The following is a 72,089-nucleotide window of genomic DNA, read 5'->3' as shown; positions in this document are numbered from 1 at the left end:
TTTAAAAAATTGCAAAGGCACAGCGGGGCTATAGGACTAGAGAATATGTGATGATGTATATTTTTTTGGATTTTTGTGGACTATAGGTAATGCAAAAATAGAAACAATCTAAAGGGAAAAACAAAGTTATACCTAACGGGCAACAAGGTCTCTGATACCACTTGATGTAGACTAGGCCTGATCTTCCGATAGGTATGATAGCGTCGATTGGTGGAGACTCGACATTCACGATCTAGGCTTCGAACCAAGACTGATTCGGACCCCCGCAACCGTTACACCACTGCTCCGTTGGTTATCAACCACGCGAACGCAATTGACCTCGCCGAGAAGGCTTTCCTGCAAGCGAATCGAGAACACAAGCAAGAACGAGATGAACGCAATCTGAAATTGTAAATAAATATGAGGCTTATAATAACGAGAAGGAGTTCAAGTCTTTATTCGAAAGGACTCGCCATAGGTGAACAAGATCAAGAACTGGGGCCCTGGTTCACAGCAAGCAGCCTTGGCGTCACAGTTGCAGCAAAACGATGTCTGTTTCATGAGGAAATCAAGAACTAAACAAAACCCAAACCCTAAGGAGAGCGACGGCTGCTATTTATAGAGTCTTGGGCGTCACCCCCCTGGACGCACCCCTTAATTGGCCCAAACACGATACACGGTCCAACGGACCAAAAGACGGTGTCGCAGCACCCTGGCAGATTCTGGATGCTGAATTGTTTCGACGATTCTTGTTGATTCCGAAGGTCTTTTGATGTGAAACCACTTGGATTGGCTTCCTTATCAAATTAGCTTTCCAACCATATGTGGATCGTTGAAAACGGTGTCCGGATGCGTCCTGGGTGAATAGTTTAAGGCAGACTGGTACTAGAACCCGAGACAGACTCGAACTTGAGTTGCTTTGGGCCTCCACCTCGGGGACTCGAACCGAATTAGCCTCGGACCTCCTTCTTGACTTGGACACCCTTGCTGGCCTCGTACCCCTCCATGCCATGTGCCAAACATGGACATATGCATGGGTGTCATGTCCTCATCATCCTCCCCTTCTTGACGAAAAGTCGTCCTCGGTGTCGATTGTGCTTGAAACTGATCCTGCACAACACAAAGGAGAACGGGGTTGCAAAGACAAAGGGAACTAAAATAATTGTGAGAAGGAATGTGACCATGTTTCCAAGTTTCTAGCGTGTCATCTCACATAAAAATTTCAGCAAGCATGTAGACTCCTTGATCCGAATGCACACGATGTATGTCAACACTATCCTGCAAAAGATTAGAACTAACCAAAAACAATGCAGGAATAGATGGTCTAGTAGACATAGGTAACAACCAACAATGCTCCCCTTCTTAGAAGTGAACTTGTTTCTTTGAGGAACATGAGAAAATATTTGTATTATTATGGCTGCCCTCTAAATGATCATAATCTTGTACAACAAAAGGAGAATTCATATTACTACGAATGTATACTCGATGTATCATATATTGTCCTTTGTTGTTATATTTGCCAATAATATGATATGTATGTTTAGAAAACCAAGGCAAATCAGCATATTTAAATAGGCTCTCCTCCAAGCAATCTAGGTTGCACAAAACATCAAATTCAATGTAACCCAAAGTATATAAAGAAGACAACAGTTTGAGCTCATTAGTTTTAGTAGCAATATGAATAACATGTTTATTTTCAGCACAAGTGGTTGGTTCGAAAACATGTAAAATTGAACCATCATCAACCAATTTATCTTTATTACAAGGAACATCAAGCAAATTATCATGGGACAAAGATAAATCAAGAGAGGGTTCCACTAATAATTGCTCTATGATAGCATGGTTTGTGGAAAAATTTAGTACATTAAAACAATTCTCACCTTCCGTGAGTGTAGTGCCATGGGCATTACCTGTATTTTTAGCAGGAGTAATAGGTGCATTGTGTAATGATGGTTCTGAATTTGCATATGAGGTTGTGAGCTCCTCATTTTCTTTCACGTCATCCTCGCTCTTTTGTACATTGTCCTGCAAAAGGTTAGGCATAGCAGGAGGAATAACAAGAGATTGATCTAGTTGATGGACCTCATCATTTCAATTAATTACAAGAGATGGATTAACAAAATTTTCTCTCATAACATGTTTCATATCATTCCAAGTTTGAGGTTTATTAGAAGGATCTAAAGACTCCCACCAAGATAAAGCAGAATGTCGCAAAACACTAGCTGCATTTTTTACCTTCCTCCTTGGACACATAAAGCGATTAGCAAATATGTTATCTATGGCAATTTCCCACTCCATGTACTCATCAGCACCTATACCATCATAAGTCGGTGGATACGAACAACCTGTCATTGTTAGAAGACAGCAAAAGACAACACAAAAGTATTATCCCTACCAACTACTTAGGTTGTGGACAAGGAAAAACAAGGCACTCAACTCTCAAGCGTCTTACCTCGGTCTTACAAGTGTTCTTACCAAAGCAACAGACGGTGCAATTGATCGGTGACTGTGATACCATTGTAGCTTGAGTGTAACAGTTGCAAGGCGAACATGTACTTTTTTTAGAAGAAAGTGGAGCTTGGATAGACACAATATAGTAGCAAGGAAGAACAATAATTTAATTCAAAAATTGCAAGATTGAAAAGTAGTCCCAAGCTAGTCTATGTCGCTGGCCTAAACTCGTCCTGAACCTAGTTCAAGCAAGCAATACAATACAACTCAGCACAAGGACTCAAAAGGATGCAAGCACTTCTGAACTTTTTTTTCACTTTCTTTTTCTTTCCTTCTTTATTTTTTTCTCTCTTTTTCTAGGTGCGGCTTTTTTCCTTCTTTTGGTTTTTTGCACCTCTTTGCCTTTTTCTTTGTTTTATGTTTTTTTATCTCACAAAAGTGCCGCACATAAGAGATTAGACTTTAGATATTTCCACCGTGGAAGAAAAATACTTAACCGAGGAAGCCGTAGAAGGAATTGCTAGACAAAACAAACTCAATCACGCAACCCACTCCGTGACTATTTTAGATCCAAAGAAAAACTGGAGATCAATCCGATGCAAGCCACACTAGGAAACAAGACTTGACACTAGACCAAGAACAAGATCAGAACACAATGAACACTAAGACGCGGCGAGGGACGACAGTTCAATAAAGCAAACTGAAATTTAAAAAATTGCAAAGGCACAGCGGGGCTATAGGACTAGAGAATATGTGATGATGTATATTTTTTTTGGTTTTTTGTGGACTATAGGTAATGCAAAAACAGAAACAATCTAAAGGGAAAAACAAAGTTATACCTAACGGGCAACAAGGTCTCTGATACCACTTGATGTAGACTAGGCCCGATCTTCCGATAGGTATGATAGCGTCGATTGGTGGAGACTCGACATTCATGATTTAGGCTTCGAACCAAGACTGATTCAGACCCCCGCAACCGTTACACCACTGCTCCGTTGGTTATCAACCATGCGAACGCGATTGACCTCGCCGAGAAGGCTTTCCAGCAAGCGAATCGAGAACACAAGCAAGAACAAGATGAATGCAATCTGAAATTGCAAATAAATATAAGGCTTATAATAACGAGAAGGAGTTCAAGTCTTTATTCGAAAGGACTAATCGCCACAGGCGAATAAGATCAAGAACTGGGGCCCTGGTTCATAGCAAGCAACCTTGGCGGCACAGTTGCAGCAAAACGATGTCTGTTTCATGAGGAAATCAAGAACTAAACAAAACCCAAACCCTAAGGAGAGCGATGGCTGCTATTTATAGAGTCTTGGGCATCACCCCCTGGACGCGCCCCTTAATGGGCCCAAACACGATACACGGTCCAACAGACCAAAAGACGGTGTCGTAGCACCCTGGCAGATTATGGATGCTGACTTGTTTCGACAATTCCCATTGATTCCGAAGGTATTTTGATGTGAAACCACTTGGATTGGCTTCCTTATCAAATTAGCTTTCCAACCATATGTGGATCGTCAAAAACGGTGTCCGGATGCGTCCTGGGTGATGAGTTTAAGGCAGACTGGTCCTAGAACCCGAGACAGACTCGAACTTGAGTTGCTTTGGGCCTCCACCTCGGGGACTCGAACCGAATTAGCCTCGGACCTCCTTCTTGGCTTGGACACCCTTGATGGCCTCGTACCCCTCCATGCCATGCACCAAACATGGACATATGCATGGGTGTCATGTCCTCATCATCATCACCTTCTTGACGAAAAGCCGTCCTCGGCGTCGATTGTGCTTGAAACTGATCCTACACAACACAAAGGAGAACGGGGTTGCGAAGACAAAGGGAACTAAAATAATTGTGAGAAGGAATGTGACCATGTTTCCAAGTTTCTAGCGTGTCATCTTGCATAAAAATTTCAGCAAGCATGTAGACTCCTTGATTCGAATGCACACGATGTATGTCAACACTATCCTGCAAAAGATTAGAACTAACCAAAAACAATGCAGGAATAGATGGTCTAGCAGACATAGGTAAAAACGAACAATGCTCCCCTTCTTGGAAGTGAACTTGTTTCTTTGAGGAACATGAGAAAATGTTTGTATTATTATGGCTGTCCTCTAAATGATCATAATCTTGTACAACAAAAGGAGAATTCATATTACTATGGATGTATACTCGATGTATCATATATTGTCCTTTGTTGTTATATTTGCCAATAATATGATATGTATGTTTAGAAAACCAAGGCAAATCAGCATATTTAAATAGGCTCTCCTCCAAGCAATCTAGGTTGCACAAAACATCAAATTCAATGTAACCCAAAGTATGTAAAGAAGACAACAGTTTGAGCTCATCAGTTTTAGTAGCAATATGAATAACATGTTTATTTTCAGCACAAGTGGTTGGTTCCCAAACATGTAAAACTGAACCATCATCAACCAATTTATCTTTATTACAAGGAACATCAAGCAAATTATCATGGGACAAAGATAAATCAAGAGAGGGCTCCACTAATAATTGCTCTATGATAGCATGGTTTGTGGAAAAATTTAGTACATTAAAACAATTCTCACCTTCCGTGAGTGTAGCACCATGGGCATTACCTGTATTTTTAGCAGGAGTAATAGGTGCATTGTGTAATGATGGTTCTGAATTTGCATATGAGGTTGTGAGCTCCTCATTTTCTTTCACGTCATCCTCGCTCTTTTGTACATTGTCCTGCAAAAGGTTAGGCATAGCAGGAGGAATAACAAGAGATTGATCTAGTTGATGCACCTCATCATTTGAATTAATTACAAGAGATGGATTAACAAAATTTTCTCTCATAACATGTTTCATATCATTCCAAGTTTGAGGTTTATTAGAAGGATCTAAAGACTCCCACCAAGATAAAGCAGAATGTCGCAAAACACTAGCTGCATTTTTTACCTTCCTCCTTGGACACATAAAGCGATTGCAAATATGTTATCTATGGCAATTTCCCACTCCATGTACTCATAAGCACCTATACCATCATAAGTCGGTGGATACGAACAACCTGTCATTGTTAGAAGACAGCAAAAGACAACACAAAAGTATTATCCCTACCAACTACTTAGGTTGTGGACAAGGAAAAACAAGGCACTCAACTCTCAAGCGTCTTACCTCGGTCTTACAAGTGTTTTTACCAAAGCAACAGGCGGTGCAATCGATCGGTGACTGTGATACCGTTGTAGCTTGAGTGTAATAGTTGCAAGGCAAACATGTACTTTTTTAGAAGAAAGTGGAGCTTGGACAGGCACAATATAGTAGCAAGGAATAACAATAATTTAATTCAAAAATTGCAAGATTGAAAAGTAGTCCCAAGCTAGTCTATGTCGCTGGCCTAAACTCGTCCTGAACCTAGTTCAAGCAAGCAATACAATACAACTCAGCACAAGGACTCAAAAGGATGCAAGCACTTCTGAACTTTTTTTTCACTTTCTTTTTCTTTCCTTCTTTATTTTTTTCTCTCTTTTTTTAGGTGCGGCTTTTTTTCCGTCTTTTGGTTTTTTGCACCTCTTTGCCTTTTTCTTTGTTTTATGTTTTTTTATCTCACAAAAGTGCCGCACATAAGAGATTAGACTTTTGATATTTCCACCGTGGAAGAAAAATACTTAACCGAGGAAGCCGTAGAAGGAATTGCTAGGCAAAACAAACTCAATCATGCAACCCACTCCGTGACTATTTCAGATCCAAAGAAAAACTGGAGATCAATCCTATGCAAGCCACACTAGGAAACAAGACTTGACACTAGACCAAGAACAAGATCAGAACACAACGAACACTAAGACACGGCGAGGGACGACAGTTCAATAAAGCAAACTGAAATTTAAAAAATTGCAAAGGCACAGCGGGGCTATAGGACTAGAGAATATGTGATGATGTATATTTTTTTTGGTTTTTTGTGGACTATAGGTAATGCAAAAATAGAAACAATCTAAAGGAAAAAACAAAGTTATACCTAACGGGCAACAAGGTCTCTGATACCACTTGATGTAGACTAGGCCCGATCTTCTAATAGGTATGATAGCGTCGATTGGTGGAGACTCGACATTCATGATCTAGGCTTCGAACCAAGACTGATTCGGACCCCCACAACCGTTACACCACTGCTCCGTTGGTTATCAACCACGCGAACGTGATTGACCTCGCCAAGAAGGCTTTCCTACAAGCGGATCGAGAACACAAGCAAGAACAAAATGAATGCAATCTGAAATTGCAAATAAATATGAGGCTTATAATAATGAGAAGGAGTTCAAGTCTTTATTCGAAAGGACTAATCGCCACAGGTGAACAAGATCAAGAACTGGGGCCCTGATTCACAGCAAGCAGCCTTGGCGGCACAGTTGCAGCAAAACGATGTCTGTTTCACGAGGAAATCAAGAACTAAACAAAACTCAAACCCTAAGAAGAGCGACGGCTGCTATTTATAGAGTCTTGGGCGTCACTCCCCTGGATGCGCCTCTTAATGGGCCCAAACACAATACACGGTCCAACGGACCAAAAGACGGTGTCGCAGCACCCTGGCAGTTCTGGACACTGACTTGTTTCGATGATTCCTGTTGATTCCGAAGGTCTTTTGATGTGAAACCACTTGGATTGGCTTCCTTATCAAATTAGCTTTCCAACCATATATGGATCGTCGAAAACGGTGTCCGGATGCGTCCTGGGTGACCAGTTTAAGGCAGACTGGTCCTAGAACCCGAGACAGACTCGAACTTGAGTTGCTTTGGGCCTCCACCTCGGGGACTCGAACCGAATTAGCCTCGGACCTCCTTCTTGACTTGGACACCCCTGCTGGCCTCCTACCCCTCCATGCCATGCACCAAACATGGACATATGCATGGGTGTCATGTCCTCATCAGGTTGGGTGGCCTCAAGGTGGGGCCTGCCAGCCCCACATGTCTGAGACACAGGCTCCGCTTTGGTAATTCGCCTTCTAGAGTCTTCCCACGTCGATTACACGGCGGAATTCCATAATTTTCTTTGATGACTAGGTCCCCCTTGATGGTTTTCTGGATAACCCTACTGAAAACCCTATTAAAAACACAGATTCACCAAAACTCATAGAATTTATTTGTTTAAACCCCTATACCTATGTTTGGTGATGGAATTAAGTATAAATATAGGTTATGTTGACGGTTTATAATTGATGCTAGTGACCGTCAACAATGACTACGACTCTGATACCACTTGAAAGGTCATAATGGCTAGAGAGGGGTGAATAGCCTATTTATAAAATTCTACAACAACACTACGCCAAAAGGTTAGACAATTAAATGGCGAAGCGAGTGTTGCACAAGCCTACTAAAAATGCAAGCCTCCTATCCACAATTCTAGTTATCTATGGTCTATAAGTCACATAAAAGGTTAAGTCACTACTCTCTAAGTTAGTGAGCTCTCAAATACTAACTAAAGAGCCTCACTAACCACTAACAAGACATAAGCTAGCTCTCAAAACTAATTACACGAAGAATTTAGCTACACTAGGAAAGTAAATGCAAGAGAGGTAGTGAGTTATACCACCATGGCAAGAGATGATCAATCAATCACAATGAATACCAATGAAATCCTTGGAGACAAGATGACACAATGATTTTTCACCGAGGTTCACTTGCTTGCCGACAAGCTAGTCCCCGTTGTGGCAATTCACTCACTTGGAGGTTCACGCGCTAATAGGCATCATGCGCCTAACCCGCAATTGGGTGCCGCACAACCAACACAAGATGAGGATCCACAAGCCATGAGCAATCCACTAGAGTAGCTTTTGGCTCTCCACCGAAGAAAGGTCAAGAACCCCTCACAATCACCACGATCAGAGCCAGAGACAAGCACCACCCTCTGCTCAATGATCCTTGCTGCACCAAGCCATCTAGGTGGTGGCAACCACCAAGAGTAACAAGTGAAATCCATGGCGAAACACAACCACTAGGTGCCTCTAGATGCAATCACTCAAAGCAATGCACTTGGATGCTCGCAAATCTCACCAAATGATGAATCAATCTAGTAGGATGAGTGAGAGAGGAATGGCTAGGCTCACTAGGGTGTATTCTCAATAGAAATGGCCAAGAGTATGAGCCCAAGCTGGCCAACCACCTTTTATAGGGCCCCCAACGAAATAGAGTCGTTGGGCTCAAGGGGACAACTCCTGCTCGCTGACCGGACACACTGGTCGTATCCACCGGACTCAGCAACCCCAGCATCTGGTCGTGAGATGGAGGTCATGTGCCCTCCGCGTTCATGCTCTTCCATTCAATCTCAATGGTCAAAACTTCCCGCGCTCAAGTTAATGAATGACCGGACGCACAGCTGCAAGGAACTGACACCCTCGAGCTACGTCCGATCACCCACGCGCTCATGCCCTCGAGCAAACGATTGGATGCACAGCTCCAACACCTAACACTATGCCACCACGCGTCCGATCACTTCCAGAGAGTATCTAGAGCCGCTTTTTCTTGATCGGATGCGTCAGATCAATGATGACCGGATGCAACCCTGAGTCCGGTCCTCTCTAGGCAACACCACCGTGCTACGTCACCATACGTCAGCAATGATTGGACTCACCCCCTCTGTGTCGGATCGCTCTCCTTCTTTAGCGTCAGGTCACAAGACCGACAGCAAGCCTCACTGCACCACTAACCGGACGCGTAGGTATAGGGTTTGGTCCTGCGTTTGGTCATAAGAAACAATGCCTCCTCTTCACCAACTTCTCCACCCTTGCTCAAATGTGCCAACCACCAAGTGTATCACCCTATGCATGTGTTTTAGCATATTTTCACAAATATTTTCAAGGGTGTTAGCACCCACTAGAATCTAAGTGCATATGCAATGACTTAGAACATCTAGTGGCACTTTGATAACCGTATTTTAATATGAGTTTCACCCCTCTTAATAGTATGGCTATCTATCCTAAATGTGATCACACTCACTAAGTGTCTCGATCACCAAAACAAAGAGCTCCTATCAAATATACCTTTGCCTTGAGCTTTTTGTTTTTCTTTCTTCTTTTCCAAGCCCGAGCTCTTGATCATCACCATGGCCATAACCACCATCATGATCTTCACTTAGAGCAATGGGTTAGCACTTATGAAAGGTCCTAATGGCTAGAGGGGGTGAATAGCCTATTGAAAATTTCTACAACAACACTTAAGCCAAGATGTTAGACAATTAAATGGCGAAGCGAGTGTTGCACTAGCCTACTCAAAATACAAGCTTCCTATCCACAATTCTAGTTATCTATGATCTCTTTGTCACACAAGAGGCTAAGTCACTACTACTAAGTTAGTGAGAGCTCTCAAAGACTAACTAAAGAGCCTCACTAACCACTAGACAAGACACAAGCTAGCACTCAAAACTAATTACACTAAAGAGCTTAGCTACACTAGGAATATAAATACAAGAGAGATAGTGATGTCTATACCACCGTGGCAAGAGATGATCAATCAATCACAATGATTACCAATGAAATCCTTAGAGACAATGATGACACAAGATTTTTCACCGAGGTTCACTTGCTTGCCGGCAAGCTAGTCCCTATTGTGGTGATTCACTCACTTGGAGGTTCACGTGCTAATAGGCATCACACGCCTAACCCACAATCGGTTGCCGCACAACCAACACAAGATGGTGATCACACAAGCCACGAGCAATCCACTAGAGTACCTTTTGGCTCTCCACCAGGGAAAGTCAAGAACCCCTCACAATCACCATGATCAGAGCCAGAGACAAGCACCACCCTCTGTTCGATGATCCTTACTGCACCAAGCCATCTAGGTGGCGGCAACCACCAAGAGAAACAAGCGAAATCCGCAGCAAAACACAATCACCAAGTGCCTCTAGATGCAATCACTCAAGCAATGCACTTGGATTCATTCCCAATCTCACAAAGATGATGAATCAATGATGGAGATGAGTGGGAGGGCTTTGGCTTAGCTCACTAGGTTGCTATGTGAATGAAAATAGCCAAGAGAGTGAGCTAGAGCTGGCCAAACACCTTATATAGGCACCCCCACAAAATAGAGCTGTTAGGATAAAGGGGAGTGCCTCTACGCACTGACCGAACACGCTAGTCGGGATGACCGGACATAGCCTAGCCAGAGTCTGGTCACTGGATAGAAGCTATGCGTCCTCCTCATTCAACCATAGCCACGCAATGCCAATGGCTAGTAGCCGCTCCCGCACACTTTAAGTTATGACCAGACATGCCGTCCTGAAGACCAGACATGCCGATCCATGTTAGATCATGCACGCGCGTGCCAAAGTCATGCCATGACTGGATGTATTGCAGTCAGCACCTGACACCATGCCACCTCATGTCAAATCACTTCTAGTAAGCATCCAGAGGTGATTTTTGCCTGATAGAACATGTTGGGTCATGCATGACCGAACGCACCGGTGAGTTCGATCCTCTCTACCCCACGTAGATGCTCACATCAGCGTACGTCATCACCTGACCGAACATAGGCCCTGCATGTCTAATCACTTTTCCTTCAGCATCTCGTGCAACACCCTAAGCCACGCTGCCATGGCTTCTACTGACCAGATCTAGGCAAAGAGTCCGGTCGCTGCGAGAGCAGCGTTCGGTCACTAAAAAACAGTGCCTCCACTTCACCAACTTCTCCACCCTTGCTCAAATGTGCCAACCACCAAGTGTATCACCTTGTGCACATGTGTTAGCATATTTTCACAAACATTTTTAAGGGTGTTAGCACTCACTAGAATCTAAATGCATATGCAATGAGTTAGAACATCTAGTGGCACTTTGATAACTGTATTTCGATATGAGTTTCACCCCTCTTAATAGTACGGTTATCTATCCTAAATGTGATCACACTCACTAAGTGTCTTGAGCACCAAAAACAAAGAGCTCCTATGGATATCACCTTTGCCTTGAGCTTTTTGTTTATGTCTTTCTTCTTTTCCAAGCCCGAGCACTTAATCATTACCATGGCTACCACCACCATCATCATGATCTTCATGATTTGCTCCACCACTTGGAATGTGCTATCCTATGACATGATCACTTAGAGCAAAGTATTAGCACCGAGGGTTTCATCAATTCACCAAAACCAAACTAGAGCTTTCAATCTCTCCCTTTTTGGCAATTGAGGACAACCCTTTCATAAAGATATGAATTGAAATTCAATTGAATCCATGTTGTTTGCCCAAGCATATTTACCATGTGTAAAAGGATTTGGACAAGTTTCATGAACCCGAATTTGTAGCATTTGCTCCCCCTACATGTTTGCTAAGAGTTTGGATTAAAGCTTGCACATATGCATGGATAAGAGTTGTGGGAGAGTAATGACTACCAAATGATGCTAAGGTGTAAGAGATAGACCTTTAAAGCGTTATGCCAATCGGAGTGCACCAATAATACCATCCTTAGCACCATGGTTAGTTAGATACCACTTGGAATTACTTGCAAAACACAAACACTAGATACCTCATGAGATCAATATAATATGCAATGTTCTAGTACCACTTGAAAACCAAACAAGTAAGCAAGGTATATCTAACTATCATCCTATGCATGCTAGTTCTTCATTTCATCTTTCAAACCTACAACTAGCATACACCACACAAGCATGTATATAAAATTTAAACTTGACAAATGCAAGCAAGCATATGTAAATGCACATTCAAATGCATCAATCACATCCATGAGCTTGCTCCCCCTATTTGTGTGCTTAAATTTTAATTGATCCCTTTACATTCATATTTCTCCCCCTATGTCAAAGTTCTCCCCCTTTGTCATCTTTTCACTATCTTTGTGCATTACTTCTCCTCCTTTGTCATCAACCATAAAGGTTTGATTTTAGATAGGTTAAGACTATCAATGTCAATCAATGGGGTGTGGATTATTTTCCCAAATTTGGTCTAATCTAGAATACTTGCCAAAGATATTTAACTCAGTTTGATCCAAGGACAAGCTTCTTCACATCTGATTTCAAGGGTTATCTTGACCATGTTGAGTTAAATACTTATAGCTCATTTTCTAGATCAAACACTAGGTTTACAAGCCCACAAACATGTCATATGCTACCACTAGATCATATCAAGCATGCAAGCACTAGTGGTACCATACAAGCATCAAATTCATTTGATTTTTATGAATGAGCCTATAAAATGTGAGGAATGACTAGATGCACTAAACATGTCCTTAGCAAAGTATGTATGCATGCCAATCAACTTTTACCTTGGATTGCTCGAAGGAGAGGCATGTCATATTAGTGGGGGTGCATCAACACATATTTGAGAAATCCAATATGTTCAACTCATTTCTTAGCTTGCAAAACCTCTTCTCATCAAGTGGCTTGGTGAATATATTGGCAAGTTGATATTTGGTTCCCACACTATCAATTGAAATGTCCCCTTTTTGTTGATGATCTCTAATGAAATGGTGGCAGACATCAATGTGCTTTGTTCTTGCATGTTGAACCGGATTGTTGGTGAGCTTGATAGCACTCTCATGTCACATAGCAATGGCACTTTCTTGAACTTGATTCCAAAGTCATTCAAAGTGGCCTTCATCCAAAGTATTTGTGCACAACAACTACCCACGGATATATATTTGGCTTCGATAGTTGATAATGAAAAACTATTTTGCTTCTTTGATGACCATGAAACAAGTGATCTTCCCAACAATTGACAAGTGTCTAAAGTGCTTTTCCTTTTAACCTTGCATCCCACATAATCTGAGTTGGGGTAGCCAACTGGCTCAAACCTTGCTCCTTTGGGATACCACAAACCAACATTTTGTGTATGCTTCATGTATCTCAATATTCTCTTTGTTGCCTTCAAATAGCTTTCTCTTGGTGAGGCTTGAAATCTTGCACACATGCACACACTAAACATGACATCCGACCTTGATGCGGTCACATAGAGTAGGCTTTCAATCATAGAGCGATATAACTTTTGATCCACCATGTTGCCACTTGCATCACTATCCAAGTTGCCATTTGTTCCCATTGGTGTACTTATGGTTTGCTCTCGTTCATGCCAAACTTCTTGAGCATGTCTTTGATGTATTTGCCTTGACTCACAAATATATCATTCTTCAATTGCTTGATTTGAAGACTAAGGAAGCGACTCAACTCTCCAATCATGGACATCTCAAACTCATTAGCCATCATCTTCCCAAACTCTTCACAAAAGTTTTGATTGGTTGATCCAAATATGATGTCATCCACATAGATTTGTAACACAAACAAGTCATTTCCAATCTTCTTGGTGAAAAGTGTGGCGTCAACCTTTCCCATGATGAATCCTTTAGAGAGTTGGAAGTCCCTCAACCTTTCATACCATGCTCTAAGTGCTTGCTTCAAGCCATATAATGCCTTCTTCAACTTGTAAACATGGTTGGGCTTCTTGTCATCTTCAAAACCGGGAGGTTGCTCAACATAAACTTCTTCATTGATGTAGCCATTGAGAAATGCACTCTTGACATCCATTTGATAGAGCTTGATGTTGTGGGCACAAGCATAGGATAGCAAAATTCTTATTGCTTCCAATCTAGCAACCGGGGCATATGTTTCTCCAAAGTCAAGACCCTCCATTTGAGTGAAACCTTGTGCTACCAATCTTGCTTTGTTCCTTACTACTGTCCCATCTTGATATTGCTTGTTTCTATAGACCCATTTAGTTCCAATCACATTGTGGTTCTTTGGTCTCTCAACTAATTCTCATACTTGATTTCTTGTGAAGTTGTTGAATTCTTCATGCACAGCATTCACCCAATCAATATCCTTCAATGCTACATCTATCTTCTTTGGTCAATGAATGACACAAATGAGAAATGCTTACAAAATGAAGCCAATCTTGATCTTGTTTGTACACCTCTAGAAATATCTCTAATTATAGTGTTCAATGGATGATCTCTTGTAATATTGGTTGGTTGGAGTATTAGAACTTGATTGCTTGCACTTGCTTGCTCATTTGGATTGAATTGCTTGAGATGTTGAACTAGACACTTGATCTACCACATTGTCATGAGAGCCATTTGTGCTTGTTTGATTAGTGTCAACTTGCATATTTGAGTTAGAGAGCACTTGCGCTTGATCATCTTCTTCATCTATCACTTGCCTAGGCCTCAATTCACCAACATCCATGTTCTTCATGGCATTTGAAAGTTGAATGCCTCTAACATCATCCAGATTCTCATTTTCATCTTAGAAACCCTTGGTTTCATCAAATTCAACATCATGTACTTCCTCAACAGTACCCCTTGCCAAATTCCAAACTCTATATGCTTTGCTAGTGGTTGAGTATCCAAGTAAGAATCCTTCATCACACTTCTTGTCGAACTTGCTCAATCTAGTGCCTTTCATCAAGATATAGCATTTGCAACCAAAGACCTGAAAGTATGCAATGTTGCCATTCAAGAGCTCATAAGGTGTCTTCTATTTTAATGGATGACAATAGAGGCGGTTGCTACAATAGCAAGCCGTATTGATTGCTTTGGCCCAAAAAGATTGACTTACATTGTACTCATTAAGCATAGACCTTGCCATGTCAATAAGTGTTCTATTCTTCCTCTCAACAAGGTCATTTGATTATGGAGTGTACTTGGCCGAGAATTGATGTCTAATTCCAAATTCATCACACAACTCGTCAATTCTTATGCTCTTTAACTCACTACCATTGTCACTTCTAACTCTCTTGATGGTTGTTTCAAACTCATTGTGAATGCCCTTAACAAATAATTTGAAAGTTGCAAACACATCACTCTTGTCCACTAGAAAGAATATCCAAGTGTATCTAGTGTAGTCATCCACTGTCACAAAGTCATATTTGTTTCCACCGATGCTAGTGTATTGTGTTGTCTCAAACAAGTCCATGTGCAACAAATCAAATGCTTTGCTAGTACTTATTATGCTCTTCTTAGGATGGGTGTTTCCAACTTGTTTGTTGGCTTGACAAGAGCTACAAAGTTTGTCCTTCTCAAATACCACATCTTTCAAGCCTCTAACTAGATCATGCTTAACCAATCTATTCAATTGTTTTATTCCAACATGACCGAGGCTTCTATGCCGTAACGAACCCATACTAGACTTAGTGAACAAGCATGTTGATAATTGAGCTTCACTAGCATTGAAATCAACCAATATAGATTCTCATATCTAAAGCCTTTGAAGATCAAATTAGAGCCATCTACACTTATGATCTCTACATCATCTACTCTAAATATGAACTTAAATCCAAGATCACACAATTGAGCCACAGATAGCAAATTAAAGTTCAAGCTCTCTACTAAAAACACATTGGATATGCTCAAGTCATTGGATATTGCAATCTTACCAAGCCCTTTGACCTTGCCTTTGCCATTGTCACCAAATGTGACACTATCATAACCATTGCTATCATTGGTGTTAATTGAGTTGAACATTCTTGCATCACCAGTCATGTGTTGAGTGCACCCACTATCAAGAACTCAATGCCTTCCTCTGACTTTATAATTGATCTACAAAAGAAGATCAATTCTTTTTAGGTACCCAAACTTGCTTGGGTCCTTGAAGGTTAGTCACTAAGCTCTTTGGTACCAAAATGGCCTTCTTATTTGGGTCTAACATGGATGTACCAACAAACTTAGCCTTTACACCATTGGCACCCCTAATAAGCAAATAACAAGAATCAAACTTGATTGAGGATACATTAGCATGTGACTTCTTATTCTTGCAATCATGCTCTTTGTGACCAACTTGCTTGCAACTAGTGCAAAACCGACCAATGTTCTTCACAAAACTAGTCTTGTGAGGAGCAAAGGCTGCCTTGCCTCTCTTGGGGGTATAGCCTAATCCCTCTTTGTAGAGAGAAGCTCTTTGGCTACCCAAGCACATAAGCAAATGGTCTTCACCACCATAGGCTTTGCCTAAGGCGAGAGTGAGCTCATTGACCTCCTTCTTTAAGCTCTCATTCTCAACCATAAGTGAGGCATCACAAGTAAAACCATCACTCATAGGTGAAGTGGAAGTGGATGATGAGATACATGAAAGGTTAGCGGGAGCAACAACAATAGGCTTATAGAAAGATTCATCAATTATGTCACAAGTTAAGCCTTTGTCACATGTTACAACATGCTCCTTCTCATTTTGCTCATCAAGTAGAGAGGAATGAGCTTTTTCAAGCTTCTTGTGAGCCTTGCCAAGCATCTCATGGGCTTCCTCTAGCCTCTCATGAGATGCATTGAGCTCATCAAAGGCTTGCTTAAGGGCTTTTAGTTCCTTACGCAAGTCTTTGCATTCCCTTCTCTTAATGTCAAAATGTTCTTTAGCATCTTCTAACATGTCAATTAGTTCATCTTTAGTGGGTTCATCATCATCATCACTTTCACTTTCATTATCATGTTCCTCATCATATCCATCATCACAAGTTTGTACCTTAGTGGCCTTAGCCATGAAGCAAGTAGATGGAGTGTCAAAGAGAGAAGGCTTCTCATTTATGGCAATGCTTGCAAGAACCTTCTTCTTGGTGGTCTTGTCATCATCACTATCATCATCATCACTTGAGGAAGCATCACTATCCTAAGTGAACACATATGAACCACCCTTCTTCTTGTTCTTGAAGGTCATCTTGTCTTTCTTCTCCTTCTCCTTCTTCGACCGTGGTGGGATTCTCTAGATCGGCTACCTTAAATTTGATCTCCACCACCTTCCACACTTTTCTTTTGATTGACTTGATATAGGTGGTCATCTTTGCCTTTCGATATGGATAATTTGAGCCATCAAATTGGGGTGGCTTTTGGTATTGTTGATTTGAGCCATTTTCACACCATAGGTTGTTAAGCCTCAAATCACGGTGACCACGGCTTCGATACCACTTGAAAGGTCCAAATGGCTAGAGAGGGGTGAATAGCCTATTGAAAATTTCTACAACAACACTTAAGCCAAGATGTTAGATAATTAAACGGCAAAGCGAGTGTTGCGTTATCCTACTCAAAATGCAAGCCTCCTATCCACAATTCTAGTTATCTATGATCTCTTTGTCACACAAGAGGCTAAGTCACTACCATTAAGTTAGTGAGCTCTCAAAGACTAACTAAAGAGCCTCACTAACCACTAGACAAGACACAAGCTAGCTCTCAAAACTAATTACACTAAAGAGCTTAGCTACACTAGGAATGTAAATACAAGAGAGGTAGTGATGTCTATACCGTTGTGGCAAGAGATGATCAATGAATCACAATGAATACCAATGAAATCCTTGGAGACAATGATGACACAAGATTTTTCACCGAGGTTCACTTGCTTGCCGGCAAACTAGTCCCCATTGTGGTGATTCACTCACTTGGAGGTTCACGCGCTAATAGGCATCACACGCCTAACCCACAATTAGTTGCCACACAACCAACACAAGATGAGGATCACACAAGCCATGAGCAATCCACTAGAGTACCTTTTGGCTCTCCACCGGGGAAAGGTCAACAACCCCTCACAATCACCATGATCGGAGCCGAAGACAAGCACCACCCTTCGCTCGACGATCCTCGCACAAAATGAGTGGGAGGGTTTTGGCTTAGCTCACTAGGTTGCTATGTGAATGAAAATGGCCAAGAGAGTGAGCTAGAACCGGCCAAACACCTTATATAGGCACCCCCACAAAATAGAGCCGTTAGGATCAAGGGGAGTGCCTTTGCGCACTGACCGGATGCACCGATCAGGATGACTAGACGTAGCCTAGCCAGAGTCTGGTCACTGGATAGAAGCCACGTGTCCTCCTCGTTCAACCATAGCCACTCGATGCCAACGGCAATTAGCCTCTCCCGTGCACTTTAAGTTATGACCGGACGCGTCGTCCTAAAAACCAGATGCGCCAATCCATGTCAGATCACGCACGCGCGTGCCAAAGCCATGGCATGACTAGACGCACTGCAGTGAGCACCTAACACCACGCCACCTTACGTCAGATCACTTCTAGTAAGCATCCAGAGGTGATTTTTGCCAACCGAACGCGTTAGGTCACGCATGATGGGATGCATCGATGAGTTCGATCCTCTCTGCCTCGCTTAGATGCTCACGTCAGCGTACATCACCACCTGATCGAACGCAAGCCCTACATGTCTGATCACTTTTTCCTTCAGCATCCGGTGCAACACCCTAAGCCACGCTGCCATGGCTTCTACTGATCGGACGCAGGCATAGAGTCCGGTCGCTGCGAGAGCAGCGTCCGATCACTGAAAAATAGTGCCTCCACTTCATCAACTTCTCTACCCTTGCTGAAATGTGCCAACCACCAAGTGTATCACCTTGTGCACATGTGTTAGCATATTTTCACAAACATTTTCAAGGGTGTTAGCACTCACTAGAATCTAAATGCATATGTAGTGAGTTAGAACATCTAGTGGCACTTTGATAACCGTATTTCGATACGAGTTTCACCCCTCTTAATAGTATGGCTATCTATCCTAAATATTATCACACTCGCTAAGTGTATCGATCACCAAAAACAAAGAGCTCCTATGGATATCACCTTTGCCTTGAGCTTTTTGTTTTTCTCTTTCTTCTTTTCCAAGCCCGAGCACTTGATCATCACCATGGCTATCACCACCATCATCATGATCTTCATCATTTGCTCCACCACTTAGAATGTGTTATTCTATGTCATGATCACTTAGAGCAAAGGATTAGCACCTAGGGTTTCATCAATTCACCAAAACCAAACTAGAGCTTTCAAATTAGGGTTTCATCAATTCACCAAAACCAAACTAGAGCTTTCATAGTGTTTTGTAGAATTTTTATTAGGCTATATTCACCCTCCTCTAGCCATTTAGGACCTTTCAATTGCAAAGGGCAACTTTAGCAGAACTATAGAGCCTTGATTTGGTTGGCTTCTTGTGACACCCACATTGAGGGTCAAACTTGAAAAGCTTGCTTAGCTTGCGAGGTAAGCATCAAAGCACTTGCGTCAATATGGACGTGGGTTGCCAACAAGCAATTGAACGTCGGAGACAAATAATTGTGTCTCTCTTGCCCCTTTGGTTTGCCTCTCTACACTTATGCACTTTCATATACTTGTTCTAGTGCAGGTGTGGTTGCTTGTAGTGCAGTAGTAGCTTCCTTAGTTGAGTAGTGTAGTTCAAGTAGTTTTACTTGTGTAGCTCAACTAGGTGTAGTTGCTAGTTTCGGTAGCTTGTGTGAGCTTTAGAGTAGTTGTAATCCTTGCTATTAGACTTGTTTAGGGGACTTGCTTTGTTGTGAATTAGACTTGGCAAATTAGTTGTTGTTAGGATTGTGTTTTGTACTAATCATCTTTGCCTAGTGTCTTTGTCTTTGAAGGAAAAAATTTTATAGGCTATTCACCCCTCTTCTAACCATTCTAGATCCTTTCATCAACGCGGCCTCTACACCCGAGGTGCTCCCACTACCCGACGGGGCCTTGCTGCCCAACATAGCCCCGCTGCCCGACACAGTTTTGCCGACCGTGGTGCACGACAAGACACTATTGTGAACCCAATACAAAGATACCAGATCAGGATGTGGTGCAAATTTGCCCCATAGGCAATTTGGTACTTTCACATGACTGATTTTAGAAGAAAAAAGGATGCATTATGGCGAAGAAAACAAGAAGCGCATATTTTGGCTGACAATTTTGTGAAATCCATGTGGTAAATCTGTGAAGCCCACTCTTTAGTATGGCAAATAGCCAATTTTCTCATTTAGTTTCAAAACTCAAAGGACTTCTTTCTTTTCCATAGAAAAATACTTTTTCACTCTTTGGGAGTAACTTCTACGTGACATTGCATTGGTCTTGTACGTAAAGGATATTTTCTCATAAGCTTTTTAGCATGTTTTGTAAAGCTCCCTCCGCTTTTGACCTTTTGTGAATAATAATTCTTTGAAAGAAGTGATTCTTTAGGACCACAACATGGTTCTATATGGGAGTGAATAAGAAAAAAATACTTTTTCCACTCTTAGCCTCATAGCTCATTGCAGAAAATCACTTCATAGAATCACTTCCTAGCAAAAAAAACATATATTTGCAGAGCTCTTGCTAAATTCAGCCTCAAAGCTATTCTGGGAGCTTTGCCAAATATGTTCTAAAATTTAAATCCAACGAGTCCCATATAAGTATAGCTAAGGTATACTTCTGCCGTTTCAAATTAGACTTGTTTTATGTAACACCCTAGGTGTTAGCCTTGCAGAACTTGACTTGCATAGCATGAGCATGATCATCAAGCATTCATATATCAGCATTTACACTTGAAACATTTAATTGAAACATATGCAACATTTCTTATTATTTCATGTTTCCCTGTGTATAGGCATATGATCATGAGTGTAAACATGTACTTGGTGGATGTGAGTCACAAAAACATTTAACAACACATAGGTTAGCAAATAGGACATTGTTCATGAAGGTCACCTTTCATGACCAAACACTTAAGATTTCATGTGTTAACCTAGATAGCACTATGAGTAACTAATACATGAAATGATTGTATGACCTTGAAATTAGCTTGAACATGTTTAGAGTATCATTATGAACAACTTTGATATTCATGGTTAGGGGTAAATAGATCATTAAGCCCTAGTTTGAAGTGTACCACCATTTAAATGTGACATGTTTGACCAAGTTTGAACTATGTGTTAGAGACCTTGCATGGAGGTGGTCACTAAAGCAAAGTTGTAGTATTTGATATAGTGAACAACTTTTATGTTTGGGTCATTGACTGGTTTAGCTCCTAACATGCTTGAATTTGGATCACAAAAATCAGCAAACTCACCTTTTCAACACTTATCGAAATTTTGCTAAGTCCTATTAACTGACAGCACTCACAGCCCTACTTTGGGAAGATATAACTTGGTTTTGGTTGTGAATTAGAGCATGATTCCTTAACAAGAATTGGAGCTGGTACTTCGGGCTACAAAAGTCATGTAGATCGTTTACGCTTTGGAGCCACGGATTTTCAGTTAATTCGATTGCAAAACTCGCTGTCAGGCATTGCACGGCTTCACTGAATCGGCTGAATCGAACAGCTCGATGGCTGACCGGCTTCAGGCATCACGCGCCGCGTGGAGGTCCGCAGTGGCCGCACGTCGCTGGCGTCCTGCCCAGCACCGCCCGCACTGAGCCGCGCCCTCAATTCCAAATTTCTGCCTCTCCTTCGCCTGTGCGCGCAACCGCAGCGGCAGCCGAGCTTTTCCCCGCCTCCGCCGTCACCATAGCCAGCACGAGCTCGCGTCTGGTCGCCCAACTACCACCACAATAGCTTCTCCATGATCCCACCGTCACGCTGCACCCGCAATCGCTTCCTTAGCCACGTCGGTAAGCTCCCGCGCCGTGCACAAGCTTGCCGGAGCCCCACCGCCAAGTCCGTCGTCGTGGCCACGCCGTCACAGTCCACCATTCTTGATGCTATCATGTGCGCTAGGTTCCTTGTAGTTCAGTGATGCTCATCCGAGCTTTAGGTTGGGCCACCGAGGTCGTCACCGGCGTACCGCCGTCGTCCCGCCTCGCTGTGCCTCCATCAGCGCCGCCACCGCGCGTAGCTTCGTCGAGAGTCCTAGCCAGGTAGGTCAAGGGGTCCAGGAAGTCGTAGGGGTCATACCATGTAGACGTCACCGCCGGTGAACTCGCCGTCGACAAGCTCTGGCCACGCCAATAGCGCGCAGCGCCGCTGCCCTGTTTCGAGTCACTGACATGTGGGGTCGTCTGACTCGCGGGTCCCACCGGTCAGCGACAGTAGGGATTAAGATAGTTCATTTTGATTCCAGATTTCATGTGTTTTGTAATATTTAGATCTCTATTTGTATAGCTTCAAAAATTGTGAAATAAATTTTGTAGTATTTCTTAGGAAGTGTAGTATTTAGGAAAAATATAGTCTTGACACTTACAGTAGAAATTTTGGAAGATTTAAATGGAGATTTGACATGTGTTTTGAATGCATGCAAACTTGTTTATTTTATATCTAGAGTTCCTGTGCTCCAAAAATTATGAAATTTTTGTGGTAAGCTATTCTTGACACGTATGAGCTCTGGTAAAAATTTGAGGATCGGTGCATGTATAGATTTGTAGTTGTAGATTTTTCTTTTGTAAATAGGTAATCCTTGTATGAATTTTTATAAATTATTTAGGAATCCAATATGCATGAAATTTGTTGGAGGTCATCCTAGTACCAAAAGGATGCTAAAAAATAGGAAATCTGTTGCTTGACACTTTTCACTAGGGTTTTCTATTTTTGCTATTGTAAGCCTTTCTGTCTTGTCATTTTTGTATAGAATGTTCTACTATATAAAATGGCATGAAACTTTTATAGTAGTCTTTTGGTAGCATTAGAAATGCACTATAAATTTTTAAGAATTTATGATGTACATTTGGTATATGTTTATTATTTAACCTATGTATCTAAGTAAAATAATAAAGGCATCTAAATAAATAGTTTTGGCTTTACCATTAAGTGTTCTTGAATGTTTTTGGTATGCTTGAACTGTTGGTAGGCTTTGTGTTGTAAAAATTTGAATACTTATATGAAGTAGAAGTATTGTTGCTTCATAATGCGAATTGGAATAGTTTCCGGACAGATTCTGTAGTTTGATAAGTTGTCTAATAAAAATGATGTTTGCTGTAAAAATGGTTAATAACAAAGTTGTAGAAAACTTCATCATATGTCTTGTGTTAAAATTTCAGGACCATAGGTCAAACGGTTTAGGAGTTACAGCTGTTTAAAGTTAGCTTTTCTGAATTTGCTTGCTCTCTGGAATTTCTGGACAGCACTGATATGATTGTCTGTTTTGGCTAAGATAAGTTGTGAATTAGCTTTTGTGAATTAAATAAGAGTTGTAGATAATTTTGTAAGCTTTCCAGAAAGTTCATGATCACTGCATTTGGATAATTATAACTCCAGTTATGAGTAAAACAAGTAGCTGCTGTTTGTGAAATGGTAGATGCATTGTTGAAGTATTTAATTACATAATCAAGAAGAGATATGCACCTACTCAGTAGAACATGATGCACTTGTTAACATATATGCATTCGCAATATCTTATGCCATATTCATGCATCTAGGATCGGAGGAAGAAATAACGTTGCTGGAATTCGATGAAGTAGAGGAAGGGGACCAGCAGGAGAATCCTCCAGTCGCACCTCCCGAAGGCGAGGAGCAGAATCCTGAAGAGCTTCCGGAGTGTCCTGACCACCGCCCCACTTCCTTTCTACGAGGCAAGCCCCGGAGCATTCTAAGTCTCCCAATATTTTACAAATGATTACTTAAATACTTATGATTGATGCATTAGGTTATAAGAGTTGAATGGAACCACTTGATGCATATGAATCCCTTGTCCAGATATTAAACCTTTAACCGATATAGGTCCAAGATCGAATATATGCTTAGACCGGTAGAAGTCAGATGATGTCCTGTCACCTGCGAGATATAGGTGGATACCGGAGCATGGTTGGCTATATTTGCTATCGTGGAACAGAACCATGGGGTAAAAGAAAATCAAGGCCGGGCGGAGTCTATGCGTAGGTTGGCTCATGTGATTCCGTCTGTGCCAATTAAGGACCATACCATTGTTGGCGCTTCTGACAAGATTGAACACATGCCTATCACTTAGCTGGCCGGATAACTCGTTTCGACCGCGAAGCCGAGTAGCTCTATCGACAGAACATCGTCAGCAGTCCTCCAAGGGGTATCCCATGAAGGTAGATTGATCGGCAGAGGAGCGTGTAATCAAGAACAAGAAGGCAACAGAGACACACGAGTTATACAGGTTCAGGCCGTCAGTATGACGTAATACCTTACTCCTGTGGTCTGTTGGTTTGTATTAGCTATCGTATGATTTGCCGTAATTTTGTAGGGGGTCCCTGCCCACCTTATATAGTCCAGGGGGTAGGGTTACAAGTCGGTTAGATCTGAGAGATAACCAGAAAGTAATAACAAATTACAAGAATCATGGGATCGTACGTATCCTAACAGGTTTCCAAGCAAACACATGCGGTACCCCCGGCATGTCTGCAGGTTTCCAAGCAAACACATCGGCGTTGACACGTAGGAAGAAGACGAGCGCGCTTTCCTATTTGGGGTCAAGGTGAGCCCCGATCTTCACTGTCTTGGATGGGTCGTCGAGGTTGAGGCCGATCTCCTTGACTTCCTTAGACTTGGCGGAGCCACGAGGAGGCTCTGGGATCTCCATGTCGTCAGCAGGTGCCATCTTGGCTTCGGTGACCACGCTAGCCATCTGGATGGAGAGATCGGTGGCTTCGGTGAGGACGAGACTCTCTGTCTCGCAAGCGTAGGCGATGGAGAGGTTGGCCTGCAGAGATAGGACTCCTACGGGCGAAGGCATCTTCAACACCAGATACGCATAGTGCAGAACGGCCATGAACTTGGCTAGAGCTGGACGCCCCAGTATGGCATGGTAGGTGGTGTCGAAGTCGGCGACGTAGAAGTTGATATGCTCCACTCGGTAGTTGGTTGCCGTGCCAAACTATACTGGTAGGGTAATCTCCCCAAGCTGTATGGATGCCCTGCCAGGTACCACGCCCCAGAAGGAGGAGTCTGAGGGCATGAGATCTGTTGTCCTGAGGCCGAGCTCCCTTAGGGCCCCGGCGAAGAGTAGATTCAAAGTGCTCCCACCTTCGACAAGGACTTTTCTAAAGAGCACCTTCTGGACAGTCATGTCGAGGACGAGGGGAAAATGCCCTATGTAGGGTATGTCCGCCCATTGGTCAGCCCTGCTGAAAGTGATGGGGACTTCGGACCATGGGCGATAGCTGGGGTTGGCGATAGTTTCCTCTGAAGCGATGGCGAGCACTCGTCAGGCGGCGAGCTTCCATTCCCTTCTGTTCTCGTTGGAGGTGAGGCCCCTAAAGATGGTGGTGACCACCTTGTCATGGTCCTGGAAGGCATTGTTATTACCACTAGGTGGTCGGCGTCCTCCGTTCCCACCATTGTCATCGTCGTACTTTTTGTCCTGGAACTCCTTAGCCAAACCAAGGCAGTCTTTCATCTTGTGTTTGGCGTTCTTGTGCAGGGGGCATGGGCCGTCGAGGATCTTCTTGTACTGCTCATCGTAGTTACGCTTGGCGCGTGGCTCATTGACGTTGGCAACAAAGTGGTCTGGTCGGCGACGGTGATTCTGACCAGGTTTGAACCTATCTGGCCGATCACGTCCGCTGTCCCGGTGGAAACTATGGTCGTCGTAGCGGTGGTCATTGTGCTGTCGGTCGTCGGTGCGGTCATCGTGGTGGCGAGGTGGGCGATTAGTGCCCATGTCTTCATTAAAACGCACCTCCGCTTCCTCGGCGTCGGTGTACTGGTTGGCGGTCGTGATCATCTCGCCGATGCCGGTAGGTGGCTTTCTGTTGAACTTAGAACGGAGTTCGCGGTGATGAAGTCCTTGGACGAAGGCGGTGATGACTTCGGCTTCCATGATGTTGGGAATAGAATTCCTCATCTCGGAGAAGCATCTGATGTAGCTGCGGAGTAGTTCGGACGGCTTTTGGGTGATGCGGTTGAGATTGTGCTTGGTGCCCGGCCGCCTGCATGTAGCCATGTAGTTGTCAGTGAAGACTTTCTTCAGCTCTTCCCAAGATCCGATGGAGTCTGGGGCAAGGCTTGTGAACCAGCTCATGGCGGTTGGCGTGAGCATGATGGGGACATAATTTGCCATGACGTTGGTGTCTCCTCCGACGGCGCGGACGGCGGTGGCGTAAGCCTGCAGCCACTGAGTTGGGTTCATCCTTCCTTCATAGGGCTTGACCCCGGTGATTTTGAAACCACAGGGCCACTGGAGTGTTCGAAGCACCCTAGTGAACACTGGGGGCCCTTCCGGGTTGCCGGCGCCGATATTAGTAGTATTGCCGGCGATGATCGGCTCCAGAGCCGAGTCCGGATTACCGTACTCTCGCTCGTACTCCTAGCGGTGTCATACTTCATCTTCATGGCGCCCAAAGCGACGTTGATCGATATGTCGTCGTGCATCCTGGAGGTTACTGAGGTGCACTCGGGCATCCTGTTTGGCCTCTTGGTCATGCTGGCGATGATGCTCGGCGTGGTGGCCTCTAGTTCCCCCCTGGGGAGGTAGTGACTAGTTGGCGAACTGGCTCTGACTGGGGTGGCGATTGGATCTAGGAACGGCTGATTGGTGAATCATGCTTGTGGAGCACGAAGGTCTCTGATCCTCTTAGATCTCATTAACTTGACAGTGTGCCGCTTTAAGCATAGCAGCGACCTTGGTGAGATTGGGCGTCTACGGGAGGTGTGCAAGCTCATTGGCGGCCACCGCCAGATTGGCGCTCGGAGTCTTGAAGACGTCGTGGCCATCAACGCGGAGGAATTCTTCGTCGAGGTTGCGATGGAGGGGCCTTCCTTGCGAGTCGAACTGGTTATCACGAGCAGCCTCGGCCATCATAAGGGCATGCTCATTATCACGGCGTTGCGCACGGTTGATGTTCCTGTTTTCATAGGTGGCGCGTTCCTCATCTGTTTTGCCGTTCCGAGGGGGGTTGTCGATGCTGACATTGAAGATTGCGCCACCCCAGAAAGGCAGGAGAGGGGGTTGCTCAGAGAAGGTCTCGGCAAGGGTCTCCATGGAGCCTTGGGACTTAGAGTTTGGATTTTCCTCCAGGATAGTTTGGAGGGACGTTCCGGGACCCTGGCTGGCATGCAGCATGTTGACGGTCGGTGGGAGCTGGTCGGTGATCTAGTCGGTGAATTTGCCCCTCAGGGCGTCCTGATATGTAGCAGCGGCGTTGGCGAGCCCGAAGGGCAGGGCGGCGAGCCCCGAAGCTTGCCGAGCACTGACCACCGACAGATCGGGATCAGAAGGTGGTCGGTGCTGAACGAGGGTGTCCAGAGCCAACTCAGCAATGGAGAGGCAATCAGCGAGTTTTAGGCCGACCCGATCGATGGACTCGATTAGATCATCATTGTTGACATGCCTCCTCCGATAGCGAGGAAGTGAGTAGCTGATGTAGATGACCCCGGAAGTGGTTCCGAGATTGGATCTGTAGTCGCAGGTGCGAGGGTGGTCGGCGTAGAAAGGATCTGCACCAGCTCGAGAAGCTCTTCGACTCTGTCGGCGTTGATGACCCACGTGATGGATCCAACCGTGAAGATCTGGCCGGGCTATGGGAGGGACGAAGAGCCTGTGGAAAAAGCCATCTTGTTCGACAAGGAAACAGCACGCACACCCCTACCTAGCATGCCAACTGTCGACAGAATATCGGCGGCAGTCCTCCGAGGGGTATCCCACGAAGGTAGATTGATCGGTAGAGCAGCGTGTAATCAAGAACAAGAAGGCAATAGAGACACACGAGTTATACAGGTTTAGGCCATCAGTATGACATAATACCTTACTCTTATGGTCTGTTGGTTTGTATTAGCTATCGTATGATTTGCCGTGAATTTGTAGGGTGTCCCTGCCCGCCTTATATAGTCTGGGGGGCAGGGTTACAAGTCAGTTAGATCTAAGAGATAACCAGAAAGTAATAACAGATTACAAGAATCATGGGATCGTACGTATCCTAACAGATCTCGTAACATCTTCAGGATATCCTCCCCATGTCTTGCGGGAGGCGCCGAGCATAATCATGCCCCGCAAGGCTTCTTCTCATGGGCTGGGCCACCCCCAGAGGCGTAGCCCATGTGGTCTACCGTGGGTATCCGGGGTCGTACCCCCCACAAGCTCAACTCAGGCCGGGCCCCGTTCTGTTGTGCGCTCCTTGTGGGGGGGCGATCAGACTGAGCCCAAGGGTAGGCTAGGCCTGAACGTCCTGGCATCTGGTGTCCTAGATTGTGCGGCGTGGTACGGACCCGCGAAATGTGTACCTGAGTTGTACCAAAGGTGACCTAAGGCTACCTTTATGCGGTATGTCTGGGTTTGTGTTAGGAATAAATTCCCAGCTGGTTGAAATCAATTCGAATCGCCGTCTCTCCCGGATAGTGAGAAACTTGGCTAGTCCCAACATCGTAGTAACTGTGTTATGGAACATGATGGTTCGAATGAATATGGAATTACAATACCTGCTATGGTTACTATTGTATGCTTTTAAATTGATATACCACATGTTTGGCACAAGATAGTTGCTAATCTAGAGATGGATAGTTATAATTAACTTGAAAATAGGATCATAATTGTATAACTAAGTCAATCGCTTTTATGCAAAATGTTGTCCAGCTATCTCCACTTATACAGCCTTGCATAATCTTTGGAGTCATTTTATTTCTAGTTTATGACGGGTAAGTCTAGCTGAGTACCTTCTCGTACTCAGGGTTTTATTTCCCATTGTTGCAGATGGCACTGTGTATCATGGTTATTGCAAGAGTTGCTTCTATCCCACCGTGGATGAGGAGTAAGCCTTGGGCAGGCTTCTTTATTAATCCCTATCTTTGCTTTTGTGGACGGTGAACCTACTGGGCACTGTATCAAACTATGTTGGAAACTTTATTTTTGAACTTAATTGCTTCCGCTTTATCTATCAAACTCGGTTTGTAATAACTTTTATTCGTACTCTGATGATGAAAATATATCTGTGAACTTTATGTAATATGTGGCATGTATGTTGAATCATGTACGATCTTGGTTGTTGTAAATCATTTATCGAGACCCATCGTGGTACTCGATGGACTACTAGGTTTATATGGGTTCAAGTATCACAGTGCGACCGCTTGCAGGCTGCCATTGTACTTGTACTCTTATAAATTGGTCGGTTCTGCGACAGCTAGCATCAGAGCAAGATTCAACATAAATTGTCACATGTGTATTTAAAACAAAAGTTTTTGTTTTCCAAAAACCCTTCTCTAGCAACTAATAGTTATATTAATAGGTATTTGAAATCTAAAGTGTGCCAATGATCACTTTCCTTATGCCCAAATTAAGGACTATTAGGTGGCTATTTAAGTACTAACATGGGGGTTTTTACTTCGTCGTCCATACGGCGTGCTATTGTATGGATGCCATTCACTTGAATGGTAATGTATGGATCAAATGCCTCTACGCCAAGGTAAGATGATGAGTGTATGACCACAAGATGTGAGCGTGCGGTCAGGGAGAGTTAGCTTTGGTACGGCTATGTATGCATGCTTGCATGTGTATATGGTACGTATTTAATTGTGGGTTTAAATTATTATCGGGTAGCTTGATATGGAAGTATATGTATGGGTATACATATATGAAAGTATTTAAATTTACATTCTGCATATTTCATTATGGGTTTTGGGCTGAAATGAAATTCTTATGCAGGTACACTAACAACAAAACGTGTAGCTCGACTAGTTACGCTATATATGAGAGAACGTATGTATGCCACCGTGTCTACCGTTAGAAACAAATTTTTCCTAAGTTTGTGAGGACATACGGAACGAGCATGCATCATGATAATTACCATTCACATAATTAAATTGTTCCTCCCCTTATAAATTTCTTACTCGGTTATGTAACTCTTATCCATTATGGACTTGTCTCACCAAGTGTACATGTTGATGGTACAGATGGCAGCACCCGTCGAATGTGAGAATTTCCTGACTGTTTTCAGAACACCTACCCTCTTGTGGAGAGTTCTGCACTTTGCGAGGTACCATGAACCACCCCTTTACCATTGGATTGAAGAGTACTTGGAAGGACAGCTATGGTATGAGGTGCAGCTAACTATACCAGCCCGCACACAACCGCCCTTCTAGCAGGAGTGGAAGGTAGAATCGGAAGGGAAGACTCCTTGGGAGGCTGTCCAAGTTGTGGCCTTTGAGGTTTTGAGGCAAATCTACCAACAACATGGGGATGCACTCACTGGTAGTGCAGCGAGTAAGTTTCCTTGGGTGGATCCGTCCACCACAAATTGGGAACAACGTAGCCAAAATGCTTTGATCAGAGATCGGGATGAGCGAGCAGATAGCTCTAGTCCCTCCATGAGTGCAATGTTTGCCGTGATGAAGATGTTTTGTGCATGTCAGGACACTAGGGATTTCTGGTAGGAATCATACACCACCTGCATGGACAAACTCATGAGAGCTGAAGCCGCGCAAAATAAGCTCAAGAAGTGTGTGCGCAAGCAAAAGAAAGCCGCAAGTAAAGCCCGATGGAAATCTGACCAAGCCTATGCAGCTTTGGGCACTCTTCATGCCCAAATGGAGCAAGTGGATCAGCAGAGAGTAGCAGCTCAAGAAGCTAGAGCTAATGATCAGGCAGTACTTGTAGGACTACGAGAGCAGTTGGAGACCGCCCATGCGGAGGTGTCCACAGCTAGATGTCAGCGTGATGCAGTAGAAAACCGTGTCGCTAACATAAGGATAGAGCGAGATAGGCACCACGACATGAGCAACGCCCAGGATCGTGCTGAAAGGGGCCTACGTCAGCAGCTTGCATAGGCTCAACTTCAAGTAATGAACCTTCAGCATGAAGTGCACTATCTGAACAACCAGCTGAACCCTATCCTTGATGGGGAAGAGGATGGTCCAAATATGGAAGAAGATGATGAAGAGGAAGAGGTGGAGCCTGAGGAAGGAGATGATCCTATCTCTGACCTCGATAGTGATCATGACGAGGATTAGATCGCATAGTACTTAGTATAAGTACTTAGTGTATCATCGTTGGTTATGTAATGGACCTGTAGTTTGGATTTGGTGTTGGTGATTTGAACTATCATGTAATATTGTTATTTGCATGACTATCGCATGTTCGGTTAAAATTCTAATTCCAGTTGATCTATCTGAGCTCATGATTTGGATATTAACGTGCTATGAGTCCGATGAGCGATCAAATTGGTGATGTCATGTTGCGAGAATGAATTGTTATGCCTCTGTTTTTATTGTGAAATTGAGAATTTTCTCCAGTAATTTCAGTTTGGCATGATTATGATTCATCTGCAATCTTGTGGCATCAACCAATAATCGCTTATTGTTGCAACTTCGCAGATGACGCGCACCCGTGCAGGAGCTAGTAGCAGCCATGATGGCAATAATGATGACTTACCACCACCATCGCTGCCGTCCGCTCAGGAGTTCTTTGCCCAGTTCTTAGGGAGCCAAAGGATAATGGAAGAAGCTCTGCGCCTCATCGCGCAAAACACCGCTCATGGCCACCCACATCAACCAGGGGCCGAGCCAAATCAGCACAGTACATTCAAGGAATTTCTGGATACAAAGCCTCCTATCTTCAAGGTGGCTGAGGAACCACTACAGGCTGACGAGTGGCTCAACACCATTGAGCAAAAGTTTTGTCTGCTAAGGGTCACCGAGCATCTAACAGCTGAGTATGCTTCTCATCAGCTGCAAGGACCAGCAGGAATCTGGTGGACACATTTCTTGTCATCTCTACCTGCTAATGCGCGAGTGACATGGGAGCAGTTCAAGCTGGCTTTTCGGGGACATCATATTCCCCCGGGCCTAATGCGCATGAAGGCAGCTGAATTTATGAGGCTCACTCAGGGGACAAAGACCCTCACAGAATATATGCACTCATTCAACAACCTGTCCAGATATGCTCCAGGTTTTGTGGATACTGAGGAGAAGAAGATAGAGAGCTTCAAGCGGGGTCTGGGTACCAAACTAATGAAGACCATGGCCAATTCTAGGTGCGCCACATACAACGAGTTTATTAGTGATGCCTTGACCCAAGAAAACCACAATAACATGCATGCTGTTGCTAAGGGTCACAAGAGGGCATATGAGGCAGGTGCCTCCGAATCTTCATAGGCAAGAGCGCCTATCACAGCTAGGCCACAATTCCGTCCACCTACACCCAAGTTTAGGCCTCCACCACCTAAAGCTCAGAACAGCAGACCTCAGAAACCATTCCGTAAGGCATTCACTATTGCCTTACCAAAAGGGACTAGCAGTCAGGGGAGCTCCACAGGACCTAGGAATAATCAGCCATGTTTCAACTGCAATCAAGTGGGTCATTGGGCCAAGGAATGCCCCCACCCCAAGAAGAATGGCAACCCAAATTAGAACAATTAGAGGCAGGCGAACACAAGGGCATGTCCAGGATATGTGCATTATACCGCTGTTGAGGAAATGCCTGCTGGAGAAGTTGTCACGGCTGGTATATTTCTCGTCAATAAGCATCCCGCTGTTGTTTTATTTGATTCAGGAGCTTCTCATTCATTTATGAGTCAAGCATTTGCATCTAGACATGATCAAGAAATAATTGAAGTAAGCAAAGGGGGTTATAATATAAGTTCAGCAGGGGCAACTATTGCTACAAATAAAATGGTCAAAAATGTGCTCATCTCTATACAAGGGAGGGAGTATACAACGGATTTGATAATATTGCCTGGGTTATCGATAAGTGTAATCTTAGGCATGAATTGGATGAAGGATCATGGTGTTCTCATTGACACCAGCACCCATACTATTATGTTGAGAGAACCCACGGGAGGGAATGCTTTTCTAGTACCACTCTCCCGCAGTTTTGAACTCCAACATTTAGCTTGTGCTATCCAAACCACCACACTTTGTGATATCCCAGTGGTTTGTGAGTTTCTGGATGTATTTCTAGAGGAACTACCAGGCTTACCACATGATAGGGAGGTGGAATTTAAGATTGAGTTAGTGCCAGGTATGGCACCCATATCAAGAAGGCCCTATAGAATGCCACCCAATGAGTTAGCAGAACTTAAGGTTCAATTACAAGATCTACTGGACAAGGGTCTTATCCAACCTAGCTCATCTCCATGGGGATGTCCAGCATTGTTTGTGAAAAAGAAGGACAAGTCACTGAGAATGTGTGTAGATTATAGACCACTCAATGTTGTGACCATCAAGAACAAATATCCATTGCCTCGCATCGACATCTTGTTCGATCAGCTAGCGAAGGCAAAGGTATTCTCCAAAATTGACTTGAGATTAGGCTACCATCAGATAAAGATCAGACCAAAGGACATACCTAAAACTGCTTTCTCTACTAGGTACGGCCAATACGAGTACTTGGTTATGTCTTTCGGACTAACGAATGCTCCAGCCTACTTCATGTACCTGATGAACTCGGTATTCATGCCCGAGCTCGACAAGTTCGTGGTCGTGTTTATCGATGATATATTGATTTATTCAAAAAATGAGTCAGATCATGAAGAGCATCTAAGGATTGTTTTATCTAGATTGAGGGAGCATAAGCTATATGCGAAATTTAGCAAGTGTGAATTTTGGTTGAGCAAAGTAGCTTTCTTAGGTCATATCTTATCAAGGGATGGAATCTCTGTAGACCCATCAAAAGTACAAGAGGTCATGGATTGGAAAGCCCCGACTTCGGTTCATGAAGTTTGGAGTTTTCTAGGGTTAGCATGATATTATCGTCGTTTCATTCCAGATTTCTCAAAGATAGCTAAGCCCATGACTAGACTACTTCAGAAAGATGAGAAATACAAATGGACACCAGAATGTGAAGCAGCTTTTCACACCCTCAGAACCCTGTTGACTACAACACCTGTGCTAGCACAACCAGACATTGAAAAGCCTTTTGATGTATTTTGTGATGCATCGGGAATAGGTTTGGGGTGTGTGCTTATGCAAGAAGGAAGAGTTATTGCATATGCTTCTCGGCAATTGAGAAAGCATGAAGTCAACTACCCTACACATGATTTAGAACTTGCAGCAGTTGTTCATGCATTAAAGATATGGAGACATTATTTGTTGGGTAATGTATGTCATATATATACCAACCACAAAAGTCTCAAGTATATCTTTACCCAACCAGAGCTGAACATGAGACAGCGAATATGGTTAGAGTTAATTAAGGACTACAATTTAGAAGTGCACTACCATCCGGGAAAAGCTAATGTAGTAGCAGATACACTTAGTCGAAAGTCTCATTGCAACACTATAGAAGCATTATTGGAAGATGGATTCAACTTGTTACACCCTGTTGTACTACATAATATCATGATCAGTTGTTCACTTGAAAGAAAAATCATAGAGTTGCAGCAGACAGATGTAGGAATAAGTCACATCAAGAGAAAAATGCAAGAGCAAGAGACCAACCATTTCAGATTGGACAAAAGAGGTGTGTTATGGTTTGAGGACCGACTTGTGGTACCAAAACACCGTGAGCTGAGGAACCAAATTTTAGATGAAGCTCACTCGTCCAAATTGTCTATCCATCCGAGTAGTAGTAAGATGTACCAAAATTTGAAAACCCGTTTTTGGTGGACTAAGATGAAGAAAGAGATCGCAGCCTATGTCGCTAGGTGCGATAACTGCAGTAGAGTAAAAGTTGTTCATATGAAATCTGCCGGATTACTTCAGCCATTGCCTATCCTAGGTTGGAAATGGGAGGAAATCAGTATGGACTTTATCACAGGCCTTCCAATGACACCACAAGGTCATGATTCAATATGGGTTATTGTTGATCATCTCACCAAGTCAGCATATTTTATACCCATGAACACAAGGTATATAGTTGGGAAATACGCTGAGATATATGTTTCTCAGATCGTGAGACTGCATGGAGTACCCAGGACTATAATCTCAAATCGAGGACCACAGTTCATAGCTCATTTCTAGGAGCACTTACACCAGGCTTTGGGAACCAAGCTAATCAGAAGTTCGGCATACCATCCACAAACTTTAGGACAAACGGAGCGAGTGAACCAAATCCTAGAAGATTTGCTTAGAGCTTGTGTTATATCTTCAAAAGGTTCATGGGAGAAATGGTTACCTTTAGCTGAGTTCTCCTATAACAACAGTTACTAAGCCAGTATCAAGATGACTCCATTTGAAGCCTTGTACGGTAGAAAATGTAGAACTCCGTTGAATTGGATTGAGCCCGGTGAAAGGAGATACTTTGGTACTGACTTTGTCAATAAAGCTGAAGAGCAAGTACGTGTGATCCAACAGCATATGAAGGCAGCTCAATCGAGACAAAAGAGTTATGCTGATAGAAGAAGAAGACCACTGATTTTTGAAGTGGGTGACTATGTGTACTTGAAAGTATCACCCATGAAAGGGGTGAAGAGATTTGGAATGAAGAAGAAGCTTTCACCCAGATATGTAGGGCCATACAAGATTCTAGAACGAAAGGGAAATGTTGCTTATAAGTTACAACTTCCACCAGAGATGAGTGCAATATTTGATGTCTTCCATGTTTCTCAGTTGAAGAAATGTCTTCGAGTACCTGATGAAGCTATTGCACCCACCAACATACAACTTCAATCGGATTTGACCTATGAGGAAAAACCAATTCGAGTATTAGAGGAGATAGAAAGAGTAACACGGAGTAAGATTATTAAGTTCTATAAGGTGGTATGGAATAATCATAGTGAACAAGATGCTACGTGGGAACGAGAGGATTATTTAAGAGAAGTTTATCCCACCTTTTTCCAAGAATGGTAGGTCTTGCAAATCTCGGGATGAGATTTTTATAAAGGGGAGGGGCTGTAACACCCTAGGTGTTAGCCTTGCAGAACTTGACTTGCATAGCATGAGCATGATCATCAAGCATTCATATATCAGCATTTACACTTAAAACATTTAATTGAAACATATGCAACATTTCTTATTATTTCATGTTTCCCTGTGTATAGGCATATGATCATGAGTGTAAACATGTACTTGGTGGATGTGAGTCACAAAAACATTTAACAACACATAGGTTAGCAAATAGGACATTGTTCATGAAGGTCACCTTTCATGACCAAACACTTAAGATTTCATGTGTTAACCTAGATAGCACTATGAGTAACTAATACATGAAATGATTGTATGACCTTGAAATTAGCTTGAACATGTTTAGAGTATTATTATGAACAACTTTGATATTCATGGTTAGGGGTAAATAGATCATTAAGCCCTAGTTTGAAGTGTACCACCATTTAAATGTGACATGTTTGACCAAGTTTGAACTATGTGTTAGAGACCTTGCATGGAGGTGGTCACTAAAGCAAAGTTGTAGTATTTGATATAGTGAACAACTTTTATGTTTGGGTCATTGACTGGTTTAGCTCCTAACATGCTTGAATTTGGATCACAAAAATCAGCAAACTCACCTTTTCAACACTTATCGAAATTTTGCTAAGTCCTATTAACTGACAGCACTCACAGCCCTACTTTGGGAAGATATAACTTGGTTTTGGTTGCGAATTAGAGCATGATTCCTTAACAAGAATTGGAGCTGGTACTTCAGGCTACAAAAGTCATGTAGATCGTTTACGCTTTGGAGCCACGGATTTTCAGTTAATTCGATTGCAAAACTCGCTGTCAGGCATTGCACGGCTTCACTGAATCGGCTGAATCGAACAGCTCGATGGCTGACCGGCTTCAGGCATCGTGCACCGCGTGGAGGTCCGCAGTGGCCGCGCGTCGCCGGTGTCCTGCCCAGCACCGCCCGCACTGAGCCGCGCCCTCAATTCCAAATTTCTGCCTCTCCTTCGCCTGTGCGCGCAACCGCAGCGGCAGCCGAGCTTTTCCCCGCCTCCGCTGTCACCATAGCCAGCACGAGCTCGCGTCTGGTCGCCCAACTACCACCACAATAGCTTCTCCATGATCCCACCGTCACGCCGCACCCGCAATCGCTTCCTTAGCCACGTCGGTAAGCTCCCGCGCCGTGCACAAGCTCGCCGGAGGCCCACCGCCAAGTCCGTTGTCGTGGCCACGCCGTCACAGTCCACCATTCTTGATGCTATCGTGTGCGCTAGGTTCCTTGTAGTTCAGTGATGCTCATCCGAGCTTTAGGTTGGGCCGCCGAGGTCGTCACCGGCGTACCGCCGTCGTCCCGCCTCGCCGTGCCTCCATCAGCGCTGCCACCGCGCGTAGCTCCGTCGAGAGTCCTAGCCAGGTAGGTCAAGGGGTCCAGGAAGTCGTAGGGGTCATACCGTGTAGACGTCACCGCCGGCGAACTCGCTGTCGATGAGCTCTGGCCTCGCCAACAGTGCGTAGCACCGCTGTCCTGTTTCGAGTCACTGACATGTGGGGTCGTCTGACTCGCGGGTCCCATTGGTCAGCGACAGTAGGGATTAAGATAGTTCATTTTGATTCTAGATTTCATGTGTTTTGTAATATTTGGATCTCCAGTTGTATAGCTTCAAAAATTGTGAAATAAATTTGGTAGTATTCCTTAGGAAGTGTAGTATTTAGGAAAAATATAGTCTTGACACTTACAGTAGAAATTTTGAAAGATTTAAATGGAGATTTGAAATGTGTTTTTGAATGCATGCAAACTTGTTTATTTTATATCTAGAGTCCTGTGCTCCAAAAATTATGAAATTTTTGTTGTAAGCTATTCTTGACACGTATGAGCTCTGGTAAAAATTTGAGGATCAGTGCATGTATAGATTTGTAGTTATAGATTTTTCTTTTGTAAATAGGTAATCCTTGTATGAATTTTTATAAATTATTTAGGAATCCAATATGCATGAAATTTGTTGGAGGTTATCCTAGTACCAAAAGGATGCTAAGAAAAATAGGAAATATGTTGCTTGACACTTTTCACTAGGGTTTGCTATTTTTGCTATTGTAAGCCTTTCTGTCTTGTCATTTTTGTATGGAATGTTTTACTATATAAAATGGCATGAAACTTTTACAGTAGTCTTTTGGTAGCATTAGAAATGCACTGTAAATTTTTAAGAATTTATGATTTACATTTGGTATATGTTTATTATTTAACCTATGTATGTAAGTAAAATAATAAAGGCATCTAAATAAATAGTTTTGGCTTTACCATTAAGTGTTCTTGAATGTTTTTAGTATGCTTGAACTATTAGTAGGCTTTGTGTTGTAAAAATTTGAATACTTATTTGAAGTAGAAGTATTGGAATAGTTTCCGGATAGATTCTGTAGTTTGATAAGTTGCCTGATAAAAATGATGTTAGCTGTAAAAATGGTTAATAACAAAGTTGTAGAAAACTTCATCATATGTCTTGTGTCAAAATTTCAGGACCATAGGTCAAACGGTTTAGGAGTTACAACTGTTTAAAGTTAGCTTTTCCGAATTTGCTTGCTCTCTGGAATTTCTGGACAGCACTGATATGATTGTCTGTTTTGGCTAAGATAAGTTGTGAATTAGCTTTTGTGAATTAAATAAGAGTTGTAGATAATTTTGTAAGATTTCCATAAAGTCTAGGATCACTGTATTTGGATAATTATAACTCCAGTTATGAGTAAAACAAGTAGCTGCTGTTTGTGAAATAGTAGATGCATTGTTGAAGTATTTAATTACATAATCAAGAAGAGATATGCACCTACTCAGTAGAACATGATGCACTTGTTAACATATATGCATTCGCAATATCTTATGCCATATTCATGCATCTAGGATCGGAGGAAGAAATAATGTTGCTGGAATTCGACGAAGTAGAGGAAGGGGACCAGCAGGAGAATCCTCCAGTCGTAGCTCCCGAAGGCGAGGAGTAGAATCCTGAAGAGCTTCCGGAGTATCCTGACCACCGCCCCACTTCCTTTCTGCGAGGCAAGCCCCGGAGCATTCTAAGTCTCCCAATATTTTACAAATGATTACTTAAATACTTATGATTGATGCATTAGGTTATAAGAGTTGAATGAAACCACTTGATGCATATGAATCCCTTGTCCAGATATTAAACCTTTAACCGGTATAGGTCCAGGATCGAATATATGCTTAGCCATGCTTAGACCGGTAGAAATCGGGTGATGTCCTATCACCTGCGAGATATAGGTGGATACCGGAGCACGGTTGGTTATATTTGCTATCGTGGAACAGAACCATGGGGTAAAAGAAAATAAAGGCCGGGCGGAGTCTATGCGTAGGTTAGCTCATGTGATTCCGTCTGTGCCGATTAAGGACCGTACCGTTGTTGGCGCTTCTAACAAGATTGAACGCATGCCTATCACTTAGCTGGCCGGATAACTCGTTCCGACCGTGAAGCCGAGTAGCTCAACTCAGGCCAGGCCCCGTTTTGTTGTGCGCTCCTTGCGGGGGGCGATCAGACTGAGCCCAAGGGCAGGCTAGGCCTGAACGTCCTGGCATCTGGTGTCCCAGATTGTGCGGCGCGGTACGGACCCACGAAATGTGTACCTAAGTTGTACCAAAGGTGACCTAAGGCTGCCTTCGCGCGGTATGCCTGTGTTTGTGTTAGGAATAAATTCCCAGCTGGTTGAAATCGATTCGAATCGCTGTCTCTCCCGGATAGTGAGAAACTTGGCTTGTCCCAACATCGTAGTAACTGTGTTATGGAACATAATGGTTCGAATGAATATGGAATTACAATACCTGCTATGGCTACTATTGTATACTTTTAAATTGATATGTCACATGTTTGGCACAGGATAGTTGCTAATCTAGAGATGGATAGTTATAATTAACTTGAAAACGGGATCATAATTGTATAACTAAGTCAATCGCTTTTATGCAAAATGTTGTCCAGCTATCTCCACTTATACAGCCTTGCATAATCTTTGGAGTCATTTTATTTCTGGTTTATGACGGGTAAGTCTAGCTGAGTACCTTCTCGTACTCAGGGTTTTATTTCCCATTGTTGCAGATGGCACTGTGTATCATGGTTATTGCAAGAGTTGCTTCTATCCCGCCGTGGATGAGGAGTAAGCCTTGGGCAGGCTTCTTTATTAATCCCTATCTTTGCTTTTGTGGACGGTGATCCTACTAGGCACTGTATCAAACTATGTTGGAAACTTTATTTTCGAACTTAATTGCTTCCGCTTTATCTATCAAACTCGGTTTGTAATAACTTTTATTCGTACTCTGATGATTAAAATGTATCTGTGAACTTTATGTAATATGTGGCATGTATGTTGAATCGTGTAGGATCTTGGTTGTTGTAAATCGTTTATCGAGACCCGTCGTGGTACTCGACGGACTACCGGGTTTATATGGGTTTAAGTATGACAGTGCGACCGCTTGCGGGCTGCCATTGTACTTGTACTCTTATAAATTGGTCGGTTCTGCGACATTTTAGTTTTATCCTTAACTAATATTTCCTAACATTAATTAAGTTTATAAAAATATAATAAATAAGTTTAATAAAACTAATTTGATATTACACACATTTCTATGTTCTTTTGAAAAATAGTTAAAATTATAGAAGTTTTCATTTAGAATAAAACTAAACAACCAACAATTTGAAACCGAGTGTATAATCCAAAAATAGAAAAATGTTGATATTGACTTTGCACCTGATGATTAAGTGTGTTTTGACAGTGTATATATGACACAGCATGACCTAGGTAAATGAGGTGTCCTTTTCAAGTAGTTACGGAGGAACGGTTGAGAGTTGTGAATGTATAAAAGAAGGTAATATTATTTTTTATTGTTCTATGTAGAAACTTAGGGTTTATTTCAATATACATGACTAGTTATTAGTTTGGGCTAAAAATTAGCCTCACTTAGTTTTGGTTGGCTATCTAGTTAGCTAACAATAGTTTAAAACGGCTAAAAATTAACTCGCCTATTAGCCCTCCTATTTAGATGCACTACGAAGTTAAGAGCATACCTACGTAGTTAGTAATTAATGAAAACCATGTGTTCCACTTGGGTTGAACTCTGTTTAGGGTTTTCTTTCTGTTTGCTTATGCAAAGTTACGAAGTTTGAACTTTGCTTTTGGTAGGTCGCACTGTTCATGCAGAGTAGCAATCCTAGGTGTACTGACTAGTACTGTAACTACGAAGACGAGGTTGGCTAGCAGTATAATGCTCGTCATCTGTCTCGCACTCTCAACTTCTTGCAATTTTAACTTGCAAGGAAGGCCTCCTCTGTTGCCATCCAGTACTGCAAGTCTGCAACTACTGCCATCTGCAAAGCGAAGCAACCAAAATAAACCTAACGGATTGCAGTACTAAACACCAAACCTAAGCGTCCATCTGGCGCCGGACTTCAATTTGTTGATTTGTCAAATGTCGTACGTGCGTAGCACTTGCAGCAGAAACTGCATGGGAGTTGCATCACATGCATTTTTTCTTAGATTTCAAATGTGCACTGACTTTTCAGACAGGGTTCGTCTAGAAATAATCATGACCCGGTTGTGCTGCAACAATGACAAGAGATACATGCATCTAGCCAACTTAGGTGAAAGGAACAATAATTTATCCATCCTTACATAAAAAAAATACAAGAAAACTTTTTCTCAGTAACCATATTTGTTCGAATTTGAGTTGGATTGGCTATCACGAGGGTTTTTATGAGATGGTCAAACAAATTTGGGAACATTGTTCAGGACGGCTAGAACGGTGGCAAGCAAAAATTAGACGCTTAAGACAATACTTAAGGGGATGTGTCAAAATTGTGGGTGGGGTGTATACAAGGAAAAGAAAAGTTTGTTAGATAAATTACACGAGTTCAAAAAAAATCAGAAGTAGTCTTACTTTCTTCTGAGAATTGAATTTAAAACACTACTTAAATGAAAGTTTGACAACCTTGTGAGAGGAAGAAATCAAATGGTATCAAAGGACAAAAGTTAAAAATCTTTTAGAAGGTGATGCAAACACTAACTTTCATTTAGTGGCTAATGGAAAACATAGGAAGACGAGGATCTTCATGTCAGAACAGGACGACTGGACGAGGATATTATAACTGGCGATGATGAACTCAAAAAATATATCACTTAATATTATAAAAACCTTTTTTGGACCATAGGGTACGTCTTTTGTGTCAATGGATGAGTCCAAAACAGGGGACATCCCTTAAGCTTCATAACAAGAAAATAAGATCCTTATTCAAGATTTCACAGAGATGGAAGTGTAGGATGCCATCTTCCAAATGAACCATAGCTCGGCATCAGGCCCAAATGGTTTTCCGGCAAAGTTTTATCAGGTCTTTTGGAAGGTGATCAAGGAAGATTTGATGGCTTTGTTCCATGAGTTCCATCTGGACTCGCTTCCTATTCATAATTTAAATTTTGGTACAATTATTTTGTTACCTAAAGGCAATGAGGCCAAACAAATATAGCAATACAGACCAATTTATTTGCTTAATGTGAGGTTCAATTTTTTACCAAAGTAGTCACTAACCAAATTGCCCTAGTAGCCCAGAAAGTTATACGTCCCTCGCAAATGGCTTTCCTCCTTGGTAGAAATATCATGGAAGGGCCTGTAGTTCTTTTATGAAACTATGCACAAAATTCATAGAAAGACATTGAATGGTAGTATTTTTAAAATATAGTTTGAGAAGGCTTACAGCAAAGTTAAATGGGACTTCCTCCAACAAACCTTTAAGAACGAAAGGTTTCTCTCATACTTGGTGTAGTTGGATTAAGACCTTCATACATGAAGGCTTTATAGGCATAAAGGTTAATGACCAGGTTAGCCCATACTTCCAAACTAAGAAAGGTTTAAGGCAAGGTGACCCACTATCACCTATTCTATTTGATATAGCGGTGGATATGTTGGTTGTCATCATTGCTAGGGCCAAGGAAGATGGTCAAATTCGTGGGGTTGTACCACACTTAATATAGGATGGTTTATCTATCTTGCAATACGTAGATGGCACTATTTTTATTTCTAGACCATGATATTGCACAAGTTATGAATATGAAGTTATTGCTCTGCATACTTGAACAATTATCAGGTATAAAGATAAATTTTCACAAAAGTGAAATCTTCTGTTTTTGTGCAAGCCAAGTTGTGTGAGGGACGATATTCTCAATTATTTGGTTGCAAAATAGGTACATATCACTTCCAATAATTGGGAATACCAACGCACTATAGGAAACTCAACAAGGATTGGAAAATAATTGAAGAAATGATTGAGAAGAGACTATGTAGCTGGAAAGAAAAACTATTATCGTTGGGTGGAAGATTAGTCCTAATTAATTCATTCTTATCTAGTCTAAGCTCTTGCTTTCTTTCTTTCTTTGAAATCCCAAGAGACGTTCTAAAGAAACTAGAGTATTTTACTCAAAGTTTTTCCGGCAATACGATCAACATAAAAAAAAGTATGACTTGTCGTGTGGTCTATTATCTACCGACCAAAAGAACGGGGAGGTTTGGATATACAGAACCTGGATTTATAGAATAAACATCAGTACAACAAATAATTGCTAGAATGAGCACATGAAGGCTTTATTTAGATGTAGTCGGATTCACATCAATCCACGTGTGTTGGGATGAATTGACGTGGAACTTAGAACTAAATTACACTCCCAATCCACCTCAACACATATGAATTGAGGTGAATCTGTTAGCATTCAAACAAGGGCGAAGGTGTAAAAAGGCACCTAAAATTGTGGATAACTTACTATACTACGAGCAATAATTTAACGTTTCAAAGTGGATGAGGAAAAAACAAGGGATAAATGCTTTCCATTTTTCCATCAAACTTTAGCTTTTGTTTTTATTACGTACTCTATAGATAGAAGGCTGGAGTTGTGTTGGTACATCCACGATAGCAGGTAGCCAGGTGCCAGATCAGCGGTAGTAAACGTCGCATGTATGTACGGGCAACGGGCATAGCAGGTGAGGTGACAAGAATAGCAAAGAGAACTGTGTGTGTGTTGTGTGCGTTCCAATTGGCGAGCGGTGGTGGGAGCCGAGGCGAGGAAGGGACGGACGGACGGACTGGAGGGGGAACGGGAATAATAAAAACGAACGGAAACGGCAACAAGTAAAAGCAGGTCAGGCAACCCACAACAGAGGAGAAGAAGGGGAAGGAAGGGCGGCGAGGGAAGGCCTCCGCGTCGTGTCCCTTCCTCCTCCTCCTCCTCCTCGTCCCCTCCTCTCTCCAGCACCCCATCCATCAGCACAGCGCTCCCCTCGCATTGTTCTTGATCCCATCCAGTACTACGATTCTCGCTCCCCCCAAGATCAAAGGTCGGAGAAGAAGGAAGAAAGGTAGTTATCGCCGCCTCTCTTGTTGCTTTTTTTTTTCTTATTCTTAATTGGCTTGGCATGTAAAATTTTTAAATCGCACATGCCAACTGGTGAACTCCGTTGGATTTTATCCTTTTCTCTCAAGACTTTTGGGTTGTTCTTGTATACCCTCCTTGTTCGTGCTTGTTAAGAAATTGGTCGCCGCCGGCTTCGGCTCTCGATCCTCGATCTCGCCGGATAAGTAGACGGTAACCGTTCAGTCAGGTTCTTGAAGCGGTGATAGAGCACATTCGGTCTCAACGTACGTTTTCCTCTTTATTTCCTTGCCTTTCGTCTCAACGTACGTTTTCCTACTGATTGGTGTTAAAGAAAAACTCCGATTAAATTCATCGCATATTCGCATGGCAAATTCCGTCAGTCCATCTCTATCTTCTCGTTTTCTTCAGCGCCCGTACGCAAATGCCGTATCTTCCAAATATTACTGCGAGACATTCTGAAATCTATCGATATTTTTTTTAGTGCGTGGACAGACAGTTTTCCCTTTCAATAAAGGGTAAAGCACAATTTCCAACTCTCAACTCACGCCGAAGTTCGATTTTCAAACTTCAATTTTAAAACCGGTTAATAAACACCCTCCAACTATCAAAACCGAACTAATTTGATCTTGATTTTAAAAGCGGTTTTCTATTTTTGGGAGGTGCCAAAATTTTATATTATTTTTTAAGCATCTTAACGTCCTCTGATAAAAAAACTCAAAACTACAAAGCAGAACTAACTTTGGTATAAAAAGTATTTTCATTTAACTCTATACAAATGATATATTAGTGCTCTACAAATGATATATTAGTGCTCTAATGCAGCAAGCGCTAGTGGGCGATTATTATGGTGCTGAAATTTTATATTATTTTTTCGAGCATCTTATTGTCCTCAAATGAAAAAAAAATAAAACTATAAAGTTATAGATCTTATCGAGGTCTACAATTTACATATAAAAATTATCTTCATCCGATTCCGTATTGAAGGGTTATGATTTTTCAAAAGTTAAGTCTCGTCACGCCACAGTATTGTTTTGTCGCGTGACAAGACTTAACTTTTAAAAAATCATAACCCTTGAATACGATGTCGGATGAAGATAATTTTTATATGTAAATTATAGACCTCGATTAGATCTACAACTTTATAGTTTTTTTTTCATTTGAGGATAGTAAGATCCTCAAAAAAATAATATAAAATTTCAGCATCATAATAATCACCTACTAGCGCTTGCCGCATTATAACACTAATATATTATTTGTATGGAGTTAAATAAAAATACTTTTTATACCAAAGTTGTAGCTCTCAATGAGATCTACAACTTTGTAGTTTTGAGTTTTTTCATTTGAGGACGTTAGGATGCTCAAAAAAATAATATAAAATTTCGGCGCCTCCCGAAAATAGAAAACCGCTTTTGAAACCAGCCGAGGACCAAATTTGTCCGGTTTTGATAGTTGGAGGGTGTTTCTTAACCGGTTTCATAGTTGAAGGTTGAAAATTGAACTTCGGCACGAGTTGAGGGTTGGAAAGTATACTTTACCCTTCAATAAATGTGTGAAATGCAAATGTTTGGCGGCGTTCTTGGTTCGATACAGGAGTCATGTAAATTTCTATGTGTTATGCAAGGTTAGGGAGCCGGCCATGGGATGCTTTTCATGCTGCTGCGTGGCCGATGACGACGACATTGGCAGGAGGAAGAAGCATGACGATGCCTATGTTCCTATCCCTGCTCAAGGTTGCCACTTCTCTCTTTCTCTTCTTTTCATCACTTCTTGCATCATGGTTGCGACGATTAATTTGTCAATTTCAATAAAAAAGTTAATTGTGTGATACAATCAAGGCACTGATTTCACAAAATGTGGATGGCACTACCTGATCGAACAATGCAAAGGTGGGAAATGCAACTACATGTCTGACATTAGCTTAACCAGCTTTATGCCTTTCTTAAAGAATGGGCGAAAATAATAAACATGCCAGTCAACTGTACTCGGTCGTCCACCTAAATTTCTTACTACATTGACATAAACATGTTTATCATTGCATTATTCGAAGAACTTTATTTTCCTTTCATATTTACAGTCGTCGTCCTCAGTAAATTGCATTATTTTGCTAAGAAAAGCTTTTCTATAGAACCAGCATGCTAACAATTCTTTGTGGACATGAGTTAATCTCTGTTTCATCTCTCCTGAATCCTTATTACTTCTTGTGTGAATTTCTGTATCCTTATTCGATATAGTTTTGACACGACTAAATATGATTTACTTCACTGAAAACCTGTCCTGGTGTGCCAAATAGTGGATCCAAAAGAGCCGGGTGAATTCATTGCTGAATGTTGTACTGAACTCTGCAATGTGATTGCCAACTATTTTGACTGTGGTGGTACTAAGGGTTTTGTTGTGTACCCTGTGGTACAAAAATTATGTTCCCCTGAACATAAAAGATACTGTTTTACTTATTTTCCAGGGTTTTTTTTTTTGAAGGAATTATTTTCCAGGTTTGGTTCCAAGGAAACATAAAGATGTATGAGTGAAGTTAAACAAACATTTATCATGCTTACTAGTACCACAAAAGGGGTTTCCTGAGCACATATCGTGATCTTCATTTCTTTTTTCCCCTATGCAGTTGATAACTTTGGACCTAGCCGGCCCCCAGCCCCAGCCCCTGTCATCCCCACAGGCAGAGCTCAGCCAATTGCAGTACCGGCCATTCATCTGGAAGAGTTGAAGGAAATTACAAAGAACTTCAGCAGTGATGCCCTCCTTGGCGAGGGCTCGTATGCCAGAGTCTATTTTGGTGTGCTGAAAGATGGGACGAAATCTGCAGTGAAGAAGCTTGACTCCAGCAAACAGCCTGATCAAGAATTCCTTGTGCAGGTGGTGCCACCTTTACTTCTCTCATATAATGTTTCCTCGTCCAGATGCTCCAGTTCTCACTCCCATTTCCTCTGCAGGTTTCAGCTGTCTCAAGATTGAAGCATGAGAATGTTGTCCAACTTGTCGGTTACTGCGCCGAAGGGAGCACCCGCGTTCTTGCATATGAGTATGCAACAAGGGGATCATTGCATGATATCCTCCATGGTAGGGAGCAAGTCTTCCATCTCCTTCCATAAGCTCAGTGATTTTATCATTGTCATTGCTTGTGAAAACATTTATCAAGTTCCATAAGATACCATTTGCAGTTGCTCCCATGCTAACTACTATGAACCTGTCGCCGATGCCTAATCCAATCAAGCCTGCTGAGTTTGGGCTGATGCGTGCCTGATCCATGTCCACAGGTAAAAAGGGTGTCAAGGGAGCCCAGCCAGGGCCAGTCCTGTCATGGATGCAGCGAGCGAGGATTGCCGTAAGTGCGGCTCGTGGGCTCGAGTTCCTCCATGAGAAGGCGGACCCTCGAGTGGTCCACCGCGACATCAAGTCCAGCAACATACTGCTCTTTGACCATGATGTTGCGAAGATCGGGGACTTTGACATCTCAAACCAGGCCCCTGACATGGCTGCGCGCCTCCACTCTACTCGTGTTCTTGGCACCTTTGGCTACCATGCACCAGAGTATGCACATCCCAAATGTGCTTTCATTTTTAGTAAGGATTTGGGAACACTCTCTTACCCTTTTTTCTCGGGGATTTTCAGATATGCCATGACTGGACAGCTTAGCACGAAGAGTGATGTTTACAGCTTTGGAGTTGTGCTGCTGGAGCTTTTAACAGGTCGCAAGCCAGTTGACCACACACTGCCCCGTGGCCAGCAGAGTCTTGTGACATGGGTATGGGCCTTTCCATTTACCTGGGAATTTTTTTTCTATGTTTTTGACAAGGATGAAAGGCATGAAGCCAACAAAGCAACTAAATTGTTGGTTATATATGAAGGCTACACCGAGGCTTAGTGAAGACAAGGTGAGGCAATGCGTGGATCCAAGGCTTGGAGATGAATACCCTCCAAAGGCTGTAGCCAAGGTAAATATATCCTATTACCAAGTTAAGGAATTATCTTATTTCCATGTAAACCTGAAAGTAGAATTTCACAACATAACACTTAATCCTGCTCCGAAAGCACTGCAAAAGAGTACTATCATTGAAAAACTCCATTCCAAAAGTTTTTATTACATGGCTTGGATGGACAAAAGATAAACACAAATCTTGATGATATGACTCTTACCATGTTACCCATGTTTTGTTTTTGTATGTACACCAGATGGCTGCTGTGGCCGCCCTGTGCGTGCAGTATGAGGGTGAATTCCGTCCCAACATGAGCATCGTCGTCAAGGCCCTGAACCCCTTGCTGCACAGCCGGCCCGGCAACCGCCCCGCTGCCTCGTCGGCCTCCCCCGCTGCTGCAGCAGCAGAGCGATCTGGACTGTGATTCCTCATCACCAACAATGGCCATGGTCCTGTGTGTGACGTGACGACTTTGGGCTCAGGAAGAAGACCATCTTGTGGAGCGTTGCGTTGCTGTGTCATGACTGTTAAGTCTTGGCGCCGAGAAGAGCTTTGCCATGCTCATGCCACTGTGTATCTGGCTTGTGCTGTACATTGTTTGTAAGCGATGTCCCCATGCTTGTGTGCCCTGTCATCAACCTGTTCTAGAAAATGGTGTGCGATGGATCATGGATGGATGATACCAACTGTAAGGTCTCTTTTGGAATGCAAAAATGCAGCACTTGGCTTCCTACGTGCACTGCAGATCCTCTTTGCTGCTCTGTTACTGCAAACTAGGTGTATCTCTTTTGGAATGCAAAAAATGCAGCACTTGGCTTCCTATGTGCAGATCCTCTTTGCTGTTCTGTTACTACAAACTCGGAGTATTATAACTATGATGGCAGCAATATGTAACAGTGGAAGCAACCGGTAAATTGGACATGCAGCTGTAGTTTATGGGGAATGGCGAGTGTGTATAACAAAAAAACATGCAAAAGAGGGCAGGACAGGAGCAGCTCCTGGACTCGATGTCCTATTAGCGGCATCCAGATAGAACCAAAACTGAATTGCACTTCAATCATTATAGCTATCGTATCGATATGCCACACACAACACAAAATGTTCTCTCAGACAGCCACGGCCCACGGGACGGGCACAGCACACTGCAGGCCTGTTCCTAACATGGACGCATGTCTGAAACACATAACCATCACAAAGATCGAATAACCCTCCAAATGTTGATCGAGACGAATAAGAAGTGGCCTCTCCACCTAGGGAAGCTGCATATCTATGGTTCAGCATCAGCTTGGTCACCGGCGGCGTCAGGATGGTGGTGCCATGTCCTCCAGCATGCTCAGCAACTCGGGGTCAGGGGAAGCCTGCTCCCTGTCTGGCTGGCTCCTGATCACCATCAGGGTTTCTGGGACAGCAAAGATGCAACTTCGTCGGAATCAGATTCATCGGAGGCGCTCTTGCTGTCGCCGGCCTCCCTGGCAGCAACAACGTGTGGATGGAGGTGAGGTTGAGCGGTTTTATGTGATTTTGGAACGAGCCGGTGGCTGCTGCAGACTCTAAATTAGCTTGGTGCCTTGGTGGCAGAATGGAAGCACGGACGGCTCGAGCGTGCACCCGATGGGGCAGCATGCCACGTCACTACTACAAAATGTTTATCCGCGGCGGTCGTTTTTGGTTTCCCGCGGCGGGCAAACCGGTCCGCCGCTGCCGAGAAATCACGGTAAATCGTGGCCTTCCTGCGGCGGGCTGCTTTGCCCGCCGCAGTTAATCGATTTACCGCGGCGGGCACCTAAGGAAGCCCGCCATGGTAAATCATTTGGAAAAAACAAAAAAAAAAGAAGAAAAGCCCACACGGGCTTGGATCTGGGCCGCACTGGACCTAGATCTCGCCGTCAACATCGATCCGCCGCAGTCACCTGGATCCGCCGTAGCTACAGCCCGGTCGCGCCACCGTCAGATCCGTCGTCGGCGCCTCCGCCCGGACCGCCCCGCCTGGATCCGCCCGATGTAGAAGAGGAAGGAGGCGCTCGCGGCAGATCAGACCTCCCAGGCCATGCCACCGCCGGATCCGCCGCCGGGGCCTCCACCGGGGCCGCCCCCCCTGGATCTGCCCGCCGGCACCTGGATCTGCCCGGTGGAGAAGGGGAAGGAGGAGCTTGCAGCAGATCCGCCCTCCCCGGCCGCGCCACTGCCGGATCCGCCGTCGAGACCTCCGGCAGGGCCGCCGTCGCCTGGATCTGCCCAGCGGAGAAGGGGAAGGAGGGGCTCGCGGCGGATCCGGCCTCCCCGGCCGCGCCACCGCCGGATCCGCCGCCGGGGCCTTCGCCAGGGCCGCCGTCACCTGGATCTGCCTGGTGGAGAAGGGGAAGGAGGGGCTCGCGGTAGATCCGGCCTCCCCCACCGCCGGACCCGCGGCCGTCCACGCCTGGATCCGCGGCCGGCGCCCTCGATCCACGCCTGGATCCGCGTCCGTCCACATCGGCGCCCTCGCCTGGATCCGCGGCCGCGACGCCGCGCCACCGCGTGCCTCGAGCCGCCGTCCACCGCCTGTTGAGGGAGGAGGAGAGGGAGGAGGAGGGCCGCCGGTTGAGGGAGGACGAGGAGGAGAGGAAGGGAGGAAGAGGGATGCCGTGCCTCGTGCGAGAGGACCAAGAGGAGTGGTGGCTACCGCCGGTTGAGGGAGGAGAGGATCGGAGGAGAGGGAGAGAGTGGCTGTCGGTTGAGGGAGGAGTGGTGGAGAGAGAGAGAGAGGTGGAGTGAAAACCCTAAAACCCCCGTATATATAAGCCCGATAAATCAGAATTGGATACGGGCTTCGCTGGTGTGCCTATTGGGCCGTGGCCTTTTCCGTGGCGGGCCTTATAATGTGTCCACCACGGAAAATCGATTTACCGTGGCGGGCACCTTAAGACGGCCGCCACGGTTAATAGGGTATTTTCTGTGGCGGGCATCTTAATATGCCCACCACGGTAAATCGTTTTACCGTGACGGGCAAAAATGCCCGCTGTGGAAAATAAAAAGTGCCCGCCGCGGTAAATCGTGGGATTTACCGTGACGGACAAAAATAGGAGCCCGCCACGGAGACCTTCGGGACGACGCTGCGCAAATTGAATTTTGTAGTAGTGCGTGTCGAGCCGTTGGATGGTGTCGCAATACATACGGACTACGACACCCCGCATAGATTTTTTTTTTTTGCGGACGCACACTTAGTGACGGATGGAGAGAGAGGGGAGGACGAGATGACAGTTTTAATAAAATTTCGGCAGGTGCTCCAACCTCTCCTGTTTCATAAAAAAACAAAAAAAAAATCTCACGTCAGAGCATCCATCCAGGCACGGACGGCCCGTTCTTGGTCCTGCGCAGTCATCGGGGTCAACAGGTCTGCTTCGCTCTACCTTAATTGTTTCATTTTTTTTCGAAAAGAAAACGACATTTCCTTTCCCACTGACGCATGCGACCGTCGCTGGTGCATCCACCGAGTCGCTTGCCCGCAGCTCGCCTTCTTCAGCCGCTGCGGCCTTCTCCAGCATGGGTGCCCGCAGCCGGCCCCCACTCCGTGCTCCTCCACGCCCCACGCCGCGCCCCATTCACCTCGCGTCGTCGCGACCAAGGCATGCACCGCGGCTAGCCGATGACAACGCGGCAGAAAGGAGAGGGCTGCACCTAGGTGTACGTTGGGCAACTCTCGACATCTTTCTGACCCGAGCTTGCTGGCTACCGCAGTTCCCCACCAAGTAGGTCGTGGTCGTCGGCGACGCTATGTTTCGTTTCAGACATTTTCTGACTTATGCTTCAAGTGTTTCATCTGGATGTTGCGAAAGTAGATCTGGGAACACATGCAGTGACAATATACGCATATTACAAGTGTTTCAACTGTTTTCAGACGTATGTTTCAAGTGTTCTATTTGGATGTTGCATATGTTGCTATGGCTCTACCCTCGCGTGTCAAACGTGTATTTCAAGTGTTTCATATGTTTTGTACTTATGTTGCAAGTGTTTCATCTGTATGTTGCAAAAGTAGATCTGGATGTTTGCACATGTTGCTATGCCTATACACATATGTTTTAAGTGTTTCATCTGTTTCAGACGTATGTTGCAAATATAATATCTAAATGTTTCAAAAGTAGATCGAGATGTTACACGACGCCGGTGGCTGACGAACAGTTGCCTGTTGCAGCCGCCTGTTGCTGCTGCTGGGGCGCAGCCGTGGGTCAACCCACGTGAGTTCCCATGCAGGCTGGGGTGGACGCAGGGGCATGGTCCTGCGACAGACGTGGATGTTGGCGTCAGGCGGGGTGCGACGCGAGGGCGTGGGGCGTGATGCGGACGCGGGGCGTGGGATGGGATACGGGAGGGTGAGCTGCGTCCGGACGAGAGATCCCGACCGCAGCCCTTCAGTAAAAAAAGACAAGGCACGCGGGCCCCATGCGCCAGTGTGAGAAAGAGGGAATAGCCAGGCTGACGCTAGGAAATGGGCCAACTCAACATATGCAAAAAAGGAGGGCGGACATCAAGGCCAGGCTAGAAACAGTTCCGTACCCGATAGGAGACATGGGTTGAGAAATGAAAAAGAGAGAGGGAGAGAAGGGGAGGTTTGGGCCGAGATTCAGCCCAAGCTGAGTACAGGGAATTTTGAAGCTTTGTAGGGTTATTCAAAATAGAATTTTAAACCTTCTTTGAGGACTTTCAAATTTTCGTTTCCACAAAAATGCAAGGGGCATGAATACGGAAAGGTTTATAGTGGTGACTAATTTATTCTACGAAATATTACTTTTCTCCTGACAATTAGGTCTTAGAGCTACATCTGTTAATGAAAGGCCATGAAGGCCAGGTGGTGCTCAAAAAAAAATCTAGAAAAGTTAAACTAGTAACAAGTGGCTCAATTTCCCTCGTTGAGACATGATTGAACTAAAGACATCTAGTAGTATTGACCATGTATTATTGGCTCAAATGGGAGGGAGGCTTTCAATTGAAACATTATCATTATCATTTCAAATATTACGGGGATTCCACCAGTATTCATGATGCTACGCCTGTACACAATGTTAAAAACTTACAGCAGCAATTGTCAAGATCACCGGTAAGTTCACATTGATAAGTAAAAAACCAATACCTTCTCTACAAACAAATCATAAATCGTTACAACAAAAAGAAAAGAAAAGTAGATCTTTCTTCAGCTCGTACAAGCTTCAGAGCTTTCAGTTACCAATTCGTCAGCAATGTAAAATGGAAGTAGTCTGGACCATGCAATGTACCGAAGACTGTAATAGGTGAAATGCTGGTGTGCTCATTTGGACGAGGATGTTCTGCTCCTGCTAGGTTTCGAATCTGGATTGTCGCTCTTCTCCGTGTCAGAGTTGTTTTCCCTTTGCGAATCCATTTCTGTGCTCCCTCCACGGTGGTGCTTAGATCTTCTGTCCTGCTTGAGAGAATTTATATCTTCAGTATGAAGGTTGAAGTAGGTATAACGGAAACCAGCAGTATATGAACTATGAACTAAACAAGGATTTTTGTTTATTTTTTTATTTTTATTTTTGCTAGGACATACCCCTCGAGGAATTGGATCATCCAATTCCAGCATCCGGACAACTTGACCCATCTTCGGTCTCTTCTCTGAGTCTGGATCCACACACCTCAGAGCTGTCAAAAGTGCACGCTTTAGAGCTCTCGTCGAAGGTCGTGTCTCTATGGTGGGATCCACTACTTCTTCGGACCGCCTGCTGGCAACCATCATTTTTAGCCAGTCAACTAGATTCACCTGCAAATGGCAAAAATATGTTCAGCTAGAGAAGTGGAAGATACCATTTCCTATTTTCATGAAACAATGCATCATGGGGGTCAAACAGATATGGCCAATGTTAAGTTCTTACTGAAATTGTGGACAACACTTTAGCGGTTGTGCTATTTACGCATATACTATTATGATCTCTAAACGACACAGTAATATATCCATTAAAGAAAGGTTACTGATAGCCATATATAGAAACATTACTAGTTTAGGCTGGTTGTATAAAGAAAAATAGTTGGTATAAATTGGCCCTTGAGATTTGTATTAGCTACGATGATCTGGAAGGCTGACACAACTAATAACACTGCCAGTAGCTTTTCCAATTCTAGGATAGCCAACCACTTCATCTGAATAAATTAATGCCAATTATGTAAAACAGTCACAAAGCTATCAGTTCGAACAAGCAATATGAATGGACCAACCACAAAGTGTTGTTAGAAAATTCTTAAAGGAACACGCCAACAACCATTTCAACAGTAAGCTCTTATTTGCCTTTTATGTCTTTTTTTCTAAAAAAAATGCCTTTTATGTCAAGCATCATGCACATGCTTTAGTAAGCAAAAAATGAGAGCATGATCAAAGGGTTCACATGAAGGAAACAGCAAATACTGAATCTAGTCAACATTACATTCTGTCATGAACGTTCTCTCATGAATTATGAGAAGGAATGAAGGATCCACAGGCAGCCACAAAATGAACTATGTACTGGATGTATAGAGCAATTTCTTTGCCAACACAAAGCATTCCAGTGCCAACAGAAACAGAACAGAACTTTTGAGTATCACTCAATTTGGTGAGATGTCTCCTAATGCTTCAAACCTAAACATATCTAACTACACAAGCAATGTCTAACATATAGGTTAGCACTAAAGCAAAGAACATTGACCAATTTATCAATACCTCATTTGGTGGGCGGCCATAGTCAACAGGATCCCTTCCGGTAATTGCTTCTAGGAGAACAACTCCAAAGCTGTAAATGTCACTCTTTTCGTTCAAGAGTCCAGTGTTTGCATACTCTGGCGCCACATACCTGGAGTGAGTCAATTCAGACCATCATAACCTTGTACTAACATAATTTCATGGCAACCTTGGTCACAAATAGTGGAACATACCCAAAGGTACCCATAACCCTAGTGGTGACATGACTCTTTCCAGCACCAAGAAGCTTGGCTAAACCGAAATCTGATACTTTGGACTCGAACTCATCATCAATCAAAATATTGCTGGATTTGATATCACGGTGCACAACTTTGGGTTCAATCGCCTCATGCAAGTAAGCCAGCCTGCGGACAAATATAAAAAATTCTTGTTTTCATTTCAATCATTCACGCATGATAAAACTGAAAGGAGAAAACATATTATGCAAGCTTAGCAACAATTAAGGCAATGCAAATAGTAATTGGAAGTTTTTAGCTTAATCTCAGTTACACTTGCTCACATTGAATTGAGGGGTGTTATGGTATAGTTTAATTCCTATAAAAAAAGACAGACCCAGTGCCGGAGGCTCCCACATGAGTGAGGTCTGGGGAAGGGAAAAACCAAGGCAAGCCTTCCCCCCGCAAATCTGCGGAGAGGCTGCTTCGAACCCACGACCTCTCTCACCACTGCACCAGGCCTGCCCTTCTGTATAGTTTAATTCCTATAACAGAATTATTCCCGTGTAGAAAGATAATGAGCTTTAGAACTTTTACAGCGTTAATATCCTAAGGCGGCTGAGAAAATAATGCAAGAGACAATGGTAACAAAAGGTTAAAGTGTATTTTGCACTAACGCTTTAGCAGTCCCAAGAAGAATCTTTATGCGGGCCTCCCATGTAAGGGAGCCACGTTGACTCATAGCTCCATGAAGCCATTGTTCTAGGTTTCCATTGTTCACATACTCATAGACAAGCATCCTAAAAAAATCATTTCAAGTTAGAAATGGTGTCAGAAAATGCCATGCTTATTGCAGATGTAATAGGAATTACCTTTGGGTACCCTCCACGCAATAACCAAGAAGCCGGACCAAGTTCTTGTGTCGAACATGACCGATAGCCTCAACTTCTACTCTGAATTCCTTCTCAGCTTGACCTCTATAGATTCACAAAACATCAATTGGAGAAACTAAATGCACTATTGGTGTACGATGATGGCTAAGGAAGACAAGATGTGGGGAGAACAAACAGAAAAAAAAAACAAGCTGAGATTAGATAAGGAAGGCTTACAGGTTATTGAGAAGCTTTTTGACAGCAACAGGGGAGCTGTTGATTAGCTGGCCACGATAAACTACACCATATCCACCCTCACCGATAATGTTGTCCTTTGAAAAGCGATTGGTAGCAAGCTCCAGATCCCTCAGCGTAAACCAGTGACCCCAACCAAGGTATGAGAACTCGGGCAGGCCAACCAGAGGTGACGGAGCAGTTATGGCATTAGCTGAAGCCTGCCGAAACGTTCCAGAGCCACCTTCCTCAGCTGACTGGAATCCTGCATCCTTGTCCATGTAGCGAAATGACCCCGAATGGCTCTCATCACCACGCCTCGATTTGCTAACACCCAAATGGGCCATGACCTTATCTGAATCCCGGTCACTGGACTTGTCCTGGATCGTCAGGAGGACGCCATCATGCGCCACAAAGTCGCTTGCCGGCACTTGCTCCACCCTCACCTCCTTGATTTCCTTGGAAATTGCAGGGATTTGGGTGATTGGGATATTTGCAGATGCCCGCCGCCTTACCCTCTTCTTGCTCCTGATCGTGAGCCACACGGTGACAAACAAGACGAGCACCATGAAAACTCCCAAGGCAATGCATATGACCTCCCATACTTTGAGATGCAGGGGGCCTGTAGGCGTGGAGAGATGATCCTTCAGAGTCGGGGAGGGCATCGGTGACGACATGGAGGGATGCCAGCTTCTTGCTCCTACAGACCAAAGGGGAAAAAAACAGACGAACGAGTTAGCTGCCCATGTAGGCCAAGAAATGACATCACACAATGCAGGAAATATCAACTCCACGCAGCAAAATGCAAATGCATGAATCTGGATCCACGGACCATGCACATAGGAAGGACAGCTGCCTGGACTAAATGGGAGCAGTTAAGTCGGGCAGTACACGGGAGTACATTATCTTGGGCTGGAAGGGAAGCAAAGGAAGGTGGACTCCCAGCTGTGCTCCAATCCAGTCCGATGCGTGTACAGGGGGTAATAAATTGAGGGTTTTACTTGTATGCCATTATAAAAGTTTGTAATTACCCACAAGCCACTAAAAGTTCGAGCAGCCATAGGTGCCACTGGTCGGAACTTTTTTGCCCTCTGTGCCATTCCATCCACATTTGATGCTAACGGTGTCAAACTACGGTGAGAAAAGTCTAAACTGCCCTCGTGTCTTAGCGTCATGCAAAAGTTTTTTGTTTCCTCGGTGCCACTGAAAGTCTGAACGATGTCCAGCACGCCCGCCGTGACAAAGGCCGATGCCCACTCATTGTTGATGCGTGAACCCACGGGGCTGGTCGATGTAGGAGCGCACGACGGGCATGATGACAGTCGTAGACGGGGATCCAGACGATGACGTTGATGGTGTCCACCATGGAGAGTGTCGTCGAGGGGCGAGGGGGTCTTGAACTTGGGCCCCTTGCGCTAGTCCAGCGTGTTGCCAAGTATCTCCGCCGCCTCCTGGTACGCGCCCCGCTCCGCGGCCGCCCTAGCCGCCGCCATGTCCTCGATCGCCTCTAGCCGGACGTGCTCCCGCTCCACCTCAGCTGACCGTTCCGCGTCCGCTGTGTGCTCCGGCGGGCCTCGCCACTGTTAGTCGCTGAATTCTTACTCTTGGTGGTAGCAGAATTCTTACTCTCATCGAGAGAGGATGACACTAGGAGTTGAGACAATTTTCTGGTTTATTTCTCACACAAATGTCATACCCACCTGAGGGGTTGAGGATACATATTTATAGGCTGCTAGCCAGCCAAGCATATACCAAGATGCTAGTCTAAGATGCTAATATGCTGTCCTAAGATGCTGTCCTAGCTAAAGACCAGCTGCAAGGATGCTGTCCACTCAGTCAAGATGCTGCTGCAGCTAGCCCCACAAAGACTAGCTGCAGCCAGCCCCACAAAGACTGCCAACAGAGACTTATCCCATCATTCCCCCCCTAAGTCTTGTGCGTCGTCTTGTGGGAAAGTTGAACCATCCCAGTCATGGAGCAGAGCTCAAGGAACTTGATCCTCCCAAGGGGCTTGGTGAGCAGGTCTGCAAGCTGGTCCTTGGTGTTGATGTAGCTCGCCTTGATGCTCCCTTCCTCCAAACAGCCTCGGATAAAGTGGTACCTCACCCGGATGTGCTTGCTGCGTTCATGGAACACGGGGTTCTTTGCCAGGGCCAGAGCGGACTTGCTGTCCACTCTGAGCTCCACCGCTCTAGTGTCTCTGCCGAGGAGATCACCGAGCAGTCGAGCGAGCCAGAGCACCTGAGTCGAAGCGGTGGAGACCGCTATGTACTCGGCCTCGCAGCTGGACAGGGCCACCACCTGCTGCTTGACCGACTGCCAGCTAACGAGGCACTTGCCGAGGAAGAAGAGGATCCCGCTTGTGCTCTTGCTGGTGTCGATGTCGCCGGCGTGGTCGCTGTACCCGACGAAGTGTGCCGCCCCAGGGCACCTAGGGTAGTAGAGGCCGTGATCGAGAGTCCCCACAACGTAGCGGATGATCCTCTTCACAGCCTGCTGGTGCTCCGTCGGTCGCTACGTGAACCGACTAACGTAGCCGACGGAGAATGCCAAGTCCGGCCGTGTGTGGGAGAGGTAGCGATGGCTCCCCACAACACGCCGGTACTACGTAGCGTCCACCTCCTCTGTCGTGCTGTCACGGCTCAGCTTCAGCCTCTCCTCCATCGGAGTGAGAGCTGGGTTGCAATCGGTGAGCCCAGCTAGCTCAACGACGCGCTTGGCATAGGCGGTCTGTCGAAGCGTGATCCCGGAGTCATCCTGGTGCACCTCGATTCCCAGGAAGGAGAGAGGCCCCAGGTCACTCATCTGAAAGGTGGTCTTCATCTCTTCCTTGAATGCCGCCACCTCCGCATCTTTGGTGCCGGTGATCACCAAATCGTCGACGTAGACACCCACCAGCAGAGCATTTCCTCCACTGCTCCGTCGGTAGATGGCCGCCTCATGCGGGCTTTGCTCGAAACCCATCCCCTTTAGCGTGGAATCCAACTTGGCATTCCATGCCCTCGGTGCCTGCCGCAAGCCATAGAGGGCCTTGCGCATGCGGAGCACCTTGCCCTCCTTACCGGGGATCGCAAATCTCGGCGGCTGGTGCACGTAGACCTCCTCCTTCAAGTCGCCGTTAAGGAACGCCGACTTGACGTCCATGTGATGAACACGCCAGCCCTCCAGGGCAGCTAGCGCAAGGAGGAGTCGCACGGACTCCATCCGTGCCACGGGAGCAAAGGCGTCGTCGAAGTCGACCCCCTCCTACTGCACGAAACCTCGTGCCACCAAGCGAGCCTTGTGCTTGACGATGGCGCCGGCTTCATCCCTCTTCAGCTTGTACACCCACTTAAGGGTGATTGCGCGGTGACCACGAGGAAGGTCAGCAAGCTCCCAGGTGCGGTTCTTCTCGACCGCATCCATCTCCAACTGCATCGCGGCGCGCCATGCCGCGTGTCTCTCGGCCTCTGCAAACGACCGAGGCTCGCCATCGTCACACGCAAGGTGCAACTGCGCCTCCAGGTCGTGAGGCACCGGTCCCGGCACCGGCTGGTCGCCGAGAAGGTTCTCCATCGTACGGTACCGCAACGGCTCGCCGTTGTGGTACGCGTCGATGCGCTCCTCGTCGTGAGAGAGCGGAGTAGTGAGCTCAACCGAGCTGTGCTCGACACGAGCTGGTGTTGGAGTAGACGTGCCCAGAGAGGTGCCTGTCGGTGCTGGAGTGCGTGGCGATGCCGGCTGTGGTGGAGCTGGCGAAGGACTCATCGCAGCCGAGGTCCTGGCTGGAGAGCGTGGTGCTGTCGGAGTAGCAGGCGCCGGAGTCGGTAGAGGCTCAGGGACTAGGGTAGATGCGCTCGCCGAAGAACTGCCTACTCCCCTAGCTCCCTCGAAGTGGACATACTCGACAGTGAAGTCGTGGTACGTCGGAGCCGAGCTGTCGTCCACTGCCTTATCCCACACCCATCCTCGCCCTTCGTCGAACACAACGTCGCGCGCCGTGCGCACACGCTGTGTCTTCGGGTCGAGGATATGGTAGGCTTTCGAGCCCTCCGCGTAGCCGATGAACACTCCCGGAGTGCTCCTGTCGTCGAGCTTGCTGATGTGGCCAAGCTCCTTGGCAAACGCGAGGCAGCCGAAGACCCGCAAGTGGGAGACCGCCGGCTTGCGCCCATGCCAAGCCTCGTACGGCGCCCTGCCGTCGAGCGCCTTGGTAGGCGAGCGGTTGAGGATGTAGACGGCCGACACCACTGCCTCTCCCCAGAAGACAGCCGACATCCCCCTCTGTTTGAGAAGGGCCTGAGCCATCCCCACAACCGTCTGGTTGCACTGCTCGACGACGTCGTTCTGCTGTGGGTTGTACGGCGCGGAGTAGTGGCGTTGAATGCTCATCAGCGCAGTACGACGCGAATTCAGCCGCCGTGAATTCGCCGCCGTTGTCGGTGCGCAGCACGCGCAGCTTGCGGCCGCACTCCGCCTCCACAGCAGCCTATGAGTGCCTGATGGCGTCCGCAGCCTCTCCCTTGCTGCCGAGGACGACCACCCACATGTAGCGGGAGAGGTCGTCGACGAGCAGTAGGAAGTAGCGTCGTCCTCCCGGTATGGCCGGTGTCACCGGGCCACACAAGTCCCCGTGCACAAGCTCGAGCCTCTCCTTGGCTCGAAAGCTCGCCCACTGGGGAAAGGGGAGTCGCCTCTGCTTCGTCAACACGCAGACGTCGCATAGCTGCTCCACATGGTCGAGGCACGACAGGCCTCGCACCATCTCCGTGGCACTGAGCCGCTTTAAGGCCTCGAAGTGAAGGTGCCCGAAACGCTCATGCCACTGCCACGCCTCGTCGTCCCGACGAGCAGCGAGACAGAGGGGTTGTGCCACCTGCACGTTAAGGACGTAGAGTCGATTTGCGCTTCTGGATACCTTGGCGAGAAGGCGGCGACGGCGATCCCAAATCCTCATGACTCCATCCTCAACCACCACGCGCGAACCATTCTCATCCAGCTGTCCCAAGCTCATGATGGAGTTCCTCAACGCGGAGATGTAGTAGACTCCGGTGAGCAGCCTGTGCTCACCAGACACGATGGTGAAGATGACGGAGCCGACGTCCTTGATCTCCACGCCGGAGGCATCCCCAAACTGGACGGAGCCTTGGACGCTAGAGTCAAGCTCGGTGAAGAACTCCCGTCGACCGGTCATGTGATGGGTGGCGCCGGTGTCGAGGCACCACCCGTCAGTCTTGTCGTTGCCGGAGCCATCGCCGAGGAGGGCGTGTGCTTTTGGCTCGTCAAGATGGAGGAGAGCCGCTGCGGCCGGTGCCGCTGGAGGTAGCTCGATGCTTGCATGTGCCATGAATAGAGCCGGCTCCTCCTCCGCCTGTGCGACGTGGGCCTGGCCGCGTCGTGGCTGTCGACAGTCCTTGGCCCAATGGCCAAGCTGGCCGCAGTTGCGGCAGGCATCGTCTCGTGCCGGCTTGTGCCTGCCGGCGGCGCCGCCCTGGGCGCCTCCGCGGGTATCACCCTCGGCACGTCCTCGCGCCCCGGCCTGGGCGTCTCTGCGCGCCTTGTGCGGCTTGCCACGCTTGCGGCCGCCTGTCGCGGAAGGAGGCTCCCCCTTCTTCCGGTCACCTTGGCTGGCAAGCCACTGCTCCCGAGTGAGAAGGAGCTTCCCGCTAGTGGTGATGGGCCCCGAGAAGGACTGTGGCTCATCGCTGTCGACGACCTTGAGGCGACCTATCGCCTCCTCGATCGACATCGTGGAGAGATCCAGCAGAGACTCGATCGAGCGAGCCATCTGCTTGTACTTCTCGGGGACGCAGCGGGAGAGCTTTTCGACAGCTCTCTCCTCGCCATAGGTGTCATCGCCAAACTGCATCATCTTCTGCAACAGAGCGTTGAGACGGAGAGCGAAGTCATCAACGTCCTCACCTGGCTTGAAGGCCAGGTTCTCCCACTCCTTGCGAAGTGCCTGCAGTGTGGACTTGCGGGCGCGGTCGCTGCCGATGCGTGCCACAGCGATGGCGTCCTAAACCTCCTTGGCAGTTCGCTTATTGGTAAGCGAGAACTGCATCTCGGGCGGGACTGCAGCGATGAGGGCATCCAGCGCTCGTCGATCCTGGTCATAGTCGACGTCGCCGTACCGGACTGCCTCCCACATGTGCCACACCTGTAGCTTTACCCTCATCACCGCAGTCCACTCGACGTAGTTGGTCTTGGTGAGGGTAGGCCACCCACCGCCGGAGCCGACGTCCCAGACAACAGCCTGGAAACCGTGGTAACCATGGTACCGATCCGGGGAGAGAGCCACGCTGCCTGTGAAGGTCGCGCTCTCCATCGACCCATCCGCCACCGTTGCCGTGCGCACCTCCTCTAGGAGCACCACCGCCGTGCGCGCCTCCTCCAGGAGCGCCGCCAGCGCGTCCGCGCCTGTCTGGGCTACCGCCACGCTCGTGGGCGTGCGCGGCTGCCCCAAGAGCGCCACCGCCGAGCGCGCCTCCTCCAGGAGCGCCGCCAGCACGTCCGCACCTGTCTGGGCTGCCGCCACGCTCGTGGGTGTGCGCGGCTGCCCACTGCGCCGCCCGCGCTCGCGCTGCCTCCCTCTCTAGCAGCTCGAGGTCCGCGTCGGCGGTGTTGTCAGCGGAAATGGAGCTGCCGATGCTGCCGCGCAGAGCCTCGACCTCCGCTGCCGCCGCACGCGCTGCATCCGCCGCCGCCGCTGCTTCCGCCTCCGCTCTGGCTGCTGCTAGCTCCGCCGCTGCCAGCCTCGACGCCCTTGCCGCCGCCGCAGCGGTCTCTGTCGCCGCTCGCTCGCGTTCCTCTGCCGCGGCAAGTTCGGCCTCCTGCCGACGCCGCGTGCTCGAGGCGACCGAGCGCTGAGACTGCCCTGCGGACATGACGCGCTACCGGGGGGCTGCTGCGTGGGGAGAGGGTTGCTTCAGACTGCGCAGAGGTAGAGGATTGAACAGGAGCGGCCGGAGGAGCTGCTGCAGCTGGGGCTGTTGTGGGGCTAGGAGAGAAGATGAGCAAGAGATGCTCAGACTATAGGATAATACGGCTCTGATACTGGTTGTTAGTCGCTGAATTCTTACTATTGGTAGTAGCAGAATTCTTACTCTCATCGAGAGAGGATGACACTAGGAGTTTGGGCAATTTTCTGGTTTATTTCTCACACAAATGTCATACCCACCTGAGGGGTTGGGGATACATATTTATAGGCTGCTAGCCAGCCAAGCATATGCCAAGATGCTAGTCTAAGATGCTAATATGCTGTCCTAACATGCTGTCCTCTAAGATGCTGTCCTAAGATGTTGTCCTAGCTAAAGACCAACTGCAAGGATGCTGTCCTCTCAGTCAAGATGCTGCTGCAGCCAGCCCCACAAAGACTGCCAACAGAGACTTATCCCATCAGCCACCACCATGTCCTCCGGGATGGCCGCAAGCCATGGCGACGCGGGCCACCTGCACCACGACGGTGAGCATGCCGCCGATGCACTGCGCGAAGGCGTCCTGGATGACCGCCTCATTCTCGATGAAAGAGAACGTCCCACCGGTGGCCTCTGCAATGACTTGCATCGCCGCCGCGTCATGGTCGTTGCCGAAACCAAAGGTGTGGATCGGCACAGAGCCCTCGCTGGCGCTGCCACTGTCAGGCACGAAGGACGGTGGCACCAGCACCTCGTACACTGCCCCGCGCTGGACGCGGCGTCGCGGCATGCTGTAGTTGTCCCGGCCATCGGAGAGGAGAATGATGGTGGAGACGGTACCGGCACTCTCCGAGCACCTTGGAGGCCGTTCTGAGCAACAGCCGAATCACGCTCTTGAGCTTCCTCGTGCTGGATGCTGACCTTCTCCGACGAATGTTTAGAGTTTGCTTTGAACTGCATTGCGATTCATTACGGTAGGATACACTCACATTGGCATCCCATGCATGCGGGCTCCGGCAGACACCCGCAGGCCTCGTTCTGGAGCTTGGCCACATTGCAGTCCCTGGAGGCTGCGACGAGCAGGACTTGGTCGAAGCGCGCGACGCGGCCGCACACGTACCTCGCACACCAGCTTCAGCACCGTGGTCTTACCCACGCCGCCGGCGCCATGGACGCCGAGCGCGGCGTCACAGTCGCCGAGGAAGTGGAGCGCCTCGTTGAGGTAGCCCTCATGGACCCCCACCTCTGTCGGGAGGCCCTCCAGCTCCTCGAGGTCGCAGAGCAGAGGAGACGGCGCCTGCGGCGTGACCAGCGCGGCGTCGAGGATCGCCGCGTCCTGCTCCCGGAGCGCACGCACCGCCTTGAGCTGCTGCTCGGCCAGCCCCGCGATCGGTCCCATGCGGAGGAAGAGGCACTGCACCAGGCGAACCACATACAGCTGCCCGCCGTCGTGCCGCACCTTGATGGACGCCATCTCGTCCTATGCCTCCTGCACGCGCCGCAGCCATGCGCTCCGCACGGGATCCAACCACGGCGCCGGGTCTGCCAGCACCTCGGACCGCTGCCGCAGCAGGGCCTCCACCGCGTCTGCCAGCCAGCAGGGGCCACCACATGCCGAAGAACAGCACCAGCACCGCGCCGCTGTGGGCGAGCGAGCGGAGGAAGAAGAGGATAAGGTACGAGAGACGGAGGGCATTTTTGACATCTTCGCTGGCCGGACCCACGTGTCAGGGCAGCGAAACGGTAAAAAAGCGACGGGAGGTGGACGGAATGGTGCGGAGGGCCAAGCTGCTCGAACTTTTTAGTGGTCCCTGGGTACTTACAAACTTTTATAATGACAGAGAGGTAAAACCCTGTAATAAATTCCAGCGATGGCGATCGCGGTACGGGTACCGGTACACGCAAGGATCAACAGCTAGCACATTAGTTTCCATCCATCGTGTTTGCGGCTGTGGCGGCTGTGGGAAATAAGCCATCAAGAATTATTGTGTGTGTGTGTGTTTCTAAATAACAAGATGCACTACACTAGCAACCTCAATTTGGTCCCAAGAGGGGGGCCGAATGGCATGATCCTGAACGCTGTGGAACAAGCAGAAGAAGCTAATCACACACCATGGATGGAGTCCGCGCTACACGTAAAATCCACAGCAAACTGAATGGGCAGAGAGATAGAGGAAGGGAACGGGGGGCATTTGGATCTGACTGGGAACAAGCGACCTGTTCGCTGGTGGGTTTCTAGACTGGTTTAGGCTGGCTGGTGCTGGTTTATTGTGAGAGAAAAACACTGTTGGTCGGCTAGTTTAGGCTGGCTGAAACCAACAAGCGAACAGACAGCTCACAGAGGCAGAGGGAATAAGAATAACCCACCAAGATTCCAACAAGGAAGGCCAACTCACTCACCGGCAGAACGAGGAAGCAGCCGACGCCCGAGCGGCCGGATCTCCGCTCCACCGGGCCGCGAGAGGCCGGAGGATCCAGCGGAGAGAGATAGAGAGGGAGCTCCTCCCGGCGGCGGCGGCCTCCTGCTCGTGCGCTGTGCGGACGGAGGAGGGAGAAAAGGAAAGGGAGGGACGAGGGAGATATGCAAAGCTTCTTCTGCTTGGTGGACGACGGATTGGAGGAGCGGTAGGTGAGTGGTATCTGTGGAGTATTTCCGCGCTTTGCTTCCCTTTTCCTCCAAAGAAATCGCAAATGGCGACGGCACAGGACGCAGAAGAGGGCGAGGGAGGGAGGGTGCGCAGAACAGAAGCAGCAGCTGTTGTTGGTATCTGCCTGCCTGCCTGTTGCCGCTGCTCCTTTTCTTTTGCTGCTTCTGCTTTGTTTTTGCAGCGGCGCGGCGCTCTTGTAAATAAAAAAAATTGCTAAAAAGGTGGTGGATTAGTGGGGGGTTAGGGGAAGGGGTTAAAACAGGCAGGTGGCGGATTAGCCACCGTTCATGTGACGTGGAGTTTCGGGGTCGGTGAGCGGGTCCCACCAGACAGCGAAATACATGTGGCACGGAGAATGAATAGCACCTCAGTGACATGGCATGTGATGCCAGTGAGTGTCTTTTCACTTGCCTCCTGTCATAGGCAAATTTGCACGGAAAACATTATTTTCATTAACAATTGCATATCATAAATCTTGCTCGAAGAGACCTCATCTCCGCGTTAGGTGGAACCTCTTTTTCTTGTTATGTATGATCCTTTTAAGCCTTATTTTCTATTCATATTACTCAAACATAACTGTCTAATTCGATGCCTAAATCTTCTTTATTTACATTCATTCATGAACCATTTAAAAACGTTATCTTTTCAGTAGATCCTTTCATATAATAATTTTGAAGCATTTCGACCTACTACTTAATGTATAATACGGTGTCTCTGGTATCATCCTGAACCGTTCAAATTTCGTAAAATTACAATTATGAAAAGAATAGATCAAGGGCTAGCGAAATTAATTGCTATTTGAGCCCAAATTTTAGAGAGGAAATTATATAAAGATACACCACATTCTACCTCCCATGTGAGTATGTGACTTATGTTCATTGATATATTTTGCTCTCAAAGTTATAACCATAGCTTTTTCATATCATAAGAGTTGCAACTTAGGTGCTGTTTGGTTCATTTGGAGGAGCGGGAATGTTAATGCAAATGGGTGACTTAACTATTGGTTACGGTTTATTGGAAAATCAATTTTGCTTGGTTAGCTTTTGGGGAGAGAGATGCGCAGGACGTAACCGTTAATGCTGAGAGACGAACGGTGTCATGCTTCCGAATGCCTGTACTGGATATCGTGACATCCAAACCAAACGAAAAGTAACGCATCCAGTTCCGTTGTAAACCGATAACAAGGCAAAAAGCGTGGATCTTAAGGCGCGTTTGATACGGCTCCCAACGGATTCGGCTCCTCACTGCAAAACACTGTAGCGGTACTGTTTGTCAGAGCAGCTTTTCTCTCTCCTGTCCTCCTCTCATATACCGTCTATTCGGTTGGCTGAATCGTATCGTTGCTGGTTCATGAAAAAGTACGGCTGGCTGGTTTATGTGAGAGAAAAATATTGTTCCAGCTGAAAATTTACGATCATTTACGATAAGCCACAGCCAAACGAATAGATTGATAGCAGGCTGGAGTCAGAGAAGCCAAATTTTTTTTTTCTCCAGCAGCTCCTTTGTGTCCGCGAGAGAGAGAACGAATTCGATGAACAGTGAACGGTGTCAGGGGATTCGGAGCCGGAGAAATCCCTCCCAAAGAGGCCTTTGGTCAGTTTAGTGTCACTTTCATACATTTAGGCAAGAAGATTCTTAGAGGCGCACGTCATAGCTCTTAAAGTTATGGGAACCAACTCCATCAAGTACAACCTCAAAGAAGCAATATATAGTGAGTACTAGGTAGGAGAAAATTCAGAGGAAGCTCTGTTTTTCTTTGTTGGGGTCCGTTTGTATCAAAGCATAGCAACGTTAGTCAAATAAAATAATGACTCCTTTAGTTGAAATGCTCACAAAATCTCCAAACTAAAATGGAAAAAAACTCGCCACTGTCCTAAGCTACGGACATGGACGTAGTGAGCGCACATTTACACACACCCAACACCTAAATCTATCATTTTCACGTGGAATTGAAGTGAAATGAAGATAAGAGAGCAGCTCCAGCTTTCGTTACGAACGACGAACTCTTCCAGTGATAAATTTTTTTATTTCTATTTATTTTACAAAAAATGAAACTATATCTTTATATATGCTTAAATCCTCTTTATTGAAATAATGAAACATTTTTCTTGAACTATTTCAGTAGTCTTGTTTTTCAGTAGGTCTGCATATAATAACAAGAGTTAAATGCATCAGCGGCGCCTGAACTTGTCTAAGAGTGCCACTTAAGTCCACAAACTTTTTAAACACATTTTTGGGTCCCTAAACTTGTTATGTGGTGCACCGCACATCCCTAAACTTATAAAATGGTGCACTGCAGGTCCATTTCTGGACCATACTGACCACTGTGGTGCACCACTTAACAAGTTTAGGGATCTAGAAATGTGTTTTCAAAGTTCGTGGGCCAAAGTGGCACCCCTTGACAACTTCAAGGACCACTTATGCATTTAACTCTAATAACAAATTCTAGAACAGCGGGTCCTACTGCTAAATCAGACACCAATGTACTCTATATATCATCTTGAGCAGTATAAAATTCACAAAAACAAATTTACGAAGGCAAAAAAACATTAAGGACTAACATACTTAACTTCTATTAAATTTAGTGTAAATTTTAGAGAGAGGGAATATCAACATACCACGTTCTGCTTCATAAGCAGTTGCTTTTATATCTTTTGCTCTTAAATAAATAAATACTATTAACTCATTGGCGTTGCAATTCAGTGTCACATATCAGCCATACTGGATTTTGCTGTCAAAATAATAGCATGGTTTAGGAACACGTCTTAGGGTCCGTTTGGATCCCTTTATTTTGGAGGAATTAAAATATACTTAATAAATTAGGTTATTTGGCTTGGAATTTGATATTCCATAACTTTTCCAAACTCACAAATAAGTCTATCTCAAATTTATAGGGGGAGATGGAAATAGATTCTATAGATCACTATGCTATAATTCTACTCTTCAACTTATAGCACACTCTTCAACTCACTTCTCTACAATAGAAATGCAACATATAAGTATATCACATGTATGCCTAACAATAAATGTACAAATATATTCCATATATAACTATATTAGCTTAATTAATCTATGCTTAAATTGTAATTATTAGAATGAATGCAATTTCAAGAATGCAAACGGCCCCTTAGCTTGATGTCCACGTCGTCAATATTGTTCCTAAATTTATGGGAGCCCATTCCTTAGCATAGTACAATACTGACAGGCAATGATGAGTAGGAGAAAAATGCTGAGTGAGCTCTTTTTTAGTTAGGAAATTGTTTGTACCATGTCATAGCAATAATAATCGATGAATATAATGACGGCTTGTTGAAGTTTTTGCAAACCTCCAAAAAGTAAAAAGTAAATAAAAAGTAATCTTTCCATTGTCCTAAACCAAGGGCCGGAAGGAAGAGAGCTCACTTTTTCGTTTTTTCGTAACAAAAACATGTTGAAAATGAAAACACACACACCGTACCCAACACCCTAGCTAGATCTATCGATCTATCGTCTCCCAAAGCCCAAAGGAATGGAAACGAAATAAAGACAAGAACAGATCCAGCTTTCTTTAAGGATGACGATCGTTTCCACTTTGTCTGTCTACATGTTGCTTGGCCCAGTGGTCAAAACGACAAACTTTCGTGCCAGTCAAAGAAGGCACTATGCGTGCCTCCAGCCAACCAAATCATTGCAGATAGCAAGCAAGCATGACTTGTGTTAGCACCAGGAGAGGGGAAGGTAGGGGCGAAGTCAACTCTAAATTTATGGTGGTGCACTGCTAAGGAGATATATATTCATCTGGTAGTAATACATGGTGAAAATTTATGTAGTTGGTGGTATATTTTTTTTTACCCTGGTGCATGGGCACCCGGCAAGATCAACCTGGCTTCGCAGGGAAGGAGAAGCCGGAGGTACAAGAAGAACAGTAGCGAGGAATGTTTGTTGGGATTCAGTTTTGAGTTTCCGTTCTTCGATACAACTCGCGACGCACGCCACCGGCTTATAGCTACACATCGCACTCGGGGCCAGCATATTGCTTGTTAGGCCGGGCCTGTCGTCCGGCATCAGAAGTGATCGTCGCTCCGGCGTCTTCTTCTTCTTCTGGGCTTCCATCAGCAACAGCAGGGGCGGCATCAGTAGCGGTACTAACAACTTGCAGCTTGCTTACTAATAATCTGCAGGTGACTGGTCATCATCCACAGTGATCTTCTCACCTCATTTGTTGTGTAAAACATGTGTTGCTTTTTCCTCGTCACTACTCAGAGTCAGAGAGGTAGAAGCCTTGTGCTAAACGAGATAGATATAGATAGATAGATGCTTGAGAGAATCCATCTGCCAACGTCACATGATGGTGCGTTTGATCAGCCCGAACTAACTGCGCACTATCAGGTTAGTTAGCCTGTCTGTTTATTGCTGAAAGGGCTGGGCTGGGATATGGTGCTAGCTAGTATCATCATATCTGGTCTAGAAGAGACTAGGCACCACCAAAAGAAGAAAACTCTTTAAATCAATGTAAATGTGCTTAATGAATCGTAGCTTTGGCGGCCTTCGTTCCTAAGACTCATCCCACTATTGGCTTCTCAATTGTGCAACCTAACCAATTATAGACTGTTTATTGTCAATCTTTTGTTTGGGTTTTTAGGTATAGGCTGCTGGAGTTAAATTCATGCATTCTTTCCTTTTGTCTTTCTAATTACTACTGCACAAATCATTTTTTGCAGGAGGTCAGAGGTCAAAATTGATCTATAGATGTTGTGTTTGAAACCGTTGCTATCCAAATGATCTCTAAAAAATGAGTAAACACATCTAAAAATCGATGATTTCTAGAGACAGTTGGTAACGTCGTTCGCCCCTTAAGAATTGGTTTCCATGGACAGTTGGGAACCTCAAGAAATCGATTATATTTCTAGGACCAGTTAATAATGTGACCCTTCCCTAAAAATAAAATAAAACTGTAATAATTTAGAAAAAATGCAAGCACACCCGTGTCTAATAAATGTAGTACTTCGACTCTGATTGGATATAAGCTTAAGATATGCTCTGTTCACATGTAAAATGTAGGATTTTTCTACTATTAGTAAGAAACAACAAGGCATGCATAATATCAAACAAGACCAGAATTCATCCGTCAAAAAGGGATTTTAAGGGTTTCTTTAGCACGGTTTTACCGGTTCTGGCTCTAGTTTCTTGCTACAATAGGTCGATGATCCAAAGCTGGTGAAGTAAAAAAGATTTACTACAGCTTCTAGCTTACTTTGAAAAGAGAGACAAAAATGGCTTGGCTCAGTGTTGTAGTGTAGCTACAGTGCATAGAAGAGCCAGCGTTGAGTCGGCCAAAGCTCCACCAAATAAAAGGGATGTAATTAGAGCATCTCCAAGAGTCTTTCTTAAATTCACTCTAAATTATCATTTGGAGAGTCACGAATAAAAATCGATCTCTATATCTATATGCACCCCTAGTAACTTATCTATCTTACGTGTACTCTAGAAGTCAACCCCGATCTCCATTTTTAGCTAGCGAGAAATCCAAAATAAAGGATGACAATATTTGAAAATATAATCTAATTAAAGAAGTTGTTGGGGTGCTTTTTTTTTCAATTGAGCCTCTTGGAGCCGGTCTTATGTAGCTAAGAAATATATAATTAATAAAGCCAAGTAAAAAAAGCTCCCGGTAGAGATCATGTCTACGTGGTATAAGCGTATTGTCATGTTTTTCAATAGTAATGTCAGTCATCATATATATGCATGTCCAAGAGTCCATTATGTATAGATGGATGCATGAGATGACGATTGACGCGAGGCAACCCCGCAGCAACCCCAACTTGCGCGAGCGCGATGTGATGAGTTGCATGTCTTGCATCGTAGTTGCATTGCTAGCTCGCTCAGGTAGTCAGGCAGCGACAGATCGTGCGGACGTCGCTCAGGCAGTGCAGTGCATGCAGCGGGCTTGTTTGGATGAGACCCTGGACTACTTTTGCCTGGACTTGCACCTGCCTGGAGTCTGCCTGTTAGGTGTTTGGTTAGAGCCCTCAGATGTGATAACCGGACCAGGCAAGAGCAACGTGAGCCAGGCGACCGAATTCGACTGCCTGGGTACTGACGCGGTTGCCTGGCATGGAAGCAGTGATCAAGGTAAAAGGGAACCATATCATATCACCATGTGTAGTTCTTGTTTTGTATATTTTGTACTTTCTATATTCTTTCTCCCTTTCGTTGGTCATGTTCACGTAGAGAACATACTTTCGATTCTAGGCGGTCATTTTTGGGCTCGAGAGTAAAGTTAGGATTAGTTTTGATTGGAGCAACTAACCAGGACTAAAGTCCCCTGTCCAACGGTTAGAGGCGTAGCTTTTGCAGGAGGGGACCTTTAGTCCCGGTTCGTGGTTCGAACCGGGACTAAAGGTCACCCTCTAGTCCCAGTTGAAGCTACCAGCCGTGACTAAACCTTTAATCCCGGTTGGTAGTTCCAACCGAGACTAGAACACTACCTGAAGTCCGGGTTTATACCACA

The 72,089-nt window shown here is 45.4% G+C and overlaps 2 protein-coding genes across 3 annotated transcripts; one reads left to right on the top strand and one right to left on the bottom strand.

Moving 5' to 3' along the window:
• Positions 1-43,865: 43,865 nt before the first annotated feature.
• Positions 43,866-48,806, top strand: LOC136452118 (pto-interacting protein 1-like). 2 transcript variants are annotated; one of them, XM_066452760.1, is made up of 8 exons: positions 43,866-44,127; positions 45,771-45,874; positions 46,762-47,012; positions 47,090-47,216; positions 47,414-47,687; positions 47,769-47,901; positions 48,005-48,091; positions 48,330-48,806. In XM_066452760.1, exons 2-8 carry the CDS (start codon positions 45,781-45,783, stop codon positions 48,495-48,497), a joined length of 1,134 nt encoding a protein of 377 aa, XP_066308857.1. In that variant the 5' UTR covers positions 43,866-44,127; positions 45,771-45,780; the 3' UTR covers positions 48,498-48,806. The 2 variants fall into 2 exon arrangements, with proteins under 2 accessions (XP_066308857.1, XP_066308856.1); XM_066452759.1 differs by having other exon boundaries at positions 45,766-45,874.
• A 1,192-nt stretch (positions 48,807-49,998) lies between these two features.
• LOC136454597 (uncharacterized) lies at positions 49,999-51,654 on the bottom strand. Its single transcript, XM_066454970.1, has 2 exons — positions 51,517-51,654; positions 49,999-50,832 (listed from the first exon to the last, which is right to left on the bottom strand). Exons 1-2 carry the CDS (start codon positions 51,652-51,654, stop codon positions 49,999-50,001), a joined length of 972 nt encoding a protein of 323 aa, XP_066311067.1.
• Between the last annotated feature and the right edge of the window lie 20,435 nt (positions 51,655-72,089).

The sequence above is a fragment of the Miscanthus floridulus genome, chromosome 5 (assembly GCF_019320115.1).
Source record: "Miscanthus floridulus cultivar M001 chromosome 5, ASM1932011v1, whole genome shotgun sequence".
Taxonomy (NCBI): Eukaryota; Viridiplantae; Streptophyta; class Magnoliopsida; order Poales; family Poaceae; genus Miscanthus; species Miscanthus floridulus.
The sequence above is the reverse complement of the archived record's forward strand: the minus strand, read 5'-3'. Positions and strand labels throughout refer to the sequence as shown.

Coding starts and splice junctions, on each gene's coding strand:
- LOC136454597 (XM_066454970.1), bottom strand. CDS start 51,654: ATGGGGCGCGGCGTGGGGCGTGGAGGAGCACGGAGTGGGGGCCGGCTG. Junction 50,833..51,516: donor CACCAGCGACGGTCGCATGC/GTCAGTGGGAAA, acceptor CGGGGGTTTTAG/GGTTTTCACTCCACCTCTCT.
- LOC136452118 (XM_066452760.1), top strand. CDS start 45,781: ATGGGATGCTTTTCATGCTGCTGCGTGGCCGATGACGACGACATTGGC. Junction 47,688..47,768: donor TTTGGCTACCATGCACCAGA/GTATGCACATCC, acceptor GGGGATTTTCAG/ATATGCCATGACTGGACAGC. Junction 47,902..48,004: donor AGCAGAGTCTTGTGACATGG/GTATGGGCCTTT, acceptor TTATATATGAAG/GCTACACCGAGGCTTAGTGA.